This window comes from Suncus etruscus, chromosome 9, assembly GCF_024139225.1.
Source record: "Suncus etruscus isolate mSunEtr1 chromosome 9, mSunEtr1.pri.cur, whole genome shotgun sequence".
Lineage (NCBI taxonomy): Eukaryota > Metazoa > Chordata > Mammalia > Eulipotyphla > Soricidae > Suncus > Suncus etruscus.
The window spans coordinates 32,021,408-32,093,496 of NC_064856.1; the positions used below are offsets into that span (position 1 = coordinate 32,021,408).

The following is a 72,089-nucleotide window of genomic DNA, read 5'->3' on the forward strand; positions in this document are numbered from 1 at the left end:
CCCAAACATTTGCTAAGTTATGGCCCAAAGGAAGGCATCTTTTTTTCTTTGTTTTTGGGCCATACCTAGCAGTGGTCAGGTGTTACCCCAGGCTCTGCACACAAGAATTACGATCCTGGCCAGCTCAGGGGACCATATGGGATGCTGGGGATTCAACGTTTGGTCGACTGTGTGCAAGGCAAGGGCCCTACCTGCTGTGCTATCTGAGATTGTCTTTTTCTTTTTCTTTTTTTTTTTGGTGTTTAGGCCACACCCGGTGACACTCTGGGGTTACTCCTGGCTTTGCGCCCAGAAGTCGCTCCTGGGTTGGGGGACCATATGGGACGTCCGGGGATCAAACCATGGTCCGTCCAAGGCTAGTGCAGGCAAGGCAGGCACCTTACCTCTAGTGCCACCACCCGGCCCCAGGGAGATTGTCTTTTTTTGTTGTTTGTTTCGGGTTTTGGGTCATACCCGGCATCGCTCAGGGCTTACTCCTGGTTCTACGCTCAGAAATCGCTCCTGGCAGTCTCAGGGGACCATGTAGGATGCTGGGATTCGAACCACCGTCCTTCTGCATGCAAGGCAAACACTTTACCTTCATGCTATCTCTCTGGCCCCAGGGGGATTGTATTGAATGAGAGTGAATACATGCTAGTTCTGATGGAGCATCCAGGAAGAATCGAGTTAGAGACAACTAAACTTTCTCCTGATACTGTAAATCTCCTCTCATTTGGCGAGGGTCTGCCTCGCCAGTTCTTGATAACCATATGTGAGAGCATTCTCTCACTCGTTTTAAACACATGAGGAGTACACTAAGTGTTGAAGCTCCTGCTCCAGGCTGGCAATCAGACTTAACAACTACCTACAGTTTTAGGGAGAACTGAGGTTAATGCTAGCTCGCTCTTTGGCGCCATCTGCAGTACTTCAATGCAAAACAACAAACTTGACTTCCCTTCTCATCAAAAGTAGTCTGTATTTTGAATAAACCTAGACACTTTTCAATCCTATTCCTCTGGGAGGACTAGGACTACTCAGCTACTAATATCTAAAAAGAGGTTTCAGGAGAAATTCCAGAAGGTTAAAAGCATTTGTATCATTTACCTCTGAACAGAAATATTAAGTTGATGAGTTTCAAGACAAAAATGACAGTTGGGACACTTTGGGGAGTCACACATATTTAACTGGACTGTGAAGGAGGGAAGATGCTTTATATTTATTCCAAATTCTCTTTAATTATGCATAAATGCCCCATTATACCAGGATCCTCAAAAATCATTAACATTCAGCATATTTGAATCATGTCTCGATTTTATTAGGAAACCGCTCTTTGTCTGCTAATAACCAAAAACCATTTAGGATAGGGTGAATTACCCAGGGAACATTCCGTGGAAAAATGCCTGCAAGTCTATAGCCATGTTCTAGAATGTCAACACCTGTCCACAGGCCCCATTTCAGAATGGGAATTTCAGAGTGGCTGGAAAGTACCATCTCCTACACACATTTAATGAGTCGGAAAAACCCTTTATTAGAGTTGGGAAATCGAGCTGGAAACAAACAAACGCCTTCACTACTTAATGCCTGTAATTCCAACCCACCATCAGCATCATCTTGATGCCGTTGAAGATTTTACTGCATTATACACGGTGGGCGGCTTCCGAGGTGGTCTCAACATCATGACAGTGTTAAAAAAAAAAAGGATGGTTAAATAGTATAAAATTACAATTTATTATAGGGATGGGGAGGGACAGCTTCCAACAAACAAGCCTGAAAAACACCTAGAGCAAAACCCCTTTCTAATTAGGACTTTTTTTTAGGGGGGAGAGGAGAGGGAGGGGACCCTCTGTTCTGTCACAGATCTAATCAGGTATGGAATCCGCAGGGCAGAGCAGCGTTGGGTGTGCCGCTCCCTGAATGATAGAGTAAGTCTGCTTGGGTGACTCTTGCTGGGACGAGGAGGAAAATATTGGGGGGGCCGTGGTAGCCACGGTGATGTTATGGCCCCCATCGCTCACCACCGTCACTTCTGCTGCCCCCTCTTGAATGAGAGCATTAAGGCCTTCGAAGTCCGTGCAAGAAATGCCCGAGCTGGTGATGAAAGTCTGGTTGTTCGAGTCTCCCTGGGGGCCTCCAGGGTTGGTGGGGATGAGTGTGGGGTGCAGTGCGGCCCCGTCCGTCTGCTCATGAGTGGTCAGCAGCACGGCCGGCTGTGCCACGGTGCCCGGCTCGCTTGGACACCCGGGGGCCGGCTGTGGGGCGATCAGGTTCACTTGGCGCAGGATCTGTAGCCGGCCATTCCCGGGGAGCTCGTCGGGGCTGGGGGTCACCAAGGCTGGGGGGACAATGTTCACTGCGGTGGCCGCCGCCTGGACGATGGTGTTGGCCTGGGACACCTGATGGCCCACGATGATTTTGACCCTCCCCTCGCTGAAAGAGGGCAGTTGGCTGGGCTGCAGGGGTACTTGGAGGTTACCGACAGCCAGGGGCGCAGGGGGCTGCTTGCTGGGGTCGATCTGGAATTGCAAGACGGTGACCTCGGAGTTCTTACCCTCTTGGTACTCGCTGTGCTGCCTCTTGTGACTGCGGAGCGAGTCCTCCCGCATGAAGGACGCCTCGCAGATGTCACAGTGGAAGGTCTTCTTGGCATCCAGCTTGGCCAGCTGCCGGCTACTCTGGCGGCCCGTGTCCTTCCTATCCAAGGTGTCAGCCTTGACCATGTCTCCGTGGAACTTCTTCACGTGCTTGCTCAGGTTGCTGGGCTGCTTGGTGTCGAAGCTGCAGTAATTGCACTTGAACGGGCGCTCCGTGCCATGGATGCGCTCGTGGACGCGCAGCGCTGCTTTGCTGGAGCAGGAGTAACTGCACTCGGAGCATTTCTCGGGATGCTCGGCCTGGTGCGTGCGGCTGTGTTTGCGCAGGGTGGCCTTGCTGTCACCCAGGAAGTCGCAGTGCGGACATTTGAAGTTATTCCCGCTGTGCTTGATGCGGATGTGGGACTTGAGGTTCCCCTTCATGGTGCAGCGGACATTGCAGAAGTCGCACTTGAAAGGCTTCTCCCCCGAGTGCACGCGCATGTGCCTTTTCAAATCCGAGCTGATTTTGAACTTGGCGCTACAGAGCCAGCATTGGAAGGGGGCGTCCCCTGTCAACACAAGGTGAGTTTCCATAAGAACAGGCAACAACTACAGGGATTTTTTCCCCCCGAAGCCACACCAGAAAAAAACCTGCTAATATCAAGGCGGGCTGGTAAGAGCGTTTTAATGACTCCTAGAGGCCCCTGGGAGGAAAAATAAGGGGGTAGGGGGCAAGGACTTCTCTTCTTTCTGCAAACCTAACCCACCAACCTCATTAGATATCTCAGAAGGAAAGCCAGAAGAGGGAAGAGCTACTGAATTGTCCCAAATAAAACAAAAATTGGGGCCGGAGAGATAGCATGGAGGTAAGGTGTTTGCCTTTCATGCAGAAGGTCATCAGTTCGAATCTGGCTTCCCATATGGTCCCCCGTGTCTGCCAGGAGCAATTTCTGAGCATGGAGCCAGGAGTTTCCCCTGAGCACTGCCAGGTGTGATCCAAAACCACAAAAAAAAAAAAAAAAAAAAAAAAAAAAAAAGCAAAACCAAATAAAACAAAGATTGTATATTCTTTGCCACAATCCTCTCCCCAGCTCATGGAGTGCACACACCCACTTTGCTAGTTAGCGGTGCACGATGAGACACATTTGTACAATCCATCGGTTTCGATTGGATGCCATGTTGCCACGGATTCAGGGACACTTTATTAAGTCCATTTGTTCCAGGCTATTCACTCATCAGAATATTCTTTTTATTTTTTAAATAACGGGCTGCCCAGCTTATAACTTACGCAGATTCTGATTAACCAAGACGTGTTTGTTGTGTACAATCTACTTATCCCACCATGCCAGCCAGCTGTGTTCTTTATTTGTGAAGTTACAAAATCCAGCTGCTTGATCAAAAAAAAAAAAAAAAAGAAAACAACAACAAGAAGAACAACAAAAAAACACAACCAAATTCGGATTTTCTGAAAGATGAGCAGGGCAAGTGAGCTTGCAAAAATATCTGGACAGACACGCTACTCCAAGTGAATGTCCTTAAGGAAAGTCAAGTCCAAGTTATTTAAGGCACTGAGAGTTCAAGCAGACTACTGAGCCTCCCCGTCTCAACAAGGATTGACGTGTTGATGCCAGGGCTGCACTTTGTATTAATGAAGCCACATCCAAGTGTGAGCCACCAGCGGTACATGCCGGCCATCAAGGTGAATGAAGCAGGTCAAGTAGTGCCAGAAAACATGCCATCCAGGATCAGCAGGCGCTTGGCTGACACCAGAGTGGTGGTTTTCTGCATTCCGTGTACTAGGTTGTTTGTTTGGGGTCAGATCAGGTGGTGATTGGAGGTTACTCACAACTGAATGAGTGAGGGTTTCTTGTCAGTGTTTGGGGGACCATGTAGTGCTGAGGATGGAACCTGGGTCTCCTGCATGGGGACCCTGAGCTCTCTCTCTGGTCCAGGGGTATTATTATTGATATATGTTAATAATAATAATTTTTTGGACCACACCTGGTAATTATCAGGGATTACTCCTAGCTCTGCACACAGAATCACTCCTGGCAGTGCTTGGGGAACCATATGGGTTGCCAGGGATTGAATCTGGATTGGCTGCAAGCAAGGCAAATGCCACTATCTGTTGTACTATCACTCTGGGTCCCTATTATTGTTATTATTATTACTATTTTGGTTTTTAGGCTATACCTGACAGTGGTCAGGGCTGATTCCTGGCTCTGTGCTCAGGAATTGCTCCTGGCAGGGCTTGAAAGACCAAATGAGGTGCCAGGGATGAAACCTAGGTTAGATGTGTGCAAGGCAAGAACCTTACCCACTATACTATCTCTCCGGTTCAAGGAGTTACTATAATTAACACTGTTCTCAGCACTATTGTGCATATGAGCAAATGGACCTAGACCTAGAATGATGGAACCCAATTTATTTACCCAAGCCAGGCTCAGATATATACATAGAATATGCACATAAGACTAGTATTTGACATTTTAGGCCACAAACTCAAAAGAATGACTTTCTAGCAACAAGTCTCTATCCAACATTACAACAAGCTGTTTGATAAAGTAATTAAAGACAGCAGGGGACAATTTAATATGTTTCTAGAAAGCTGAGAATCCCAAATTTACACAATACTTTGGGTGACTAAATACTGGCAAGATATAGGCTAAACTCTGGAACACAGGTAGAACCTGGTCTATCTTCTGATTTTATTAATAAGATACTCTTGAAGTACAGACATTCCCATTTGTTTATGTGCTGTTGATGGTTGCTTCTGCTCCATTCTACTAGAACTGAATGCATATGCGATGCCACTAGCTGCTGCAGCCCTGTTGTAACTGTGAGAATGCCAGGGCATACCTAAGCTTTTAGGAGGGCTCAGCCCACCAGATGTATCCTCAGATTTTCCTGGTGGGTAGAACTAATTTAACCCCCATGAGGTTCCTCAAAAGGCCTGCTGTGGACACCTTTTTCCCCTGCGTAGATGGTTGAGGAATTTCCAAAGAGACGCCTGGCATTACATTTTCAGCCAGTATTTGACTATCTCTCCTTTGTATATATCAGGCAAAATAATAGCCTCTATCAAATAATTTGGCTCAGAAATTCCAGCACCAAAGTTTATTTGAGAACCCCTTTTTCTGGATATAGTCAGCCCTAAAAGCAAAGACAATTTTTCTCTTTGCAACTGCAGTTTCTGGTAATCAAGGGCGTAATCAGAATGCAGATCTTGACTATTGACCCTCCTTTAAAAATAGGGAAGCTCATTCTTGGGGATTTGGTTCCTCCATTTACTTAACCTCTAAAACAATAGAGTCCAGCCTAGAAAAATCAAGTTTCTAGATATTTCCTACTTCCTCCTAATCCTGATTTTTGCATTTAAAGTAAGCTTGCAAGGAGTTACCTTGAGTTGTGACCTTCTCTCTTGTAACTTAGAATTTTTACAGTCACACCCATAGCTTAGGTATTGTTATTGTTGTACTAGGCTTTGTGATTACAATTATTCTTCACCTGTGGCTAATTTTACCCCTATAAATTCCCCTGCTCAAAAAATTAAACTTGTCACACTCCTGCCAGAAACGTGTTGACCCCACATACTCTGTGTGGTTTCATTTATTTCATATTTCACATTCGGCCGCTCATGTTACCCTTTTTCCTCTCGTGCAAAGACTATGACCCAGGAGAATTGCTGAGATGCAAGATGCCTACAGCATGAGAACATGCTATAATCCCGGTGGATGTTGACTCTTAGTTTACTGATCTTAAAAATAACACTGGGATTGACCAATTCAAAATTTTTCCTTAGGCTAGGAGTATTCTTAATTATAGTAAAAAATTACTCCTAACTGATAGGGGCATTATTTCTCAATAGCAATTGAACCAAAAATTATAAAGTGTTAGTACTTGCCAAGGCACTCACCTGGTATAATATTAGAAAAGTAAGTTTATAAATGTTTTGCTAAATGCAGAAATACAAATAATAGACATAATGAATGGATACAACGATAAAGGTGAAGTGAGCAAAAATTACATTCTATGGTCTCCAAAGCTTAAAATACTATTTGGCCACTACTGGCCACACCCAGCTGTGATCAGAGTTTACTCCAGGTTCTGCACTCATGGATCGATCATGAGGGACCCAGTGGGGTGCTGGGGATCAGGGTTGGGTAAGCCATGTGCAATGTAAGTGACTTGCCCACTCTACTATGTCTCTAGTCCCTCTTTTAACCTTTTAAAAAAATGCCTTTTAGCTTTTTGAATAGTTTCATGAAATTCATGTATACTTCCTTAGAATTACATTTAAATGTATAAAGAAAACTAAAATCGATGGAAAATGAATCAGTTTTTTTGAAAGTTATTATGTGTACTAGGACTTCCTATGTTTTAGGAAAGCCTTAAAGAACATCCTAGCAACAGTCTTAGAAACTACCATAGCTTTGTTTTTTTCTTTCCTTTTGGGCCACACCTGGAGATGCACAGAGGTTATTCCAAGCTCTGTGCTCAGGAAATATTCCTGCAGTGCTCAGGGAACCATATGGGATGGTGCAGGCCCTGAAACTACCACTGTTTCTTTTTTTTCTCTTTTTTGGTTTTTGTGTCACACCCGGCAGCGCTCAGGGATTACTCCTGAGCAAGTGCAAGGTATTTGCCTTGCATGCAGAAGGATGGCAGTTCGAATCCCAGCATCCCATATGGTCCCCTGAGCCTACCAGGAGCGATTTCTGAGCATAGAGCCAGGAGTAACCCCTGAGTGCTGCCAAGTGTGACCCAAAAAACAGAACAAAATAAAACAAAACAAAACAAAAAGGTGAGTCCCTTATCTCTCCGCAGACTATACACATACTCAAAGAGAACCAGATTTCACAGCTGCAGATCCAAAGACCATTTTTGGAGATGAAAGTAAAGGATTTTAGTCCCACGTTATCATTTTTCTTTAACTAGGCATGTTATAAGTTCTCAATTCCTATTCTATTTAGGCATGTTGCAGGGCATGGGAAGTTCCTGAAGTTCATGCCAGATGGGTCCTTCCTATTACCACTTTCCAGAGTGGGACTCAATGTCCATGGTGGAGCTGAAAGGAGCACATTTCCGCTCCTGGAACTCTTGAGTTTGGGTGATTGTGAAGCCACAGATAATGAGAAACTGTGTCTCCCAACAGCAGGAGACATGCGGCAGCCAATTCTCATTCATTAGCAAAACCGACAACTGCCACAGATTGATAAAAGAAGGAACAGTGTGAGGATATAATGCATGAATGGCATGCATTTGAATGGTGAGAAAATAGGCCTTTTTTAGGCCAGTTTCGAGGTGCAGGTTTTTCCTTGTGTCAGAGTGATTTTGAAACACTGCGCCAATGACTGTGTCAGCTCCCCTGACTGAGGCTGCCTGAGAGTTTTGAAGAAAACCAGCTGGGTTTCTACATGCCAGTCTTTGCTTGCAGTAGCAGCTGACAGAAATGTCCCCAAATCTCTCGACACCCATCGTTCCCCGGAGCCATGGTGTCTGCTATGTAGGCAATTACGCTTGCTTTCCTGACAAGGGCAAAATGACCTGCCTTGAACCCCCAACAACAGGCTCAGTCCCGTCATCAGGAGGGCCCCTGGGATGTTAGGGATGTTAAGGAGAAGTGATACAAGTAAGGACTTGACATGCACTGGTGCACTGGGGGTCGTTTTCTTCTCTCATCTGTCTCCAGAGAAGAACAAGCCTGGCCTGGCCCACTGGTCCCAGGAGGAGGAAGATACATGGGAAGAGCAGAGCTGGATGATTCCAGATGAAGCCAGAGCAGCACTAGTCTGCCAGTACCTATGCTGTAAGAAGTCTCCGGTAAGAACAGAGCCACCAAAAAAAAAAAAAAAAAAAAGAAAAAAAAAGAAAAGAAAAAAAGAGTAGAGCCACCTGACTTCACCTGGCTGATCGCTATCAATGAAAAGGTTTAATGTATCCATCAAGGGTTTATGGCAGTTTTGGTTTTTTTTTTTTTTTTTTTTTTTTTTTTAGGGGAGGGAGGATACTCGATGATGCTCAGACCTTATTCCCACCTTACTCTCTACCCTGGTGGGGCTCAAAGGACCATATGTGATGCTGGGAATTGAACCTAGGTTGGTTGTATATAAGGCAAGAACCCAATTAGTTGTGTTATCTCTATAGCCTCCTATTTTGTTTCTTTGTTTTGCTTTTGTTTTGTTTTTGAGGCACACTTGCTGATGCTCAGGGTTTACTCCTGAGCTTAAGGAATAACTCTTAGGGATCGATCACTCCTGGTGGGGTTGGGAGAAATGTGCTGGATATTGAACCAGGTTGGCTGAATGCAATTAAAATGCTTGCTGTCCACTGTACTATCTCTCCAGTCCCCTAGTTTGTTTTGTTTGTTTGTTTATGTCTTTGAACCATACTCAGTGATGCTCAGGAGTTGTTCCTGGCTCTGAGTTTAGGAATTACTCCTGGCAGTGCTCAGAGACAATACAGGATGCCAGAGATTGAAATTAGGTTGGTTATGTGCAAGGCCTTACCTTACTCTATGCTATCACTCCAGCCCCAATTTCACATTGCTTTGATAGTATACCCAGTAATGCTCAGAGATTATTACTGGCTCTTTACTCCAGTATCACTTCTGGTGGAGATGAAGGACTTTGTGCAATGCCAGGGTTGCAAAACCTTGGTTGGCTGTATGCAAGGCAAGTGCCCTACCTACTGTACTCTCTCTGACCTGGTTTTATGGCATTTTTTGTTATGCTGCATAACTTTGACTATAGAAATTGAAACAGAGATGCCCAAAATCAAGGTGTTAACTTTGATTTGGGATTGGTAGCAGGCAGACCAGAAACATGACAATCTCTATGATTTAGTGGCACATCTTTAGTAAAGCCGTCACCTGCACTCACTTAGGAGATAGAAAATGCACCAAACAAATGTATGGACTTGATTAAAGAAAAAATGTACAGGCAGAACAGTGAAAATATCTTAGAGGTAACATAGAAGGTATTCCAAAACTGCAAGAAACACAAATAAAAGGGGGTATATATTTAAAACAAAATTGATATAGAATATTAAAAAAAAATCAAAGATGTGCTAGATTGGAGATAGACTTATCTCCAGCTAGTAAAATGTTTTTGAAGAAAGACAAAAACCTGGGAACCAAGATCATATTGCCAGAGTCAAATCTCAGAAAGAACAGGAAAGAGAAATGACAGGTGTGCTTAGAAAACTCCACCTTAAAATCTTCAGAAAAATAAAGTGGAAAGCAACCAGTTTCACGTAGTTGGACCAGGATTCATGGGGGTTTCAATCCACAGATATTCTGTGCCTAAAACTGGGATTAGAAGAAAGTTTCCCGAAGACTCACATATGGGTTTGGGTACATAGATACAGAGGTACAAAAATATCATACAATGCTTTTGTTTGTTTGTTTTGTTTTTGGGTCACACCTGGTGGCGCCCAGGGGTTACACCTGGTTCTCTGTTCAGAAATCGCTCCTTGCAGGCACGGGGGACCATATGGGATGCCTGGATTCGAACCGTTGGTCCTGGGTCGGCTGCTTACAAGGCAAACGCCTTACCGCTGTGCTATCTCTCCGGCCCCAAAGCTTTTAAGCTATTTCTACCAGCAAAAATATCACTAGTCTAAATGCTGGGAGTTGAAAAGCTCCCAGCCTTCAGCCGATGGAGCAGGTCCAAGCATCTCTCAAAGGTACTTTGTCCAGTGCTTTTCAGCAGAGGCTAAGTAAGGAGGGTGATGGGAAGAATTTTTATGAACAGAGTGAAGCTACTCATAGTCTAATCTAGAAATACCCACTGGCTTCAGAGCTAGAGGACCCAGGAAAGAATCCCATGGGTCAGAGAATGCCCAGTGCACCTTTCTTTCTTCCCTCTTTAAATAGTGGGATTAGAATGACTTACTTTTTGTTTGTTTGTTTGTTTTTGGGCCACACCCGGCGGTGCTCAGGGGTTACTCCTGGCTGTCTGCTCAGAAATAGCTCCTGGCAGGCACGGGGGACCATATGGGACACCGGGATTCGAACCAACCACCTTTGGACCTGGATCGGCTGCTTGCAAGGCAAACGCCGCTGTGCTTTCTCTCCGGGGCCCTATAATGATTTACTTACTACTCCTCCTCTCTCTGATTTTGCCAAGTAATTCTGTGCTTTTCCCCCTCGGGCTTGGCCACGTGACCTGCATTCGCCAATGGGATGTTTGCTGACCCAACGCAATTGGAAATGATTGAACGGACCTATCCAGAAGGGTTAGTTTGCTTGTACCTATGTACAGTGAAAGGAGGGACCAGCGTGGGGACAGGCTACGGTGGTGTAGGGGTGCCCAGAAGTAGTTGAAGAAAGGAGATGCAGAGCCAATCAAGGCCTGTGGATACTCAGTGTTTCCCTTGGCCCAGCCATGACCAGCTGAGTCCAGTGACCTCTGCTAATTGAGGTAAATGAGCAGGAAATGCTCATTAGCAAATGCCATGGAGACTTGGTGGCGATGGTTACTTAGCATCATTGCAGAAACTGTGACCTGATATACAGGCTCAGTGGAAAACCCACGAGATTAGGCTGTGCCATGCAAAATGATCAGCATAGGGGCCTGAGTATAGCATGGAGGGTGCTTGCCTTGCATGCAGCTCATATGGTCTCTCCCAAACCACCAGGAGTGATTCCTGAATGCAGAGCCAAGAGTAAGCCCTGAGCACAGCCGGTTGTGGTCCCAAAGCAAATAAAACAAAAAACTGATCAGAGTATAAAAAGATAGATCTGCCCAGCCATACATGACACAGAACTTCCTAACAAGTCTGTACCTATTTCATTGCCTTTTATATACTTGCCTTTTATTTTTGTTTTTGAGCCCTGGCTTGTTCAAGTCTTACTCCTGGTTCTGTGCTCAAGGATCAGACCTGGAAGAGCTTGGGGGACCATATAGCATGCTGGAGATAAAATCCAGGGTCAACCACGTGCAAGGCCAGTGCCCTTCCTGCTATACTATTTGCTCCAGTCCCTTGATACTTTCTCATCACATACTTGAGTCCCTAAATATTACTAAGTAAGTGATATCATTATACAACTCTGTGTGACTGTGTGTATTAAGTTAATATACTGGGTGCTGGCCCCTTGTGTTCCCTCTAGGCCACACCTGGGCAGCTCGATATGAAGGAACACCACTCCCATAGCCCTTGGTGCCCCCAGGCCAGGGCTTACCTGTGTGCGAGCGCAGATGCACGGTGAGCTGGCTGGAGTTGCGGCTGGCATAGGGGCAGAGCTGGCATTTGAAGGGCCGCTCATCTGAGTGGATGCGCAGATGCTTGTTGAGGCTACTGCTGTCGGCGGCTGCATACGCGCACTCCTTGCACTTGTATGGCTTCAGGCCCGTGTGGCAGCGCGTGTGTGTCTTCAGCTTGTCCTTCCGGCTGAAGCACTTGCCGCAGATTTCACACTTGTGGGGCTTGTCTCCTTCAAACATACATACATACACAAAGTCTTTAAAGGACAAGATTCAACCAGAAATAAAGTCTCTCTGCTCCAGATCTATAAGGGAGACCCCCCTTCTCCAGGATATATATGCACTGGAATAAATTTGTTTGTTTGTTCAAGTAAACTATGTGCAAGACAAGTATGTTACCTGCTGTACTATTGCTCTCAACCTGAAAGAAATTTTTTGGTCGTTGCTAGTTTTTTGGGGGGATCCCACTGGGAGTTGCTCAGGGGCTACTCCTGGCTCAGTGCTTGGGGATCATTCCTGGTGAGGCTTGGGGTGACCCTATGTAGTGCCAGGGATCAGACCCTGATTGGCCATGAGCAAGATAAATGTCTTATCTCTGTACTATGGCTCCAGACTTAAGATTTTTTGTGTTTTTAAATCTAGAACAGCTGGATAGAGAGTATTGCTGGATGGAGAAACAGAGCTGTTGCTTGGTAGCTTGTGGGTTTTTTTTTTTTTCTTCTTCACATTTTCCCTCTAAGGAAGACTTGTTTGTTGATGACAAATATCAGGAAACAGAAATAAACGCTGACCGAGAGCCAAGTGAGACGGCTTGTTGCTCTTCTGTCTGGGGGCTGTTTTTCCCTTGCTCCTTTACATAAGAGACAGTCTGCAGCTGGGGACCAGATTATTTTACCAGAGCCAAGGACCCCACCAGAGGGTTGCCTTTCAGCTAAACAGCAGCCTCCGTGTGCTAAGTGCAAAGCAGAGAAGGGAAGTGGCCTGGCTTTTGCTTACTGTAACTCTCCCTTTTCTTACCAGCTGCAATTCCAGCTAGGGAGAACTGAAAGGGTAAGAGGACTCAGAGCACTGTGCTCATCCTCCAGGATCTAGGGATCCACCATCCTTCTCTCCATTCATTTCACCAAGAGCTCTTGCCTAGCTCCTCTGCATCCCACTGGGTAGGCAGGGGGCAGGAATCACAGTTTGGGGCTGAGCTGGGTAAGGTAGGGTGTTGGGATTTTTGTTTCTCAGGTTTAGTCTGTGCTCACTGACATGCAAGTCTATTTGCCACAACTGCTCATTTTACATGTTAATCCATTTTCTATGTCAGTCTCCAGCATACATATAGCTGGATGTGTGGGGACTGACATGTGCGTGACTCTGTGATGTAGCTTCTTGACTGACGTCATAAGAAATATTTGTTCTGGGAAAGTCACTGGCCTGTGAGTGAGTCATGAAACCCTCTGGCCCTGGCACTGTCTGGCTTCCTCACCATATGCCATACAGTTAGTTTCTCATGGACTCCAATCATTTCAATTATTGTTTCAGATCATCAGCTATAATTCTCTCTCTCACTCTTTCTCTCACACATACTCACATACATTCTGATACACATACTAAAACTCAGACTCACACAATCACACTCTCATATATTTTTACACATTCTCACATACATTCTCACTTACACACACACTTTTTTTTTTTTTTAAATTTTGGGACTACTGCCAGCAGTGCTCACTGACTATGCACTCAGGAGTCACCCCTGATAGGCTTGGTGGACCATATGGGATGCTGGGGGATCGACTCATGTTGACCATGTGCAAGGCAAATGCCCGCCATGCTGTGCTACAGATCCAGCTCCTCACTTTTATTTTTCTCAATTTTGCTAGACTAACTTTCAAACTGACTATAGGAGCTTCCATTTCCACCAGTGAAGTCTGCTCTCATCCCTTTCCACATTGCTTTCAACATTTTTTACTGCTTTTAACAATTTTCTGCTTGGGGCTGGAGAGATAGCATGGAGGTAAGGCGTTTGCCTTTCATGCAGAAGGTCATCGGTTCAAATCCCAGCGTCCCATATGGTCCCCCGTGCCTGCCAGGAGCAATTTCTGAGCACGGAGCCAGGAATAACCCCTGAGCAGTGCCAGGTGTGACCCAAAAACCACAAAAAAAAAAAATTTTTTCTGCCAAAATCAAGGGTGGAGATTTCTTACTCTTCTTTGGCATTTATGTGACATCTATCCAAGTCCAGTGGCACTTGGAGGTTGTGGCTCAGCTCCAGCAGTCAAACAAGGAGATGTGACTCACCCGTGTGAATCTTCAGGTGGCGCTCCATGTCCTTCATGCCATAGGCAGTCTTAAACTGGCAACCTTGGGAACACAAAGACAGATGGATTAGGAAGGTAAGTCCAGGGTGAGAGGTGAGCTTGTCCTAACTTCACAGCTCAGGCCAACTGACATCAGCACCAAGATGGACAAAAATGGTGTTTGTTTCCTGCCCAACCGGTACAGTAAATCACGTCTTAGGAAAGAAAGATGCTGACAAATCCAGAGGCGTATTTGCAACAAAATTGTATGTGTTTTTTTTTTTTTTTTTTTTTTTTGGTTTTTGGGCCACACCCGGTAACGCTCAGGGGTTACTCCTGGCTATGTGCTCAGAAGTTGCTCCTGGCTTGGGGGACCATATGGGACACCAGGGGATCGAACCGCGGTCCGTCCAAGGCTAGCGCAGGCAAGGCAGGCACCTTACCTTTAGCGCCACCGCCCGGCCCCTGTATGTGCTTTTTAAAGACATGCAGCTCATAAAGGGGAGAAACTTAGGATGAAAGGAAGCAAAGACAGTGAAAAAGAATACATATTATGGATAGGATTTTCTGCTTTTGACACAGGAGAAATGGTTTCCTTAAGCTAACCCCCAAGGAAAGGAGATTTGGTGGCAGAGTGCATGAATGTTGACTTTGATCACTGTACTGTTTGTGCAAAAGAAATGCCTTGTTTCCCGAAAACACAGAGATAGGGATAAAGGAATGTTACGTCAGCAACTGGCAATTAGGAAATCTACTCTGAGAAAAATGCCTTATATATATAAGGTCAGAGAGATCGTAGTGGGCATGAAGTTTGCTTTACACACAGTTGATCTCGGTTCGATCCCAGACACCCTATAGAGTCCCCCAAGACCCTCCAGGGGGTGATTTCTGAGCACAGACCTAGGAATAAGTCCTGAGTAACTACTGTAGGTATTGTGTCTTTCTACAAATATTATGTATTGATCCTAGGGTTTTACATGTATAAGATAAATGCTTAACTGTGGACCTATATCCCGAGCAAAGTCCTTTTAAAAAGTGAGGTAATGTAAGGGTTGGAGTGATAGCACAGCAGGTAGGATGGTTACCTTGCATGTGGCTGATTGGGGTTCAATCCCCAGTATCCCATCCCAAATGGTCCACAGTCCCTGCCATAAGTAATTTCTGAGTGTAGAGCCTGGAATAACACCTGAGTACCACCGGGTGTGGCCCAAAAACCAAAAGAAAAGGTTTAAGGTTTTAAAAAAACTACCTGGCTTAGAAATCAGAGCCCCTCAGAGGCAAAAGAGGGAGCACCATTTGGTTCATACAGCACCTTCAGGATGACCCCACCCTATGTGCCAGTACCAAACTTCCCACAGCCAGGTATGGCCCCCAAACAACCACCACCACAAAAAATCAAAACATTATTAAGTCAGAGACTTTATGTTGGAGCTGACTTCCGGCTCTGTGTCAAGAATCACTCCTGGCAGTGCTGGGTGACCTTCTGGAATGCTGGGGATTGAACTTGGTTGGACACATGCAAGGCAAGTATCTTCCTGCTGTACTATCTCTCCAGACCCCAGTGGCCAAGTAGATTTTTTTTATCCAGGGTCAGAAATACATAAGGTATTTCTTTTTTTTGTTTGTTTGTTTGTTTGTTTTATTTTGGTTTTTGTTTTGGTCACAAGCAGCAATGCTCAGGGGTTTAGCCCTTGCTCTCAACTCAGGAATTACTCCTGGAGGTGTTTGGGGAACTATATGGAATGCTGGGGATTGAACCCTGGTTGAGTACATGCAAGGTAAATGCCCTCCCTGATGTACTATTGCTCCGGCCTCAAGAACACACAGGTTGGTTCCTGCAAATATAGGCTCCTCTCTAGCAGGACAGAAGGACAGAGGTGGATGTTACCTGGATAGCAGCAGTTGAGTCTTTTCTGTGCCGGTGGGGCTGAGGCCTTTTTGGCACGTGACTTGGCAGGGAGTGAGATGACAGCTGCCTCCTGGTTCTCACTGCTCTCCGTGGGCAGATACGTCTGGTAGCCATGTTCAAAGACGAATTCTGGAGCTGAAACTAAAAGAGAAGACTTCTTAACTTCTCACCAAGAGAACATCTCCAAGGAACTGCTTTTTAATGACCCTGGGTGCCTTGCTTCCTATTTCAGGACATGCTGGGATGAGGATGTGATGCTTGGTGCACTGGAAGCTATTCTATAATCATAAGACAAAAATCAGATGCTAAGTCAGAGTTTCAAGGCCATCAAATTTAGACTTATTAAAAATGTAAGAAATGCTTTCATCATTTCTATCCAAGTTCCATGTTTCATCACCTCCATCTCAGGAGTCAACCCTGAGTCCTGAGTATAGCAAGTGAGAGCCCCAAAGCAAACTAAACCCTCCTCCATACACATACTAGGTCATAAAATTTTAACTTGGGGCCGGAGAGATAGCATGGAGGTAAGGTGTTTGCCTTTCATGCAGCAGGTCATCTGTTCGAATCCCGGCGTCCCATATGGTCCCCTGTGCCTGCCAGGAGCAATTTCTGAGCCTGGAGCCAGGAAAAAACCCTGAGCACTGCCGGGTGTGACCCAAAAACCACAAAAAAAAAAAAAAAAAAAAAAAAAAAAAAAAAATTTTAACTTAAAAAAATTGGTATGACCAAATTGGGGTGTAGGTGGGTATATCTTAAGCAGTGCTCAAAAGTTCAGAAGGCCCACTGGCAATTTGCAGCCACCCAGGTCTTTTGTTCAGTGCAAGGGCACTCCAAGAGTTTTGCTTATCAGTGGTCAGGTATTCTTGGCTGCACCCACCAATGGTCAGGAGATCATTTGGTGCTGGGAATGAAACACAGATCTGCATATACTAGGCATAAACCCCAATTGTTGGCTCTTGGCTTCCCAAATTTATTTTTGGATTTTTCTAAAGTTTGGGGGCACATCTGCTAGTGCTCAGGGGTTACTCCTGTCTCTGCACTCAGGAATCACCCCTGGTGGTGCTCAGGGAACCATATGGGTACCCTGAGAATAAAATCTGGGACAACCAGGTGCAAGGCAAGTGTCCTACCCACTATACTACAGCACTGGCCTCTCCTCACATTTTTTGGTGTACGGGGGAGGGCCACACCTGGCAACACTCAGGAATTACTCCTGGCTCTGCTCTCAGAAATTACTCCTGGCACTGACTGGGGGTGTGTGTCTATATGGGATGTTTGAGATCAAACTCAGGTTCACTGTATACAAGGCAAGTGTCCTATCTGCTGTACCATCACTCTGACCTCTCCCCAAATTTTAATAAACTTAAAGTTGCAGTGTGAAACTGCACATTTGATTTCTGATAATGTAAATGGTAATGATAATGAAAATGGTCCAATTTTCTTTTTCCTCACACATTCAGTATGAGTTCAAGAATAAAGTTTGTGGGCCAGAGAGATAGTATGGAGGTAAGGCATTTACCTCCTGCAGAAGGACAGTTGTTTGAATCCCGGCATCCCATATGGTCCCCCGAGTCTGCTGGGGGCGATTTCTGAGCATAGAGCCAGGAGTGGCTCCAGAATGCTGCAGGGTGTGACCCAAAAACCAAAAAAAGAAAAAAAAAAAAGAATATATTTTGTTAGTACTATAATGAAGACAATTTGAGTTTTCAGAGAGTGTTTTCCAATTTTCTCCAGAATCCCTTTATTATTCCTTATAGTTTATTTATTTATTTATTTAATTTTTGGTTTTTGGATCACACCCTGCGACACTCAGGGGTTACTACTTGCTCTACGCTCAGAAATCGCTCCTGGCAGGCTTGGGGGACCATACAGGATGCCGGAATTCGAACTGCCGTCCTTCTGCATGCAAGGCAAACACTCTACTTCCGTGCTATCTCTCCGGCCCCCAGATCCTATGTTGAAGTCAGGGTGTCATGGAGCACTTCTGGTTTCATCTTACTGTTAAGTGGCGATGCAAGGAAACCTGCCCTAAAAGCAAGTTGTTGCTGTTTCCAAGTCATCAGGGTATCATATGAACTCATGTTAAAGCAAGTTGGTGCCAGGACAGCCTTAGGATCTTCCCTGGTACAAGTCGGATTCCTGGTACTGGTATAGCAAGGTTTTTGTGATAGATTTTGAAAATACTGATTTTATTTGGCCATAGCTTATTTGATTTTCATTATTTTGGAGGGGAGGGCTTGGGGCCATGTCCAGCAGCATAATAGGATCTCATCTGGCATTGCTCAGGGGACCTTTTACAGTTCCAGGGAGCCAATCAAGGTGTGCAGTGTGCAAGGACAGCACCTTAACTCCTGAAGTATCGTCTTTCTGGCCCCTTCTAATTTATTTTCCAAACCACATGTGACTGAGACCCACAATCAGGCTCCAAGACCACTTTCCCACTAGTTTCAGCCCATTTCTATATGAACAAGAGATTGACTGCCCATCTTGGTGAATACTTTGCAAGAACCAAAGTTGTTCTGCCAACAACAAACATTTACTCCATTAACATCAAATGGATTGGGCTAGAGAAAGAGCACAGAGGTTAAAGCACTTGTCTTGAATGTGGCCAAGCCAAGTTTGATCCTGAATACCACTTGGTCTCCCAAGCAATATCCAATGTGATCCTGCAGCCTTCTCATCTCCACTGAGGTGACCAGGCAATCACCAAAACAGCAGGGCCTACGCAGCATCACCTTCTTGCACAGAACTACCAGTCCAGAATGCCTACAACCTCCAAGGGGCTCCTACAGGCTCCTGAGCCCCACTGGGGAGGCTCCCCACAAGCAGAAAAAGTACAAAAACAAACAAACAAAAACAACAACCCACAAAATGAATTCCCCTGCTTGCAGTACACACTCACTTTCCACCTTCATTCTGAACACCATGGGCAGTCATGGAAGCTGTTCCAGAGAGCAATGAGATTTTGGATGAGAACTTCCAGCCATAGGCAGGACTTTGTAAGATGAACATGTTTAGCTCCTGCCAAGGGTGCTCCCATTAAAAGTGCTCTCAGCTCTTGCCTACTGGTGGCAATTACACAGATTCCAGGATTTATACCCCTTCCAATGTTATATCTCTGATAGGGCAGAGGCCCACAAGCAGTCCCATCACAGTACAGCTACATGGACTCTTTGTGTTTCAATTTCCTCACCTGTGACGGGAGCAGAAATTTGTCCCCTTCCCTGAAGTTTGGAAGTGGAGAGAGAAAACCAGAAACCTAGGCCATTGCTCCCACCACCTGTCTTATCTGGTTCATCCTTTGTTTCCTCCCCAGAGACCATTTCAGTGGAGATCATTTTGTGTACCTGCTGGCATGTTATCACTGTGCACTGGCTTTATGAAGAGTCTCACCGTGTGCCAAGCCCTGTTCTGGGCACCAGGAAACAGGTAGTAACCAAGGGATACAAAGCCCAAGTGTTTGTCTGGTGCTCTAGGTTGGTCTGATGTAGCCAAATACTCAGAAAGCAATAAAGCAAGAGGGGACAGGGAGGATCTAAGTTGGGAGATCTGGGAAGACCTCAGAGATGACACAGAGATGGCCAGAAAAGCACAAAACTGTTTTACTCCTGGGGATCTGCAGAGCACGGGGCCCTCAGTTTGAACCTACTGGGGTCCCTTCTTCATACTTAGTCGTGCTCTAGGACTCTCCCAGAACAGCAGACACCCTTTCCCAGGGGTATGAGTGCATATGTAAGTGTAGTAATGTGTTCATATATATGTACGTGAACATATTATGTGCATGCGTTTTGTGCATCTATGCATGAGCATTGTATGTTTGAATATGTTTACATGAAAATAGGTTTATATGGGGCCGGGCGGTGGCGCTGGAGGTAAGGTGCCTGCCTTGCCTGCGCTAGCCTAGGACGGACCGCGGTTCGATCCCCCGGCGTCCCATATGGTCCCCCAAGAAGCCAGGAGCAACTTCTGAGCTCATAGCCAGGAGTAACCCCTGAGCATCACAGGGTGTGGCCCAAAAACCAAAAAAAAAAAAAAAGAAAATAGGTTTATATGAGAATGAATATGTCTATGAGTGGTATATGCTTGTGAATTTATGTCTCTGTAAATGTATATATATGTATAGGTATATGTGTACATGTGTATATATGAGTGTCTCAGTGTGTATAATGTATATACCTGAATATTTTGTGTCTATATTGTGTGTATGTCTTTGTGAATGTGCATGTCTTGCTTTTGGGCCATATCCAGTGATGCTCAAGGGTCATTCTTGGCTCTGTGCTCAGGAAACACTTTTGGTAGTGTTCGGAGGACCATTTGGGATGCTGGGGGATTGAACCCAGGTGACGTGCAAGGCAAACAATCTGTCCACTTTACTATTACTCCAGTCTTGGGTGCGTGTGTAAATGGGAGTGTGTGTATACATGAGTATGGATACTATATTGTATATGCTGTATCTGTTGAGACTGTGCGCATGTGTGTATATATTTATGTCTGAGTGTGCATATATGCAACTGTGTGCATTATGTGTGTGTATATATATATGGTGGCGTGTCTGTCAGTGTGCATGTCTGTCCATACTGACTCGTCTCCATGCTGACTCACTCTGGGGCCCCGCCCGTTCCTTTCTCTGTTCTCAGCTTTCCCTCTGTCAGAGTAATGGCACCAGTGGCAACCACAGAGCTCTGAGCTGGGTGCTGAGCACACAGACCACTGCCCTGCTGGCATCTTAGTCTGAGAAAGAAGCCAGTGAGAACTTAGTGATTCCTGCCCAGAACACCCTAAAGTGACCTGGGGTGTAGAAAGGTCCCACATTTCTGGGATCTCTAAGAAGTAAACCTAAATCTGACTTTGCTTGTTAAGAAACTGCACTTTCGGGGCTGGAGAGATAGCACAGCATTAAGGCATTTGCCTTGCATGCAGAAGGACGGTGGTTCGTATCCCAGCATCCCATATGGTCCCCTGAGCCTACTGGGGGCGATTTCTGAGCCTAAAGCCAGGAGTCTCTGCCGGGTGTGACGCAAAAACAAACAAACAAAAAAACTGCACTTTCAGTCAAAATGCTCCAGAGGGGGGCCAACCTGCCAAGCCCAGGTGGATGCCAGGCACTCCCCTCTCAGTCCCATCTGTGTACTCTGAACTCGGAGCATCTGCTTAGAACCCCCAGCTGCCCCCAACCTTACTATCCTACAGATTCAAGTTGGCTGAGAACACTTGGGAGTGGAGCACACAGCACAGGGCAAGGTCTGACTAGTTATCAGCTGACATTCCTGTGTTCATACACTGTGGTCACTTCTTACTCATCATTCTGAACCACATTTGGAGTAACGAGTGGCACTGGCCTGGGAGAATTTTAGGCTGCCCAGCAAAGAGACTCAAACTTGGTAAAGTTTGCTAGCAGAGGGAGGCTTTCGTGCCTCAGGAGAATGATCTCCAGCCTCATTCTGTGTGCATGGAGGCTCCTTTAAATGTTCTGCAGGTGCCCAGCCCCATCTCCCTTGGGCATCAAAATCCTGTCCCTGCTGCAGTGAACCTACTTTGCTGTAGTGTTCCGTCCCCCACCTCCTGGATATTCTGGATCCTTCTGTGGTTTTCCCAGCTAAGACTCATACAGATCTGAGTTCCAGTCTCTGGGCACCACTGGTCTCATTCTGCAGTTCTCAGGAATTATCTGCAACTACTTGTTCACAATCTGGCCATCAGTCGCTTTCCTTGGTTCTAACCCATTCTGTGTCTTCCTTCTCATCATCACTGAAAATGTTTCTTTTTGCCTTTTCTCTTTTAAAAATTACAAACATATTTTTAGGGGCTGGGGAGATGGCTCAATAGACTGTACATAGGTTTGGCTTACAGAAGGCTCATGCTCGATCTCTGGCATAGCAAGGACCTCAGGGCACTACTAAGAGTGATTCCAGAGCACAGAACCAGGATTAGCTCTTGATCACTGACAGGTATGGACCCCAAACAGAACAAGCAAATAGAATAAGTACCAGAGAGAGTACAGTGGGTGAGATGTTCACCTTGCATGTGACTAACTTGGGTTCAATCCCTGAGCACAGTGCCAGGAGCAAGCCTGAAGCACTGCTGGGCGTGTTCCCCAAACCAAAATAAAGTAAAATGGGGATTAGGACATAGACATTTAGTGGTCTCTTCTTTTTTTGCAAGAAAAATTGTCCTGTTAAGGCATTTTCCCACATTATTGAAGTTAGATTTCTTGTTTATTTTTATTATTATTATTATTATTTTTCTTTTGAATTTTGTTTGACGCTCAGGGGTTACTCCTGGCTAAGCGCTCAGAAATTGCGCCTGGCTTGGGGGGACCATATGGGACGCCGGGGGATCGAACCGCGGTCCTTCCTTGGCTGGCGCTTGCAAGGCAGACACCTTACCTCTAGCATCTCCTCGCAGGTCCCTGAAGTTAGATTTCTACTGACACAGTCCAGTGATGCTGAACTATATCACAGAATTAAATTAACCATCTCCTCTTCCTTGGACATTGAGGTTTTTATGTTTGCCATTTTATTTTGCTTTGTTTTTAATAAATAAATAAAACATTTCAAAACATTTTAACACACTTCTATAACTTCATTTGAATTTCTTTGCCTGAAAAGTTGATGGGTCATTTCACTATTTAGCGACACCTCATAGTAGGATTCCTTCCAGGAAAGTTGAAACTTCCTTCCAATGTCCACTTTCATTTGGCTATGACTGCCTGACCATCTCGGAAATAAAATCATTTGAGATGGATTTGCATTCCTGTGTAACTGCTGAGGATGACGCCATTTTCAATGTGTACCATCCATTCACACACAGCTTTTGTGAACATTTGTTTACACTATCCACTCATTTTTTTTCTAGTTAATGTTCACTTTTTTTCTTACTGATCTCTAAATGGCTTTGATAGATGAGGAATCACTGGTTAATCGCCATCTATTCAAATCTATTGTTCTTTATTTTTACATTTGATTGAAACCATTGTGATTTACAAAGTCCTTCATAGTTGAATTTCAGGCAGACAGTGAAAGTTAATTAGGGCTATTTCCACCACCAGTTTCAACTTCCCTCCACCAATGTTCCCAGCATGAATCCTATACTACCACCCTTTGCCCCGTGGCCTGCCAGTGTAATTGATCCATTTTAAGTTTGGAACGAATTTACTGTTCTTTATCTCAAAATTTACAATAACGTCCATACATATGATTCCTATTAGGTTTTATTTTATTTTAGTTTTTGGTGTTTGGGTCACATCTAGTGATGCTTAGGGTTTACTCATGCCTCTGTGCTCAGGAATAATTCCTGATAGGGTTTGGTGGACCATATAGGGTGCCAGGTCAGCTGGCACATGGGTCAGCTATATGCACTGGAAGCACTTTACCTACTGTACTGTCTCTCTAGTCCTTGTAGCTATATTCTGTTTTTTTTTTTTTTTTTTTTTTTTAGTTTTTGGGTAACACCCGGCTCAGGGGTTACTCTGAAATCGCCCCTGGCAGGCTCAGGGGACAATATGGGATGCCAGGAATCAAACCACCATCTATCCTGGGTTGGTCGTGTGCAAGGCAAACACCCTACTGCTGTGCTATCTCTCTGGCTCCTATACCTGTATACTTTTTTTTTTCTCTCTCCCCCCCATACCTCTATTCTTAACATGTTTTCCAAGTCATTCTATTGTTTACCTGCTTTAGTGGTGGGGCAATAATTATTGTTGGCTGTTTAATTTTTCTTTTTTTTTGGCCATAGATTGAACCTGGGTTTTCCCAACTGAAGGCAAGCACCCTATCTGCTGTGCTATCTCTCTCTGGCCCATGGCAATATTCTTTATTTGCTATCACAAAGCATGGCAAGTCCTTGGCACAGTAGGGCTCTGAGAAGAGTCAGGGATGATGTCTTAGAGATAGAGGCTGATGGTAAATGATTTTTGGGATGGATGCAAAGAACTACCTGGAGAATCAGGATGTTAAGGAAGGTTTAGTGTAGTTTCATAAATATCTGCGATCTTAGTACAGGAGGGACTGTTCTTACTTTGCATGCGGCAGACCCAGGTTTGATTACTAGCACCACATATGGTATCCTGGAAAAATCTGATCCTATTTCATAATATCATCAACATAATAGAAATCCTTTACATAAACACTGTAAAGAGTAAAAAAAAAAAAACTTTTTCTAAGTACCTTAGTAAACATCTCATACTCAAGCCCAGTGGCTCAGTAAAGATGACAGAGCAGGAAATGGAGTACAGCAGGGAAGGCACCTGACCTGCATGTGGCTGACCCGGGTTCGATGGGTAGCTTCTACATTCTGGTGCCAGCTTGAACCCTGGCATCACCCCATTTGCAGGGCACACACATCACTGAGACCCAAAATTATCTGCTCTTACACTTACCTCTTCATTATCTGAAGGCAGGTGTGTAAGCTTGAGCTGGTGGTCTTGCCTCTCACACTCCTGTCCTCATTTCAAAACCAAGGTAAGACGTGCTCTTTGCCACATAATGTCTCTGTGCCCTACCTCATGGTTCTGATGCCTAAACAGTCACTGCTCACTTCACTTCACGCATCTGACTTAGATGCCATGAAGTTAGAAGAGCCCCGTGGCTGGCTCATGGCTTCTCCCCTTTACCCCAGCAGTGGGTTCCCCTGCTCTTCTAGAACATTCCTCAAACCAAACAATAGCGACCTTCAATCCTGGTGGACAAGGACAGAGACATAGTACAGTGGGTAGGTGCTCACCTTGCATGTGGCAAACCCAGGTTTAATCTCTGGCATTTATTTGGTCCCCTGAGCTTGGCAGGAGTGATCTCTGAGTACAGAGCCAGGAGTAATCCCTGAGCACTGCTGTGTGCAGCCCAAAAACCAAAGCAAAAAACAAACCAACAAAAGAAAAAACAAACCTCAACAAATCTGGCAGACGAGCATATGCTATATTTCACCAGCAATGAGCATTGTGGAGAGATGGGACACATATGTGGAAGGTTTGATTAATCAAGGACTAAGGGTGAGGTATCTGGAGATATCTGCTAGGGATAGGGGCACTATGGCCTCAAACTGATTCAGCCCTGTGGGAGCCTATTCAAGATGCTGAAGCTTCTGCCTGGAACCATCAAATCTGGAGATGAGGCCTAGGCAGGTGGTTCTCTATGCTCTCCCAGGGCTGGGAAGGACCATGGGTGAGCACCGCAGTAGTAGGCCCAGATGTGGGGCATGGGAATGTACAAGAGAGGATCAGAATTATTGTGTGGCCTCAAAACACAGTCAGGAAGTGCAGCTAAGCCAGGCAAATCTCATGCTTTAGCCTGCACTGTTCTGTCTTCTCCATATCCACTAAGGAGCAGTTTGGGGCTGGTTCACATGGTGGTCATCCAGACAGACAGAGATAATCCATTCTTGCTCGACACTTTATTTGGGGGGGGAGGTTGGGCCACACCCAGTCAGAGGTTACTCCTGGCTATGCACTCAGAAATCGCTTCTGGTTGGGGGACCATATGGGATGCCGGGGATCAAACCGAAATCTGTCCTGAATTAGCGCGTGCAAGGCAAACTCCCTACCACTGCGCTATTGCCACACACACCCCTTCTATCACTTATTATCCACTCATTCTTATCTGTTGACTATTAACTGCAAGGGCCAGAGAGATACAGAGCTGGCCTTGCATGCTGACCATGACATGCAGTGGTATGGCCAAAGGGCCAGGAGTAACCCCTGAGCACCACCAGGTGTGATTAACCTCCACTTCCCATTCCAAAAGCATTAACCTCTGTGGTAGCCCCCTACTGTTTTGGGTTTCTGGGACTTCAGTTTCTCCCACTGAGCATCCATCCTGGCCTTCTACAATGAGGACTTCCCAATGCTGGCCTTCAGCTAAGGTCTGTTGGGGGAGATCTAGGGGCACAACCAGCAGTCGGCCCCCGAAGTCCCATGTTCCCTCCAGACTGTGGGCATGGGGCTGGGTACCATGAGGATGCAAGGCCTGGCCTGGACACACAGAGAGGGCAGCACAGCAGAAATGCTCCAAGGAAAGAGTGTCTGAGCAGAGCAGGTATGGGAATGGGGGTGTGGATTCAGCTCAGGTGCCCAATGATGGGATGACCTTTTTGCCCAGTGCTGTTCTAGATGTGGGGAATCAGGGCTGACCTTGAGAGAACAGGCTGCTTACAGCACTTACGTTCTGGAGGGCACTGACCTTTTCCTTGTTTAGTTCAGTCCTGATGTATACATACAACCTTCTTCCAAGCCCTGATATTTACCCTGGAAACCAGCATCTTTAGATACTTGTTTATCAGGCTTTTCAGAACAAACACTTAGAAGAGACTGAGTGGGGGCTGGAGCAAGAGCATAGTGATAGGGCATTCGTCTTGCATGTGGCCAACCCAGGGCGAACCCCATTTCGATTCCTGCTATCCCATATAGTCCCCTGAGCCAGCCAGGAGCGATATCTGAGCGCAGAGCCAGGAGTACCGCTGGGTATAACCCAAAAAGATCAAATATCGAGAGAGAGAGAGAGAGAGAGAGAGAGAGAGAGAGAGACAGACAGACAGACAGACAGACAAACTGAGTGGTGTTTAGGCACTTTTTAAACCAGACACCTTACCTCTAGCACCACCACTCCAGCCCCTAGATCTTGATACTTTTTTTTTTTTTGGTCACACCTGGCAGTGCTAAGGGGTTACTCCTGGGTCTACGCTCAGAAATCGCTCCTGGCAGGCTCAGGGGACCACATGGGATGCCGGGATTCAAACCACCATCCTTCTGCATGAAAGGCAAACGCCCTACCTCCATGCTATCTCTCTGGCCCCAATCTTGATACTTTTTAAATACAATGTTTTTATTTTGGGGAAAACTGTAGCTTTCTTTTACAACCACAAACTTGAATCTTTTCCTTTTGGGGGAAGAAAGGGGACAAATCAAAAATATGTCTCTTTTGGTAATCACAGTAGTACGTAATTTTTAATTAGAAGATCATTGGAATACCTCACTTAAGGAACATTCCATTTCCTCCAGGGCCTCAGGAGTATCTGAGTGACCAGGTAAGTGAGTTACTTGAGATTCCAAAATCATCTATCGGGGTTCATTAGTCAAATTAGACTGTCTAATAGATGTGATTGTGTGCATACATGTGAGCATGTATGTGTGAGTATGTATCTTATATACACATCCTATTGATTTTAGAGCTATTATGTGTCTGTCATGTGAGTGAGGTAGGGTTTGGGTGACATTCAGCAGTGTTCAGGGGTTATTCCTAGCTATGTGCTCAGGACCAAACCCTGGTCTTTCTCAGGGGACCTGATCCAATTAGGGTTACTTGCCAGGCAGGTGCCTTTCCTCCTGCACTAACTTTCTTTTCTTCTTTTTTTTCTTTTTTGGTTGTTGAGTCACACCCAGCAGCGCTCAGGGGTTACTCCTGGCTCTATGCTCAGAAACCGCTCCTGGCAGGCTCTGGGGATTATATGGGATGCCTGGATTCGAACCACTGTCCTTCTGCATGCAAGGCAAATGCCTTACCTCCAGGCTATCTCTCTGGCCCCTGCACTAACTTTCTGATACCTCTGAACTTGGATGATTTTATTGTGCACATTTAAATTTAAGACCCCATAGAAAATGACTATTGCTAGAGTGAACTTCAGTGAATCTTTTTGTTCTTCTCCTTGGCAGTTCTGGGGGGGGGGGGGAGCCTACTTATTTAGATTTCAAAACAAGAAAACCAAACCCCATGCTTTTTGTTCTTTTTTCTAAATGCAAACATTTTGGGATCTTTCACATACTATATTCTATTTCTTGATAGTTTTACACATCTGATACATATCTATTAAGGCAAATAGACATATGATAAACATAGATTAAGAAAAAATACTTGAGGAAGATTTATCTATATGAGGATTCTAGATCAATAGAAGCTCATTTCTTGTCAGTTTTGTGACAACACAGCTGTCTGCTGCTGCTAACAGTTCTAGTTGGAACCCAGCAGATTCCTGGGTTCAAATCTGCCAGTATTTGTCCCAGTGGAGCTTGTTAAAAATAATGAACCAGGGGCTGGAGCAATAGCAAGGCCATTTGTCTTGCTTGCATCCTGACCCAGGGCGAACCTGTGTTCAATCCTTACCATCCCATAAGTTCCATAAGTTCCCCCAAGCCAGGAGCGATTTCTGAGCACATAGCCAGGAGTAACCCCTGAGCGTCACTGGGTGTGGCTCAAAAACAAAAACGAAAAAGAATCAGCCAAATTAGGAGGTTAGGACCTGGGACTCTATTTTAAATAAACTTAATGGGGACAGAGCTGGGCCAACTCAGATTTCCCAGGCTCCCAGCGTACCTGTGATGGTCTGGGTCTCCGAGGTGATGGTTCTGCTGGTGGTCTGGGCCTGAGCGGCAGGCACCGTTTCCTCTGACACAAAGTGGACAGTGCTGGCGGTGGCACCCGTGGCACTGCTCAGCTGGCAGCCACTTTGCTTGTGTGCCACAAAGGCATCCAGGTTGTTGAACTGTTGCTTGCAGATACCACAAATGTGGATGTCGGGGGTTAGCTCCACCAGCACCGTCGTGCCCCCTGGAACTCCACGGGGCAAAGAAAAAGGGACAAGTTAAACCCCCAAACCATACAAGAGCATCACAACTGAGGGGATAGGGCAAAGCTGGGGTTTAGGGGATGCAGTCCACTTCATTCTCCATGCCTTTCTTCAGAAAAAGGGAATGGACTCAGCTACCCAGCTGGCCCTGCAGCACTAGGGCCTTGGCAGGAGACTGTGTGGGCTGCAGCACCTCCTCCTCCAACCTAAAGGGAGGTACACTTCCTAGATATCGGCAAAAAACATATCCTCCTCCCCCCCCTTACAGTTTTCCATCCTGCCCTAATATAAGAACCACAGGTTGAAATAAGCTTGCAACCCTGTATACTGGAAAACTCTTCTAACATAAGGTGAAAGAGGCTTATAAGAAAAGTTGGCTTTCATAAAGTTCTTTCTTTTCCAGGTTTTTAGTACAGATATATCAGGGTTGGAGAAATAGTACAATAGGTAGACCTGGGTTCAATCCTGGCTTTCCAGATAGCTCCTTGAATCCTACCAGGAGTGATTCCTGAGTGTAAAGTCAGGTGTAAACTCCAAGCACTGCTACGTGTGGCCCAGAAACTGAACTAAAGAAGAATCTAGAATTGGTTGATTCCAATCCTCAGAAAGAGTCAACACATATGGGGACTTCAGCATTAAACTCATAGTTAAAATAAGGTTGTGAGAGCCATGGCATCATATTTGCACTCAAATTATAAAAATTCTGACACATAATAGGTAAATGTTTTATTAAATAAAAATATACGATGTACAAGTCTCTAATGGCACTACCTTATTTTTATTTAAGTCCATGGTCCCTCAGTTTCCAGTTCTAGGGTACATGCTTCAAGATTTGCATTTACTCCATTTGAAAGACAGGCCACAGTGGGACATTATCCATAACCATCTATAAATGCATTCCATGAACATTGTAGATACTTTTCTCCCATTTATTTTCTAAACACTTTTTTTTTTTGGCCACACCCGGCAGCGCTCAGGGGTTACTTCTGGCTCTGCACTCAGAAATCTCTCCTGGCTCGAGGAACCATATGGGATGCCGGGGATCCAACCTGCATCCATCCTGGGTCAGCAGTTTGCAAGGCAAATGCCCTACCACTGTGCTACCACTCTGGCCCCAATTCTTCCACTTATTTTCTATACACTTCCATGATGTTTAAGATCATCATGTATTCTGAAACTCATCTTCATAAGCATGATACTCTAACACTAAAATCTCTTTATAAGTGCTCAATATCACTAGGGAAATCCAAATCAAGACAACAACGAGATATGTCACACCAGTGAGAATGGCACAGATCAAAAATAGTAGGAACAATCTGTGCTGGCAGGAATGTGGTGAAAAAGGAACTCTCATCCACTGCTGCTAGGAATGTTGCCTGATTCAAATGTTGTGGAAACGGTATGAAGAGTCCCTCAGTAAAATTAGAATTGAACAGCTATATGACCAAGCAATTCCAGTTTTGGGTATCTATCACCAGGATTTAGGAGCTCTATTCAAAAGGACCAATGCAAAGCATTATTCATTGTTCTAATGAATAGAATAGCTTAGACATGGAATCAATCTAAGTGTTTAACAACAGATGAGTGCATTATGAAGATGTGGTACATCTTCAATGGGATACTATGAAGCTGCAAAAAATATGAAATCATGCAATTTCACTGATATCATTGCTGCAACCTGGATGGATGGAACTGGAAGGTATGTACAGTGAAGTAAGTCAGAAGAAGAAAGACGGGGGGACGGAGAGATAGCACAGCATTAGGTCATTTGCCTTGCATACGACTGACCCTGGACAGACCTAGGTTCAATTCCTGGCATCCCATATGGTCCCCCAAGCCTGCCAGGAGTGATTCCTGAGTGCAGAGCCAAAAGTAATCCCTGAGCGCCACCAGATATGACGAAGAAGAAGAAAGAAGAAGAAGGAGGAGGAGGAGGAGGGGGCCAGAGAGGTGGCGCTAGAGGTAAGGTGTCTGTCTTGCAAGCGCTAGCCAAGGAGGACCACAGTTCGATCCCCCAGCGTCCCACATGGTCCCCCCAAGCCAGGGGCAATTTCTGAGTGCTTAGCCAGGAGTAATCCCTGAGCATCAAACAGGTGTGGCCCAAAAAACCAAAAAAAAAAAAAAAAAAGAAGAAGAGGAGGAGGAGGAAGAGGAGGAAGAGAAAGACAAGAAGAAGAAGAAAGACAAACACAGGATAATCTCACTTATCTTTGATATATAAAATAATTGTATTAGGAATGTAATGTAGTAAAGGGGGGGCTAGATCACATTTGACCCCAGAGCCCAGGGAAAAGGACAGAGAAGAAAAGAAATTAAGGAGGGAAGGAAAATGAAAAAGGGAAGTATAGGGGAACAGAAGTCTGGGTTTCAGTTTTGTTGGGGACAAATGTATAACCAAATGGTATAACCAAAGTTCAGACTCAGCAACACTGAAAACATGAGATCCAAGCTGCAACTACCAAATGTTAATGTGCCTTCCAAGGTAGCAGGAAAAGGAAAAGGGATGGAGGTTGGGGGTGATAAGGGATAACAGAATATAGGAGCACTGGTGATGGGAGTTGACCCTGGTGGTGGGATTGGTATTGTAATATATGCCTAAAACTATTAATAAACTATTAATAACTGTAAACAATTGTTCTTTAATTAAGTTAAAAAATTAAAAAAGAACTCTTGGGGTCAGAGAGATAGCACAGCGGTAGGGCATCTGCCTTGCACAAAGCAGACACAGGACAAATGGTGGTTCGAATCCGGGTGGCCCATATGGTCCCCTGAGCTTGCCAGAAGTGATTTCTGAGCACAGAGCCAGGATTAACTGAGTGCTACTGCGTGTGACCCAAAAACCAAACCAAAACAAAACAAAAAAAACCCTCTTCATATATATAATTATTTGTTGATCACACATTATCACACACCAGTCTTCTCAATAGCTAAAGGTCTTTTTGATTTTTTTCCAGCTTCCTCCCAAAATCTCATCAACAAGAACACTATCTTTATGCACAGATAGCTAGCATCATCATTTCCTGAAAATTATAAAACGTATATAATGTCCAACTTTCCCCATTCTAAGAAACCTGTGTGTTGAACCTAGGAAGGACTAAAAAGGCTGTGACATTTTATAGAAAGCACTTCCAGCCTGTGAAATCAGTGGGTGCAATGAAAGAAGCCATTTCTATTTGGAAGCATTCCTTTCTAGCACCTCCTCTCCACTCCCTCACCCCAGCCTCTGAGAGGTACCACCAAGTGGACACAGAGTAAAAGGACCTCACATTAGTTTTTGATTTTTGGTTTTTGGGTCACACCTGGCTGTGCTCAGGTTACTCCTAGCTCTTCGTTCAGAAATCACTCCTGGCAGGCTCGGGGGACCATATGGGATGCCGGGATTTGAACCACCAACCTTCTGCATGCAAGGCAAACACCTTACCTCCATGCTATCTCTCTGGCCCCAGGACCACACATTAGAGTTCACTGCCAGGACACAAGTTATATATACATATAGGTTTGGGAGTCCTCCTTCCCCAGTGCTCAGGGATGCTGAGGAATCACTCTTGGAAGAGCTCACCATAGAGGATCTTATGGGGTGCTGTGGTCCAGTACATACCAGGCAGCTGTTCACTCTCCTGACACTTGCCTTGTACGTAGTCAACCTGAGTTTAATCCCTGACATTCCATATGGTCTTCTGAGGACCACCAGGAGTACTTCTTGAGTACAGAGCCAGGAGTGATCCCTGAGCACTGCCAGGTATAGAATTCAAGCTTAGAGATTGAGGGAGTAAGGTGCTTGCCTTGTACCTGTCCATCCCTGTTTTGAGTCCCAAGCACCACATATGGTGCCCACACACTGCCAGCAGCACAGTCAGAAATAGCCCCTTGAGCTCCAGGTGTGGCCCCCCAAACCATCCTACCTTAAATAAAAAAGGCAGGACAGAAGGGCTTCCACTCCCAACAATGATACTGGGTATAGAGGTGAGAGGCCTTATTTAAATCAGTCCCCAGATTTACATCACAAAGAATAAGAACAATAAGTGCTAGCATGGATGTGGGGAGAAATGAACTCTTATTTGCTGCTGGTGGGAATGTCATTTAGTCCAGTCTTTCTAGAAAACAATATGGATATTCTTTAAAAAACTGGAAATTGAGCTTCCTTATGATCAAGTAATACCACTCCTAGGGATATACCTAGGAACACAAAAACACATTACAAAAAATGCCCTTTGCACTCCTATGTTCATCATAGGACTATTTACAATAGCCAGAATTTGGAAGCAATAGAGGTGCCTGACAACAGATGAGTGACTAGGGAAACCATGGTATATCTACACAACGGAATACTGTGCAGCTCTGAGGAAAAATGAATCATGAAATTTGCTTATAATGAATGCACATGGAGAATATTATGGTGAGTGAAATGAGTCAGAGGGAAAGGAATAAGCATAGAAAACCCCTCACTCATCTGTGGGATATCAGGAAAGTAAAATATAGTGTGGGAATGATATCCAGAGACAATAGAGATGAGGATTAGGAGGTCCATGGTAGGAAGCTTGTCACAAAGAGCAGACAGTGCAATTAGAGAAGGGTCTACCATGAAAGGGACATTCATGGCACCCCTTCATTAGCAGTAGTGCAAACCACAATGTCAAAAAAGAAAAGAGAGAGGGAAGGAGAGATAGAGAACAAGAAAGCAAGAGAAAGAGAAAGGGAAAGTGGGAGAAAGAAAGAGTAGTAAGGCAGGTGGGAACAGGTGGATGAGAGGGAAGAGAGCATTAGGGGGCGACGGATGACTTTGGTGGCAGGAAATGCACCCTGGTGAAGGTTGTTATACATTGTATGGTTGTAACTCAATCATAAACAACTGTGTCAATGAAGAAAAAAACTTGTAGTATGAACCTTGTAACCATGTGTTTAAATAAAAAAAAAAATCAGTCCCCTGAAAATTCAAAATGAAAAAAACAAACCTACGGTGACAAAAAATTGAGACCAAATAAAACAGTGACAGCACCTGCTCAAGCATAAAGCAGAATTCCTTAATTTTTGTAAAGTTCCCCAAAGCCCCCCAAGCATCAGAAAGGGGGCGTGGTAGTCTTTAGTCACGCCCCAGCCCGAAGCCCCTCCTTACGCGCCCCTACAGAATCCAAACTGGAGGTGGGAAAAGGGATCCATGGACTTGGGGGGAAAAAATCTGTGCTTGGCACCGGTTCTGCAAGATCTAACTAGCCAAGTTGGGGAGCCAGCGCCTCCAGAATGTTATGGCAGCTAACAAGCCAGGCGCTTAGGAGTGAACCCAGGGCTCTAAAACTTTCCCTGCAAAATCCCAGCCCAGGGCAGGGCAGCAGATTCCGCTCATCGCAGGGGGTGGGTCCGACAGAGCTTTTAAATTTCAAAACCAAGCGCTCGGGGTTCCCAGGCTGCAGGACCACACCGGGAGAAACCATGCAATGCGCCGGGCCAGGCCGGCCAACTCAAAGAAAGACCTTCAGCAGAAAAACTCAGGTGACCCTCCCGCAAAGTCAAAGCCACTGGCCACGGGGGGTCCTCCCCCTCCCTCATTCACACCTCCGCCTTTAAGATGTAAAATGCTGTGCCAGAGCCAGCAGCACAGCAGCAAGCCGCTGGCCAGACAGACCTCGTGCAATCCTGGGACCCCCCCAGACTCCAAGATCCCGCGGCTCCCAAGCCTAAGTTTTCCCACCGTGGTTGCCCAGGTTACCCCAAAAGCCCCCCAAACTCCGACGATGAGGTGGGGAAAGCCCCAGGAGGTGGCGATTGTCTGCGTCTTGAGCCCTCCCCCACTACTGAATTGAAAGGGGGGTTTCCAAAGGGTGCCAGAGCGCCTCTCCCTTCCCCAAACAGCCTCCAGGAGCGGGTTTGGGGTGCCCCGACTCTGCATCCGTGCCGGCTCGTGGCCGTCACCCCGATTTCGGGGCCCCGGGCCTGCTTGCTGCGTCGCAGACGTGCCTGGGCCCGGGCCCTGGGAGCGCGCACTGCGACCGGGAAAAACACTTACTTTGCACCGAGCCGGGGAAGCTCTCGCCCTCGCTGCTGGCGTTCATGGCCGCAGATCGGGGGTGCCGGGGTGCGGGGCCGCGGGGTCTACATGGTGCTAAAGCACTTTTCCTTTTATTTTCCACACCCCAGCCTTCCTTCTCCCAACTCTGCGCGGCTGGGAGGACGGATGTAAGGCAACCTCCACTTCCGCTGCCTAGAGGGCGCTGGCCGGGCCGGGCCGGGCCTCCCCAAACCTAGCTTTGCAATCGGCGGCTCCCCTGGGGTCGCAGTGGGCCAATCCCGACGGACGCCCTGACCGCGCTTCTGCACCCACCGGGGTTCCCCGACCCAGCATTGATTGCCCGGGTGTCCCGCAGGCTGCAACGACTTGGGCTGATGAGCCCCAAGCAACCGGCGTCCCTGGCCCTATGTTTGTTTTCTTCCCCGGCTCCGGCATCTTTGCACCTGCCGCTTTTCGGGTATCTGGTGCCCCGGGCTGCAGTGCGCTGCTGGAAGTGTGCGGGGGAGTTTTGCCAGACTCAGCAGGAAGGAAGACCTTTCTGGCGGCTAGCTTTATCGTACGTCGCTGTCATCTGGATCCAAAATATAGACTCACCGCCCCCTCCCTCCCCAAACCCCGGTTTTAATTCGGTCAGTCTGGGGTAAGGAAGCTGAAGGAAGTTCTCAGAGCGAGATGAAGCTGGTCAGGCGTTCTAGGATAGATTCCGCCTCATCTATTCTATCCTTTCTCCTCCTCCTCCTCCTCCTCAAAACCCTGCAGCTCCAGGGCGGGTTGCTCTTCCCTCTAATCTACAAGCCTCCCTCCCCTTTTTCCCCTCAAGCCCTTTTAGGCTTATCCATTCTAGCACCTTGGCTTCCTCATTTCCACCCAGACTCCTTGGGCGCCCTCTGGTCCATTTTACCTACCTTCTCAGAATTTATTGCAGCTCTAACATTATCTCTGAAATATCTCTGCACATCCATAGACCCATATCTGTGTCTATTCATCCATCCACCCACCCACCCATCCACCCACCCACCCATCCATCCATCCATCCTTCCATCCATCCATCCATCCATCCATCCATCCATCCATCCATCCATCCATCCATCCATCCATCCATCCATCCATCCACCCATACCTTCCACCATCTATCTGTTGCAGGCAGATTGGGGTGCCTGGAATATAGATCAGGAGAAAAACACTTGAACCTAAACCAGCCCAAAGGTCTGAAGTCCTTTTGGAGTAGCTCAGGGAACCTTTGAAACGCAGAATTCTAGAATTCTCTTGGGAGGTGAGGCTGCTTTCTGGAACAAAGACTGCACTGAGAATATCAAATGGACAATTAATTATTCCAAGTTCTCCCTAGCAATAGACTGCCATGGGAGTCAACTTGGGAAAATCATTATAGAAACTAACTTGGCCAAGGAAAAGGTGTACATTTGCCTATATCATTTCCTGAAACTGGGGCCATCTTATCCCCTGACTCCTTGATTTGAATCTAAGATGTGAGATTTCTTATTTTTGGATGCAATTTCCTCATTCTGGGATGTGTCCTTTGGACTTTTTTTTTTTTTTTTGCAGGAATGGTAATGGGGGTCTCTGTGTTGGTCCGCGGTTCTCAGTTTCATTCTTGAAAATATCGAGTAATAAACACGCTCAGACTTAGAATTAGAAGGTAGAAAAGTTCATTGATAATAGAGGCGAAAGTAGAAGGAACTTCCTATGTGAGAGGACTAAGTAAATATGGCCTGTTTAATGTTTGTTTGTTTTTGGTTTTGCTTTATGGTTTTTGGGCCACATCTGGAGGTGTTCAGGGCCTACTAATTATTCTGTGCTCAGAAATTACTCCTAGCAGGTTTAAAAGACCATATGGGATGCCAAGGATCTAAACTGGTCGGTTGTGTGCAAGGTGAACTTGCTAGCTATCACTCCAGCCCCTTATGGGAGGTTTTATAGGAAAACTGAGTCTTTGTGCAGGCCTTACAAGGCTCTCTACATTTCTTATCAATTGTTTAAAATGTTACAAGGAATGCAAGGATCCAACAGAGTGGTTAGACTGGTCTGAATCCTTTGGGTTTGGCCATTTGCGTTACTCATTATTATCTTATAGTCTCTCAATGAGCCTAAGTTCTGAGGCAGAATTCTAAAGTCTTGGGAAATTGCTAACTCCATGCTTATCAGAAAGAGTCCAGGAATTCGCTGGAACATTAAAGTAGGATGGGGGCAGTAAAAAAAATGGGAAAGCTCACAACAGTGGACAAAGGGAAACTTTCTCTGGCAAAGTGAAACACATTCTCTCTCTCTCTCTCTCTCTCTCTCTCTCTCTCTCTCTCTCTCTCTCTCTCTCTCCCTCCCTCTCTTTCATTTATGGGCCACTCTGGTAGCACTCAGGGGTTACTCCTGGTTCTGAGCTGAGGAATTACTCCTGGAAATGCTCAGAGAACCAAATAAGATGCTAAGGATCAAGCCCAGGTTGACCAAGCCCAAGGCAAATGCCCTACCTACTGTACTATTGTTCCGGGTACCACATGTTCTCTCTTGAGCATCACTCTCTCTTTCCCTCTAGTTTCAAAACAAAACAAAGCAAAGACAAAACTGGATTTACCTAAACATACTTTTAAGTTTCCAAAAAAGTGTTTTGCTTTTGTAAGTCTCTGCTTCACTGATAGATAAATCTATTGACATGGCTCAGTGCTGACCCAATATAGGCTTTCAGGAAATGAGGCTTGTACAGCTAATGGTCATCCCCCTGAGGCTCCCTTTTCTCCAACCAGGGTTCATTCCTCCAACCACTCTTTATGTATAAGCATTTGCAAGGTGCCAGGTCACTGACTGGCCTCCAAAGGGACCAAGTCACTCCAGGGTGCAATATTGCTCTTACAGAAAATGCGTAGTAGTTAGAGAAACAGTCATGGGTCCATCTACCCAGCTATGTGATTTCTTCATGCTGAGCAGATCTTGGAAGACGGTAAACAAAGTTTGTTGTAGATGTGGTAGAGAATATCAAGGTAGATAACTTGGGAGATGGGAGTGAGTGCTTTTGCTCACAGGTCATTTCCAACTATTATTGCCATAGTGGTGCCTTCACTGCCTTAATTGTACCCCCCTGCTATTTGTGGCAAGCTTTCTACCATAAACTAGTCCTCCTGGCCCCCCATCTCTATTATCTCTGGATATTATTATCATACTATTTTTTTAATTTTATATCCCACGAATGAATGAGATCATTACATGTCTATCCCTCTCCCTCTGACTCAATTCACTCAGCATAATACTCTCATATCCATCCATGTATAATCAAATTTCATGACTTCCTTTTCCTCTACAACTACATAATATTCCATAGATAGATGTTCCACAGTTTCTCTAGCCACTCATCTATTCTCAGGCACTTGGGTTGTTTTCAGATTCTTCTTATTCTGAATAGTGCTGCGATGAACATAGGAGTGCAAAGGACTTTTCTGTATTGTATTTTTTGGGCTCCTAGGGTATATTTCTAGGAATAGTATTTCTGGATCATATGGTAGCTCAATTTCTAGTTTTTTGAGGAATATTCATATTCTTTTCTAAAAAGCCTGGACCAGTCTGCATTCCTACCAGCAGTGAATGAAAGTCCCTTTCTCCCTGCATCACCAGCACTGGCTGTTCTTGTTCTTTGTGATGTGTGCCTGAGATGGTATCTCATCCTCATTTTGATTTGCATCTTCTTGATGATTAGTGATGTGGAGCATTTTTCATGTGCCTTTTGGCCATTTGTATTTCTTCTTCGAGGAAATATTTTTTCATTTCTTCTCCCCATTGTTGGATGGGTTGGATGTTTTTTTCTTGCTGAGTTTTACTAGTGTCTTATATATCTTAGATATTAACCCCTTAATGAATATTAATTCCAGGGTGGGTATTGGGTGAGCAGTCTTTGTGTCCTAATCACCAGTTTCCTTTGAGGTGCGGGAACTTCAGGTTTTGTTGTTGTTGTTTGTTTGTTTTAAGTTTTGGGTCACACCCAGCAGCACTCAGGTGCTACTCTTGCCTCTGTGCTCAGAAATTGCTCCTGGCAGGCTCAGGGGACCATATGGTATGCTGGGAATCAAACCCACGTCTGTCCTGGATCTGCTGCTTGCAAGGCAAATGCCCTACTGCTGGCTATCTCTCCAGCCCCTACTCAGTTTTATATATTTCCATTTGTTTATCTTTGCTTCCACACTCTTAGCCAGTGGTGTTTTTTTGAGGACAATATGTTTTGTGAAAAGCTTAATCTTTGCCCATGGCCACCTTCAATCAAGAGATTTCATGATTTCCAGCTTCAACAATTTCCAGATCAAGATTTCCAGGCTTCAAGATTTCCCCTCCTTCAGTTCTACTCAGGCCCAAAGAATGAATCATTTTCTGAAGTATTGGCCCAGATTCTTTTTTGTCAGAACAGTTTTTGTCCTATTTGCCCCCAAAGAGGAGGCCTCTGCAGGATTTGCTGAAGAAGAAATTCCTGAATTCAGAATGCAGTGCTTTAGAATTTCTTTGTTTGTTTGTTTGTTTGTTTGTTTGTTTTTGGGTCATACCCGGCAGCGCTCGGAGTTACTCTGGCTCTGTGCTCAGAAATCACTCCTGGCAGGCTTGGGGGACCATATGAGATGTCAGGATTCGAACCACCATCCTTCTGCATGCAAGGCAAACACCCTACCTCCATGCTATCTCTCCGGCCCACTTCAGAATTTCTTAAACTGAGACTTGATTTGTAGCCATTTCACAAGGGCCTCTGATAATTTGTATTCTGCTATCTAGCTGGCCAAATCGGGGTTAAGTACCTTTCTGCTGGTGCCAGACAATTCTGCACCTCCATAATTCTGCTCCCCTGCACTTAAGTGACCTTGAGGGATAATTACATGGTTCCTATGGGGTAGGATACCTGTGGGGTATCTAAGCATACAGTTTTGCAGAGGGAATCAGTCTGTTTGGATCAAGTGTCTAGATTCTATAACTGAGCCATAAACCAAGTTATCATTTTCAAATAACACATTCTATCATTTTTATTTTTTAATTTTAATTTTAAATTTCTTTTTTTTGGGGGGGGGCACACCCAGGGGTTACTCCTGGCTATGTGCTCAGAAATTGTTCCTGGCTCAGAGGACCATATGGGATGCCAGGGATTGAACCTCAGTCCATCCTGGGTCAGCTGAGTGCAAGGCAAATGCCCTACTGCTGTGCTATTGCTCCGGCCCCCCTATAATTCTTATTATTTGTAAATTTATTCTTGGTTAGTGTCAGTTTCTAACTAAAACTAGAAGCCCCAGAAGAGGTGGGCCTGAGCAGTTTTAGTCACCCTGTGTCCCAGAGCGTGGAAAGTGTCCTGGCATACGGCGTGCTTTTGACCTTTTATTCTTGATGCATGAACTTGCACAGTGCACAGTGTGTGTTTGTCACTTCTTCCATCTCCTTGTCAGGTAAAAAAAGCCTTTATATTTTTTATTTTAAAAAATATAAACGAGGGGCCGGAGAGATAGCATGGAGGTAAGGCGTTTGCCTTTCATGCAGGAGGTCATCGGTTCAAATCCCGGCGCCCCACATGGTCCCCCTTGCCTGCCAGGAGCAATTTCTGAGCCTGGAGCCAGGAATGACCCCCGAGCACTGCCAGGTGTGACCCAAAAACCACCAAATATATATATATATATATATATATATATATATATAAACGAGGGCAAAACCCATGGTAGAGTGGATAGGAAATTTGCCTTGCCCCTGGTCAACCTGGGTTCAACTCCAACACCCTCTATGACCCCTTGAGCCAGAAAAAGTAATTAGCACTTATATGATGCATTTTTTCCTTCTTTTAGTTACTGTTATATGTGATTGATATGTGTGTGTATTTCATATGCTGCTGAGTCAAATTCTCATCTTACAAAAAAAGTCCAAATATTTTGGTATTGACTTAGATTCTGAGGTTTTCACAATTTGGTGGTTGTATTTGAATAATTTGGGAAATATGTTAAATATTCAGGTGCCCCAGTCCTATTTGTCTTGTTTATTTATTTTGGCTTTGGTTTTTCAGCCACACTTGTTACTGTTCAGGGCTTACTCCTGACTTTGCATTTAGGATTATTCCTGACATGGTTCAAGGTGCCAAATGGGGCTCTGGGGATAGAATCTTGGTCAGTTATGTGCAAGGTACATACCCTATCTACTATATTATACCCTATCTACCCAATATCTTATCTATTATATTACTTCTCTAGCCCCCAATTCTATTTGTGAAGACTGCTTTGGAAGGATCAGTGTATCATTTTGCCATATTTCTTGGCAGGTTCTGATGAGCTTAGTGTTTGCAAACCTGTTTTCCTCACTGCTAACATTAAAGTTGCATGATATTTCATTTTGTTTGACATGACCTGGAGGTTAATGATGCTTTAGTTTTTATAAATAATATACTGCAGTAACTCTTTTTATTATGCCAGGTGAATATATTCTCTAGTAGCTGTTCTGAGCAGAACCACTGAGATAACTGGTTTGAGTCCTACTTAAAGAGACATTTTTTCCATGCCTTCCCTTTTATTTTTTTTTTTAAGTTTATTTACTGGGGCTGGAGTAATAAACAATAAATACAGTGAGTCGGGTATTTGCCTTCATGCAGCTGACTCAGGTTTGATCCCTGGTATTCCATATAGACCGCTGAGCACTGCCAGGAGAAATTCCTGAGTACAGAGCCTCAAGTGACCCCTGAGCATCACTTTGTGTTGTAAGGTCTAAATTCAAATTCCACCCTACAAAGACCACAGCATATGAACAGCACTGCAATAAAGCATGGGAGTTTATTTGCCAACATGCTGAGGTTGCCCCTGTAAGGCAACAATCCCTTACTGAGCTCTCAGGATCCTTTAATAGGGTTATAGAGGTTTCAAACCATCACAGTTAACCTTTAAGTTGATTGGCTGTTGTCTAGGGTATTTCCCTTTATGGCTAGATATCTAGAGTGGAATATTGTAGTTTTTAGGGCTTTAGGAACTGTGACAGTTGAAGTAGTAGAGAAGGGGCTTGAGTGCCCAGTGTGTGTCCATGACCTTGTCCACCCAGAGGTTCCCGGGTATTGCTAATTTATCTAACTGTTTTAGTACAGCCCTTGAAGTTCCTGGAACTAGCTGTTTTGGCCTAGTCTTTGTTCCTTAAAATTTGAGCTTGTCATGACTATACTTAGGTTCACAGCAAAGCTTGGATACAATTAATTCTAAATTTAAAAAATGGGGGGGGGGTTGGGCCACTGGTGACGCTGAGGGGTTACTCCTGGCTATGTGCTCAGAAATAGCTCTTGGCTCGGGGACCATGTGGACTTGGGGAATTGAACCGCCGTCCTTCCTAGGCTAGCACATGCAAAACAGACACCTTACCACTTGAGCCACCACTCCGGCCCCTGAATTAAAATTTTATCCTAACAATGTGACCCCCACGAAATACAAAAGTCTATTTATTTAGCTTTTGGGGCTATACCCAGCAGTGCTCAGGGATCACTTGTAGAAGTCAGAGGACCCTTTGGGATGCTGGAGATAGAATCCTGGTTAGCTACATGCAAGGGAAGTGCCCTACCTGCCTAGCTTGAACTCCAGCCCACTCTGCCTTTCCATTTAAAACTGTTTTCTCAGTATGAGTTCCTTCAGGTGAATGTTTCAGTGAGGATGTCATTTCTTAAAAAATTAACAGTTTTAGTTGTTTGGCACAAAGCTACGTAATAGTTTTTCTTGTTCTTAAGTTTTTGAGAACATTCGTTTTGAATAGATTCAATATAACTTAGAAATAGCAAACTTGTTATGGGGTACAGACAGATTGGTCGTTCTACTTGAAGTCCTTATCTAGATTTTAAAGTATGTTTATATCTATTAAAATGCTTAAAACCTGGTTGATTTCTCATACAAAGTGGATTTGATAGCTTTTCTGTGGTAGAGGAATACAATTATCTAGCCATGGTAGTCTGGATTATGATCTAAGAGCATCTAGCTAGTGTTAAGGTGATGGAACTTGGCTTCTTCTCCAGGTTATCCCCATTTTCATTCCATTCATGACTTTTGATATCAAAATTGAGCGTCACTCCCCAAATCACTGCCCTTGTGCTGCATACATTTAAATTTCCCCCAATTTTCATTATGTTTCTGAGAGGAGTTTATTTCTCCTTATGACATAAATATTTCTTTATGGATTAAATGTCCCCAGATATACATTCTCTCTACTATGTCTTTGGAGCCTCAGAACAAGAGAGCTACAAACTCATATTATGAGTTTCACAAAAGACCGAGTCTGTTTCTATAAAGAATTCTTGAATATTTATAACAAAAAATTCTTAACAAAAATAGAGAGAAAAAAAACCCCATAAAATAGAGATTTGCGACCCGGAGAGATAGCACAGCGGCGTTGCCTTGCAAGCAGCTGATCCAGGACCAAAGGTGGTTGGTTTGAATCCCGGTGTCCCATATGGTTCCCCGTGCCTGCCAGGAGCTATTTCTGAGCAGACAGCCAGGAGAAACCCCTGAGCACCGCCGAGTGTGGCCCAAAAACCAAACCAAACCAAACCAAACCAAACCAAACAAAACAAAAAAAAAAAATAAAACAAAGCCCCCCCCAAAAAAAAACAAAACAGAGATTTGCATAGTATTCCAAAATCAATCTGTTAGAATTATTTTACTTACTTTAATAATTTTTGCAGGAATTTATAGATACTTTCCCTTTTTTGCAGGGGGCTATTTCTGGATTGTTGATATATACCTAGCAGTGCTCTTTTTTTTTTTTTGTTTATTTTGTTTTTTGGGCCACACCCGGCAGTGCTCAGGGGTTTCTCCTGGCTGACTGCTCAGAAATAGCTCCTGGCAGGCACGGGAGACCATATGGGACACTGGGATTCAAACCAACTACCTTTGGTCCTGGATAGGCTGCTTGCAAGGCAAACACCACTGTGCTATCTCTCTGGGCCCCCTAGTAGTGCTCTGAGCTTACTTCTCTCTCAGTTTTTAAGGATCACTCCTGATTGTGGTCTAGGAACCATACATGGTGCTGGGGAGTGAACATAGGTTGATCATTTATAAAGCAAGTACCTTAACTCCTATACTATCTCTGTGGCCCAGGATACATTCTTCAATCATTAACAAAACACAATATTTTGTAATATTAATTATAACAAGAATATAAAGTCCTAGTCACTGGATCATTATTGATTTTTTTCCCTTCACACTTGTCAATGTTCAGTTACACCTGAATAAACACTCAGCAATTACTCCTGGCAGTGCTCAGGGAACCATATGGGATGCAGGGGATTGAATCTGGATTGACCACATATAAGGAAAATTTTCTACCAGCTGTATTATCACTGTGGCCCTGAATTGTTAAAAAGTTTTTTTTGATTTGTTTGGGGGCCACATTTGGTGGTACTCAGGGGTTACTCCTGGCTTTCTGTTCAGGAATCACTACTGGCAGTTTTGAGAAACTATATGAGATGCAGGGGATCAAACCTGGGTTGACCACATGTGAACAAGTGCCCTATCCACTTGGCTAATGCTCCAACTCCCCATGTTAAAAAGATTTTGTGCAAAGATATTTTAACAAAATCCTTTTAACAAAATAGTTCCTAATTTTATGTGAGCAAGATTTTTTAAAAATCTTTATTTAAACACTTTGATTACAAATATGATTGTAGTTGGATTTCAGTCAGTGACCAAGATTTTTCAAGGAACATTTAACAAATATAATTCCTTTCAGTAATTATTTATAGTTTATTAAGGGAAAGTTATCAGGACAGGAACAGCTGCTTATTTTATTTCTTGGTGTGTCTTTGTATATATGTAATGCTTAGAAAATAACAAGGGATAGGTAATGGATTGGTAGATGGATGTCTAGGTGAATATGGTCATGGATGGATGGATAAATAAATGGATGGGTAGATTAGCTAGTGGGATATAGGTGGGTCAGTGGATAGATGGATAAATATATGTATGTATATGTATGTATGTATGGGTAGTTTGGCAGGATAAGTGAATGAATTGGTAAATTGGTGGATAAGTTGATAGGTGGATGGGTATATAGAGGGGTTGGTAGGTGTGTGGATGAATGAATTAAGAATAGTATCAAGGGCCGGAGAGATAGCACGAAGGTAGTGTGTTTGCCTTGCATGCAGAAGGACAATGGTTCGAATCCCGGCATCCCATATAGTCCCCCAAGCCTGCCAAGAGCAATTTCTGAGCATAGAGCCAGGAGTAACCCCTGAGTGCCAAAGGGTGTGACCCCAAAACAAAACAAAACAAAACAATAGTATCAAGGCCTCTTTGGAAGATAACTATTAAACAAACATTTGGCTATCACAGGAAAGTGTTTCCACCCTTTATAGTAAACACACACCCCTGATGTGATATGGCTAGAAAAATGATAGATTTTTAAAAATTCTATGGTGATTGCTATGTAATTTTTTTGTGTGGTTTTTGGGTCACACCTGGCAGTGCTCAGGGGTTACTCCTGGCTCCATGCTCAGAAATTGCTCCTGGCAGGCACGAGGGATAATATGGGACGCTGGGATTCGAACCGATGACCTTCTGCATGAAAGGCAAACGCCTTACCTCCATGCTATCTCTCCGGCCCCTGCTATGTAATTTAAAAAAAAAATAAATTCTTTAATTGAATCACCATGAGATACACAGTTACAAAGTTGTTCATGATTGAGTTTCAATCCTACAGTGTCCAATGCCCTTCACCAGTACACATTTGCTGCCATCAATGTTCTTTCCCTCATACTCTCCCCCTTGTCTTCACCCCTGTCTGTCTTTGTGACATTTTCCCTTCTCTTTCTTTCTGTTCCTTTTTCCTCTTAGACGCTGTGATTTGTGATAATATTACTGAAGGGGTATCATGCGTATCACTTTACCTCCTTTTAGCACCCAGTTCTTGTCCTGAGCGATCATTTCCAACTATCATTGTCTTATTGGTTCTTATCTGTCCTACCTGCTCTTGCCTAGATTGAATTATTTTCTACAATGGCCCTGTCCCAGACCCACTTCCCTCTTTCCCTCAGGATTATGGCATGAGGATTTCTCTACATTTCCAAACCTGGTAGGGCATACTCATTGCTTTGCATTCAGGGGTCACTCAAAAAGGGACTCAGGGTACCACATGCAGTGCTGGGGATTAAATCTGGGTCAGGTGTGTGTAAAGCAATTACCTTAACCTCTGTGCTATCTCAAATCTTGCTTAATTTTCTATAGAAAGACTACCAAAAGTAGCCTTTCACCTGTATATCCATCCATCTATCAATACATCTATCCATTCATCCATCCATCTACCCATCCATCTGTCCATCTACCTGTCCATCCATCCATCCATCCATCTATTCATCAATCCATCCATTCATTTCTCCATCAATCCATCCATTAATCCATTCATCCATACATCTACTATCCACCCATCCACTCACCCATCCACCTGTGCATTTACCCACGCACCCATACACCTACCCATCCATTCATACATCCACTATCCACCCATCCACTGAATCATCCACCCATCCATCTACCAATCCATCCATCCACTCACTCATCCATCCACTTATATATCCATGCCTTCCCTCTTGACTTCTGGGCTCTTTCATTCTTGATATACAAATTCCTTGCCATGAATTTTCTTTCCTAAACTCTCCTAGTTATCTCTTTATTTTTCTGATTGGACCCTGAGTGACAGGACTGGATTAAGATCCATGGGACCTATGATGCTATTCATGCTTTTCTTTTTATTTTTTTATTTTTTTTATTTTTCTTTAATTTTTATTTTTAATTATGAGAACAAGGGTGCAAAGAAAGAGGACAAGGTAAAGTTACAGTGGAAGGACAATCACTCATAACATAATTCTCAGAAGTCCCCTTGCTGATATCTTAACTTTGAAATTTCAGCCAAAGAACATTAAGATAAATAAGACAGAATCCATGTACAATTACTTTGTCCCTCAAGTCCCCAGATTGTAACACATTATAATATTTCTTAACAGTACACAAGGCAATCTAAAGCCATAAAACTTACGTAACTCCTTAAACATTACAGGCATAGTATTTTCTTACATTTCCATATACATGCATATTAGCTTAAGTTAACCTCAAATTTTAAGTGAGTTCTTTTTAAGGATTAGAGTCAAAGGAGCACAGTAAAAATGGTGTTAGAGTGGCAATTGTTGTTTGCATAGGCCCACCAAAATATGAGGGACATGGAAAGAAATAACCTTGGCCTAAGTACAAAGAGACCAGACCCCTGAAGTTTTCTGGCACAAGACCAAGTCTAGGCTCCAGGCAAGCTAGATCGTCCAATCCAATACATTGTCTGTAGTGCCAACACACTTTTATTTTTCACACAGTCTCTGTTGTTGGTATCATGTTTCTGTATTAAAGATCCTGGAATCTGCATATCTTACATTGAAGTCAGGTTGTGGAGCATCCTCTCCTTTCACCTCACAATCAAAGGGCAATGCAGGGAGCCCTGTCCTGTAAGCAGGTCGTTGTTGTTGTTAAGTCTTCTCAGTGTTAAGGGAAGTCTCTTTTGAGCTGGTCGAAGTCTGAACAGTGTAGGTCTTCCGTGGTAGAGGATTGCTTCCAGGTGATGTTATAGACCAGCCTGGATGTTTCGTGGATGGCTTCCCTGGTTCAGGGGAGAATGGATTATGCCCTTTCTTCTGAGGTCTGTGCCAGGTCATTATGTCAATGTTCAGGGTGTTAGGTCCCTTTGCACTACAAGATTTGTGTGTTCCAATCTCTATTAGATAGGATCTTATTTGTATGTATAGTATTTTCCCATTTTAATGTGCCTATGCAAATAAGAAGCAATGCCACGTGGTGTTATTGGCGCATATGGGGGCCATAAGAACAATTCCAACGATTCCCATGACATGGTTCAATCATAAGCATTAAACTGGGGAACTCTTCCACCAAAATTCCTTGTTAAACAGCTCAAAAAGAGAAGATAAAAAGTGGTTAGAATCATCACTGTATAAGACAACATTTAGTAAGAATTATAGCTGTCAGAGAAAAAACACAAAATATTCTAAAGAAATACGTGTCCATTTTATGTATCTTGAAACAGTTTGGGGTTGTCACACACAATGCACAGCTTTGAACTGTGATTAGGATTGTACACTACTGAAGTTAAAAAGAGTAATGTAGGTTAGTGATGTTTGAGAGGGGGTTAGAGAGTTAAGGAGTAAAAAAGAGCTTTGTAGCGGTGTGGGAAAGGCCAGAATACAAAATGAACATTCTGCATACGCAAAACATAACATAAGAATAAGGAATATTCTGAATACATGAAGTACGCGCGGAGGCATGAGCCCCTGCGCGGTTCTGTAGTTTTTGGATGCCTAGGGAGGAATTTCTCACCCCCTCCCCCCTGGGCTCGATTAACCAGGCGTGGCCCTGAAGACCCGCCTGGTGTGGGGGGAATCTTGTTCACCTGGACTAAGTGGTCAGCCCAGGGGTCCTATGGCTAGCTGTCCTGCCCTTCATGCTTTTCTGGAATCTGTAGACAATATTTAGCGGAGAGTGCCTCCTGCTCTCTCATGCAACTAACTGGAAACATACAAGCTCAGGCAGCACCCTGTAGGCTGGAATAGAATTTTGGGACTGTGGTCCAGGTACTCACGTGGAGAAATACCTCAGATGACTTGAACCCATGTCTCCTGCCATCATCACTAAAATCTGATACAAAAAAATCTTGGCAGTGGACTAAGGGTAAATTTATTGCCGAGTTGATTTGTTGACAATATTTAACAACTGCCTCGGAAGAACATAAAAGTCAACTAAAAAACATAGCAAGTTAAAATAAGTGTAAAGACCCTCTGTAATAGGAGAGCATCAAGACTCAACCTGTTGGGCATTAAATGGTGATTATACAACCAATTATTTTGATGAGTGCTGGCTTGAAGGTTTGCTTGGCACCTAACTGAGGGTGGCACACCTGTGTTTAGTAGTGTCTTTATTTGGATCATTTCAAATGAGCAAGCATGCACAGGCCTGGTTTTTCCCACTCTTTTATATAATTAATGTAGGAACGTGAAAATACTCAAACAATATAAAAGGGTCAACCGAGAAAAGTGGGTGCCCTTCAAATCCTCTTCCTATTTTCTTTCCAGGAAGTAATCACCATTACCAATTTCTTGAATGTTCTTTAGAATTCTGTTAGAAAAAATGTCTGTGTATGTTTATTCATTTCTCTTTTTCCTACTTAGACCATAATGCAGACATAATTCTACATCATTCTAGCTTTTTGTTGCTGTTTGGCATGTCAATTCACCTTGGGAAATATTGCTTATATATGTGGATGCAGACTGGCCTTATTACTTTCAAAAGAGTTTTGTTTTCCATTGTATGTATTCATCTACTAAATGAAGCAATCTATGTTGATGGATGTTCAGCTTGTTTACAGTGTTTTGCTACTACAGTGACATCTGCAGTTTTTATCTAGATTGGAACATGAGAGAATATATTGGTAAAATAATTAGCTAAAATAGAATATCTTGGACAGAGCCTGAGCCATAGTCCAGGGGTGAATGTACTTGCTCTATATGCATCTGACCCCTGTTTGATCCTCTGTACCACATATGATCCCTGGAGCGTGGCGAAGAGTGAAACCTGAGCACAGATATCTCCTGAGCTCTATCAGCTTTGTCTCTAAAACCCAAACCCTCCCCGAATTTCGGGGACAAAGGCATTAAAATTTTTGAAACTATCCATTGGAGTTTTCTAGTAGGTCTCAAAAAATACTTTACTGCATCATTTGAATCTTTGCTTTTGTTATGGGAAGTTTCTCTAATGTCATAATATTGGGGATACTCTAGCCACATTAAGTGAAGACTAACTCTGTCCTTAGAACTTGGGCAAGAGCCCTGGACTGTATGACTTCATTTTATGGTGGGAAAGTTCTGATCTTTGTCAACCTATTGGAAGAAAGGATCTATCAGTAGATTTCCTTTCTGTTTGTTTTTTTTTGGGGGGGGTCACATCCAGTGGTGCTCAGGGGTTACTCCTGGCTCTGCACTCAGAAATTACCCCTGGCAGGCTCGGGGGACCATATGGGATGTTGGGATTTAAACCACCATCTATTTTGGATTGGCTGCTTGCAAGGTAAATGCCCTACTGCTGTGCTATCTCTTTTACCCTCGTAGATTTTATTTTTAATCCCTCTAATTTGACACAGATTTGAATGTGTGTGTTTGTGTGTGTGTTCAAATTGTTTCACTGATGCTTAATGTATGTGACATATTTGCTGAGCTGTTGGAACTCTCTCAGTGACACTGTTTTGATAGCCTGACTTTTTTCTCATTTCACAGTGGGAAAATAAGTATTTCTTCTATAAAGTTCAAAGCTCATCCCTTCTATAGAAGTAAAAACCCCAAATATTTGTGAATTTCTGGAATATCTTTGTTTACTTATTTATTTTGAAAAATGAGTACAACTCAGAGTTACTGAAGAAAGAAAGAAGAAAGAAAGAAAGAAAGAAAAGAAAACTCATGTATTCTTTACAGAGTTCCCTAGAGATAATTAAACAATTTTTTTATTTTAAAAATTTTGGAAATGTGGGTGACTTTTAACTGTGTTGCAGCCATTCAAAGTTATAGTTATTTTTATTTATTTATTTATTTGTTTGTTTATTTGGTTTTTGGGCCACACCCGGTGATGCTTAGAAATCGTCCCTGGCTTGGGGGACCTTATGGGATGCTGGGGGATCGAACCATGGTCTGTTTGTGCCACCGCTCTGGCCCCAAAGTTATAGTTACTTTTGAATGTAGTCCTATTACACTGGTATTGTTAATCTACTTTTTTTTTTGGGGGGGGGAGGAGTTCAAGCCACACCTGGTAGTGCTCAGCTGTTACTCTTGGCTCTGCACTCAGAAATCATTTTGGAGGTGCTAGGGGACCATATTGGATGCTGGGGCTTGAACCCTGGGTCTAATGCATGAGTCAAATGAATGCAACCCTACCTTCTGTACTATCACGCCAGCCCTGTGGCTTTTTTTATCACTTTTTAATTTATAAATTTAAATATTTATTTATTTGTTTAATTTGTTTAGTTGCTGGTACAACCAGCAATGCTCAGGCATTACTCCTGGCTCTGCATTCAGGAATCACTTCTGGTGGTGCTCAGGGTGTGTGGGGGAGTCATATGGGATTGAACCTTGGTCAGCTGTGTGCAAGGCTTCTCCCCACTGTACTATTGCTCCAACCCTTTTTATTGCTTTCTAATAGCATATGTGACATAAGTCTCCTAAGTGTTCCTGAGGATGTGGATGACTTGAGAGAGAGGGGAGCAAAGGTAGGGGAGAAGTGGGGAACAAGAGAGCCAGTATTGAGAAGAGCGTGATGCCATCCTCCTGCTCAGTCACTTTAGTCTCTAGGGAAAGTGCTGGTGGGGTTAGAATGGTAAAGTCTGCTCCAAGCATCTATAGAGCATGGATGCTGGCACCCTACCAGTCCCCCTGAGCAGCCATGAATGGCACCTAAGTTTCATTTGGCCTGCCTAGTGTGGAACGTGATCCTCAATACCTGATTTCTCCAGGCACCATGACTTCAGATTGGGGGTGATGTATCACTCTTTGCAGGATAAGGAAGGTCAGTTCTGATTCACCCTGGATTCCCAGTTGTCTTCTATCCTAGCAGAAAAAAATTTCAGGAGATAATGAGTGGAGCAAAATTTTTTGTTTAGGAATATGAACTGGGGATAAAGTGGGGGAAGAAGTGGGGAAAGGAGGAGAAGATGAGAGAGAGAGAGAGAGAGAGAGAGAGAGAGAGAGAGAGAGAGAGAAAGAGAAAGAGAGAAAGAGGAGGAAGAGGAAGAGGAGGTAGAGGGTACCCTGTAAAGCAAAAATAAGGAATTATATGTCCCAAATGAACCCAGAAAGTAAATGTACACCTGTAGGAAGGGTTTATAGGGTTTTTCCCAAATTGGCTCATTTTCAGGCATTCTACATAGATAAATTTCTAGGGTGTGGTCAAGAGAAGGGACTTGAAAATTTAGGGCCTTCTTTCATGTTATTTTTGTTTGCTTTTGGGTCACAACCAGCGGTAATCAGGAATTATTTCTGGGTCTGCACCAGGAATCACTCCTGGCAGGCATGAGGGACCACATTGGATGCTGTGGATGGAACTTAGGTCAGCTGTGTGCAAGGCAAGTGTCCTAATCACTGTATTATTGCTTGGGCCCTTCTTTCATGTTCTTATAATGTTGTTTTTTTCCTGCTGGAGTTTCTCTTCTCTTGGGGGTAGGGTCAGCTTTCTCTGCTGACATAGGCTCCATTTAGAGTTTTATCAGCCCCCCCAATCATGCATCTCCACAGGACTACTCTCAGGCTGATAGAAAGTCACTTCTTTAGATCACATCTTGGTTTTGTTCCTTCCTAAAACTCACTGCTAGAGGTCTCTTAGCTACCTGCTTGCCTCATCTCCTTGATAGATGTCAGATTTTCTCATGATAATGCAAATGGTCTCCAATCCAATCAGATTTACAGATGATATGCTACGAACAGGCTTACCCAAGAGATATTGCTGGTCCTGTTCCAGAAAATCACAATAAAGTGAATATAGCAATCAAGGGAGTCCCATGTGTATCTCTAGTTCCAGGTGCACATGCAAGTTGTTTTTACTCTCTACTGTGATGAGAGTGTATCTTAAAAAATGAACATGACTTCATTAAAAAAAAAAAAAAACATTACTTTATTGTCAAAAATGCAAACATCAGCTGAATCTTTTGTGAGCCGAAATCTATTTTACTGGTGGAAGATGCATTCTCTGTGAAGCACAATAAAACATCGAACCCTAAAATGTGGTCTAACGGTATCTCACACAAATGACCAAATTCTTATTTGCAGAATACTCAGACATGGTTCTGGCAACCCTCTGTAGTCATTCTGAATCCACAAAAGAGGCAGCTTTTGAAAAAGCAGAAACGTGACCAAATTATGTCAAGTCAAATCAGAACATTTACCTGGAAACCAGAAGTCTCAGAAATCCAATTATCCCTTATGTTGGTGTGTTTTGGTGCTATATTTCTTGAACATTTAGAAGAGAAATCTTTCAGCATTTCTGTAATGTCTTAGCCAGTACTTCTGGGCAGGCTCCATTGGCAATCCAAAAAAGGACAAAGGTAAAATGAAAGTGTGTGTGTGTGTGTGTGTGTGTGTGTGTGTGTGTGTGTGTGTGTGTGTGTGTGTGTGTGTGTTCACTGCTCTAATATTTACCCATTGCCTCTTCTTTGTGCTTGACCAAGATCCAAACTGGAACTGGCTTTTATCCAAGAGGGCATTTGGGATTCTGCTTTCTAGTATCATCAGCAAGGATTCTCTCTGTCTTTTAGCTTCAATTTAGGAAGCAGAATATTTTAGTGTTTCAGACTTTTTAGTTGCATTTTAATTTTGATCTACATTATAAAAGCACATAGTTTAAAGAGTTAAATCATCTTCCAAGGCTTGTTATGAAAAAGAATGATGATCCCGTGCCTACTTCTTGGGCCCCAAAGGAATTATAGCATAATTATACTTAGGCGAATATTCAATGTTTACATTATGTAAATACCAGTCACAGCTGAAATGTTGCTTATTCTGATGACTTTTCCTGTTCTGCACAACTTTTTGTTTTTCATTAGAGTTAAAAAATGTCCTTTTCTGTTTGCTTGCCTACTTTTTGGTATACTAATTTATCTGAATTAGTCAACTACCAGTTGAATAAATCTCTCCTCACTATATTCCAACACATTACAGATTCTATTGATTTTATCTTAGGAAGCAGATATTTCAATTTGGACTAGAGCAGCTGAGTAGCCATTGTCTTAAGATATTGTCTTCCCTGTTCTGGAGTTTGTTATCTTACTTCCTCATGGTAGAGCACCCTTTCCTCCCATACAATGGCCCTTTGATCTTCATATTCTTGGCTTATTAATAAAAAAATTGAGAGACTATATACAATGGTGTTAGAGTTTATTCCTGATTCTATTGTTCAGGGATCACTCCTGGTGGGTTGGTAGAACTACCTATGTATACAGTACAGGGATTAAACTGGGGTGAGCCATGTGCAAGACATTCTTTTTTTTTTTTTTTTTTTTTTTTTTGCTTTATGGGCCACACTTGGTGATTCTCAGGAATTACTCCTGACTATGCGCTCAGAAATCACTCCTGGTTTGGGGGACCATATGGAATGCCGGGAGATTTAACCAAGGTCTGTCCTAGATCGGCCACGTGCAAGGCAAATGCCCTACTGTTGTGCTATCACTCCAGCTCCTCATCTTATTCCTTATACTATCCCAGACTCCTACTTATTCACATGTGTGATACAATACTATAAGAACAAGTAAGTTACCTTTAAGTGTCTTACACATGTATTTTTTTAATATCTTATTGATGAATTATGTTTAAAACTCTAATCTTTGTTTTGTTTTGTTTTGAGGTCACACCTGGTGGTATTCATAACTTACTTTTGGCTCTGTGCTCAGGGTTCACTTGTGGTGGTGCTTGAGGAACTATATAGGGTCCCAGGGATTAAACTCCGGTCAGCGGTGTGCAAAACAAAACTTCCTACTTGCTGGCCCTGAGTTTAAAATTTTATTATTCTATTTTATTTTGGATTTGGTTCACACTCTGTGGTGCTCAAGGTTACTCCTGGCTCTGCACTTAGGAATCACTCCTGGTGGGCTTGGGAGATCATCTGGGACCCTAGGGATCGAACCTGGGTTGGCCACATATAAGGCAAATGTCCTACCTGCTGTTCTATCACTTTGCCCCCTTCCCCTGAGTTTACCATTTAAACTAGGTAGACTATTGCTCAGTAGTAAAAAGTTACAAATGATTAATATGTATTATATATATTTATATATATCTTACATATATATAAAACTTGAATAAATCCTAAAGATATTATGTGGAATAGGGGAGACATTCTGTATACTTCCATACGTAAGGCATTTTCTACAGGGCAAAATGAGGGTGACAACACATGTCAAGGGATATCAAAGTTCATGAGGAAGAAGAAATTTGACTCCCAAGAATAATAATAATAATAATAATATATAGGAGGAGAGGGAGATGCTAAACATGTTTCTCTATTCTGATTCTAGATGTTCAAAATATACATGTGTTATATATGTGTGTGTTAAAAATCATAAATCTAGGGTCCAGAATGATGGTGCAGTGGTAGGGCCTTTGCCTTGCATGTGGCTGATCCAGAAAGGACCACAGTTTGATCCCTCAACGTCCCATATTGTCCCCTAATCCAGGAGTGATTTCTGAGTGCAGAGCCAGGAGTAACACCTGAGCATAATTGGGTGTGGCCCAAAGTCCCCCCAAACATCATAAAACTACATTTCAAATGAAAAGCAGTCATTCTGTGTTATAAAATGAAATAGGCTGAATCATTCCTGAATCCTATTGAACTCATATCGAGGTAGGTGGGTGGGAGTGATCATCTGGACACTGGTAGAGGGACACTGTGCTCAGGAAAAGGATGATTAACAGTGTTGTAAATTCCAGTCCCTCAATAAAAGTGGTTTAAAAAAAATAAAATGGTAGATTAAGAAGAGAGTGAATTCATACTTTTGTTTGTTTGGTTTTGGGGCACACCTAGAGGCGCTCAGGGGTTAGTCCTGGCAGGCTCTGGGAACCATATGGGATGCCAGGAATCGAACCCAGGTCCGTCCTGGATCAACTGTGTGCAAGGCAAATGCCTTGCCACTGTGCTATCTCTCTGGCCCCCAATTTTTTTTATTTTTATTTTTTTATAGTCATCAGGAACCCTAAGTTCATGAATGTGGACAATGCTTTCAGGGCAAATGCCGGGCAAGATTTATTTGAGTCTTTGGTTATCTTTTTTTTTTTTTTGGACCCCCACCCCACCTCGAGTCTTTGGTTATCTACTTTCTATGATCTGATGAATGCAGCATCTTGTTTCTCGGTTTTTCTCTGTTTCTGATTTAAAATATATTGCTGGTTTATTACCCATAGACTGTGCCACAGGTTCCTTATACCTGAACAAAAACCCAGCCTGTGGATACCTGTTCACCACCCAGACTCTCTTGCATCAGGACCAAGCCTGGAAACGATCTCAAAAAGTCTAAATCACTAACAAAAAAACCAAAAAGGTAGGGGACTGGAGTGATAGTACAGCGGTAAGGCATTTGCCTTGCATGCTGCTGACCTGGTACGAATTCGGGTTTGATCCCCAGTATCCCATAGGGTCCCCTGAGCGTGTCAGGGGTGACTTCTGAGCACAGATCCAAGAGTAAACCATGAGCAACCCCCCACCAAAGAATAAAAAGGGAAACAATGACTGCTTCATAAATTATGGGAAGGTCACTTTTTTGGGGTCTGATCATAGCTGGAAAAGTGAAATCTGTCTGTTTCTGTCTCTGTCTTTTGTTTTGTTTTGTTTTGTTTTGTTTTTGGATTACACCTGGCAACACTCAGGGGTTACTCCTGGCTCTACGCTCAGAAATCGCTCCTGGCAGGCTCGGGGAACATATGGGATGCCAGAATTCGACACCATCCTTCTGCATGCAAGGCAAATGCCCTACTGCTGTGTTATCTCTCTCCGGCTCCATCTCTGTCTTTTCTCTCTCTCTCTCTCTCTCTCTCTCTCTCTCTCTCTCTCTCTCTCTCTCTCTCTCTCTCTCTCCTTTTAGCACTGCACATAGCTTCTGAGTCACCTAGCCCTGAGTCACCTATCAGAGCACCTGAGTATTGATATATTTAATGTCCTGGGGTGTCCCAAGTCACTGAGAAAGAAAGTCTAATCACTTTCTCGCTATATAAAAAATACTTTTATTTTATTTTATTTTGGTTTTGGGGCCATGTCTACCTGTGTGCATATATTAGGCACATGTCTTAACTCTTGCACACTCTCTCTCATCCCCTGATTGCTGTACTTTCTACACACACGTTCAGTTATTTTTGCCTGGCCACTTAGACATCCGAAAAATGGCTGTGACATTCATTGTTTGAGTCTGTTTCCACTGATGTAGGGGAGCTCATAGGAACTAACCGTCTGGCTCTGGCTCTGATTTTTTTTTTTTGGTGTGTGTTTTGTTAGATGGTTTTTCTTCCTCTTTCTTTCTTTCTTTCTTTCTTTCTTTCTTTCTTTCTTTCTTTCTTTCTTTCTTTCTTTCTTTCTTTCTTTCTTTCTTTCTTTCTTTCTTTCTTTCTTTCTTTCTTTCTTTCTTTCTTTCTTTCTTTCTTTCTTTCTTTCTTTCTTTCTTTCTTTCTTTCTTTCCTTCTTCCTTCCTTCCTTCCTTCCTTCCTTCCTTCCTTCCTTCCTTCCTTCCTTCCTTCCTTCCTTCCTTCCTTCCTTCCTTCCTTCCTTCCTTCCTTCCTTCCTTCCTTCCTTCCTTCCTTCCTTCCTTCCTTCCTTCCTTCCTTCCTTCCTTCCATTTCCCTCTTCACTCTCCCCTCCCCACTGCAGTGTTTAGTGCTAAATTCTGACTCTGTACCCAGGAATTACTCTTGGTGGACCTTGGGGACCATATGTGGTGCCAGGGATCAAATTTGGGTCAGTGACATGCTGTTTTCTTCATTCTTCTAGAACTTTCTGTGTTTGATAGATTAGCCTTTGAACCTAGCTCTCTTATTTTATATATATTTTTTCCCAAGCTTCCATATCTTGGTCATTTGGATTGACTCTTCTAGAATATTTTCTCAACTGTATTTGTAAAGATTTCTATTAAACTATTCATTTCTATTCCTGTCATTTACATTTCTCAGAACTTAAAATAATTTTATTATTTGGTTTACTGATATTTTTCTGATATTTATTGATAGTTGAATTTTAGGCACCTAATATTTCAACACTAATCTCACCGATCAATGTCAACTCCCATCACTAGTGCTCCCATATTCCTTCATCCCCAAAACCATCCTTCTCCTCTTCCTGCTACCTTGACAGTTACATTAAATTTCAGTAGTAACAGCTGAGATTTCATGTTTTCATTGTTGTTGAGTCTGTTCTTTGGATGTATAACTATACCATTCTTCCTCAATCCCAATATAACCAAAGCCCTAATCCCTGTTTCCCAGAACTTCTTTCAGATACCTGAATTTTAAACACTGCTGCTTGAGTTTTATGTTGTGTGTCCTGCAATATCTTTTCTTCTCATTGATGATCTTGGGGTGTGTATCTTCCCCCCAGCTTTGGTTTCTTCCACATGGACAGTCTCCCCCCCCCCCCCATTCAGAAGTGGGCAGATACTATTCTTGCCTCTTTGCTCAGGAGTGATCCCTGGTGGTTCTTGGTGGACCAATTGAGTTGTAGGGGTTTGAACTAGGGCAGCAGCCTCTTCAGCCACATGCATGACATGAGCATTCCCCCTCTTTGGCCTATGGGCTGCTTTCTCTTTGGTTATTTGGATCTTTGTCTCAGGTTTTTTTTTAAGTTTTGGATCCCTTGACTGCAGTATGATTCTAGGAAGAGAAGAATCAATAGTGTGTGATTTGCAGTACTGAGGGCATGGAAAGAAAGGGTATTTGGCAGGTAAAGGATTACCCCCCATCAGATCCTCCAGGCTTGCTCTTCTATACTGGGCTGGCTTCCAGAGTCTACCAGTTTATTGTTTGCCTGTGGTCTGGAAGGTGGGAAGCAGAGGGAGGGGACATTGGTGATCAGGTTGAAATCTAAAATCTGTTCTCCCTATCTTCAGAGACTGTTTTTTTTTTTTTTTTCCACACCCAGCAGTGCTTAGGGGTCACTCCTAGCTTACATCAAAACTTACTTCTGGCAGGTTTGGATGACCATATGGGATTCCAGGGATTGAACCCCAGCTGCATACAAAGCAAATGTCCTCTCTTCTGTGCTCACTCTGAACCCTCCAGAAACTGCTTTTGGAGGCTGACTTACATCCTTTGGGGAAAATGGCCCCTTGTCCCTTCCTTCCAGCCCCCTCTGCAGGCCTCAGCAAATTGCTCATACAGATTTGTAGTTCCCTGGCAGTTGAAATGGGTGCCCCCAGGATCCTGCTGGGTCACCTTTGACTATCTTCACTCTTTGGCTATGTCTTTCTCCATTCTTCTCTGGTCACTTCTCTCTCAGGAAATTCTCACAGCAGGAGATTTATGCTGGGCTCTGCTTTTAGCAAAGTTTACCCAAGAGGCTTCTTTGAGCCTGGGCCTTGGAGCTTTACAGGGAAGCAGCAAAGGTTGCCGGGAATTGGGGTTCTTGCGTTTGGGGGAGAGACTGACTATATAGGGCAACATGAGTGGTTTGGGGGTTCTGGGTCTGCTATGTGTCCTGATTATGCTGTTGTTGATGCTGATCCATGCACAATACTGCTAAGGGCCAGGTTCTGAGCATTGTGTCTGAAATATTTCTCTTGGAGAGGGTCTAGTAAAGGTCTAGTAAAGTGCATGTGTTCCTCATGTGGGAAACCCAGTTTCATCTGTGGCACCACTTGAACCACCTCTGGAGTGCTGGCATAGTGCTGGATGGTCTGGCTGGCTGAGAACTATGGGAGTGCTTCCCAGGACCTCTGAACCCCTCTGGAAAACCCTCCCCAAACTGCATCTAGAGATAAACAAAAAATTTGGAAAAGATTCTCTTGGGAGGGATGGAGCAATAGTGCAGCAGGGAGGGCATCTGCTTTGCACATAGCCAACCCAGGTTTGATCCCTGGCACCCCATATGGTCTCCTACACCCTGCTCAAAGTAATTTCTGAGCTCAGATCCTGGAGTAACCCCAGATCATCACTGGATGTGGCCCTAAAACACACACAAAAAGTGGCAGATTTTTCAGTTCCAAGTATGAAGCAGTGGGATTATTATTCTGCCTGTCACAGGAGAGATGAGAAACTAACTGACTTACCTCTAACACATGTCAGAGAAAAGGTGTAGCCCCCCATTTTATGGCCCTATTTCTTGAAGTTCACTTCACAAAGCCCTAAGAAAATGCCCTACCCACTGTGCTATCACTCCAACTCCACTTTGTAGATTATGTAAAGACTTTGTTATAATTAGATGAAGGTTAATTTTTTGCATGTGTCGGTGGGTTGAAGGTTTTGAACCATACTTTGCTATGCTCAGGTCTTATTCCTGATGGTGCTCAAGAGGACCATATGTGGTGCTTGAGATTGAACTCTGGCCGGTCACATGCAAAGCAAATACCCTCCCTGCTGTACTATCACCAGCACCCAAAGAAGGATAGTGATTGGAGAAAGACTCCAGTGGTTGTCTACTGGATTGATATAATAATAGAATCTCCATAAAGTGCAACAGGATTTGTCTGAAGGACGCTCACTGCAGGGATGATGGAGGGTGAGTCCAAAAACCAAGGTGTTTAGGCAGCTCAAGAAGCAGGAAAAGGGCAGGAAGTCAATTGTAATCTCCAGAAGGAGTCCATTCTGAGAATACCAAGACTGTTTGGACTTCAGCTGTTCTCAATTCGAAGATGAACTAGAAAGTGTTTTAGGCTAGAAATTTGTGGCCCCTCTTGCAGCAGCTGTAGGAACCCTAATCTTTCTATGCATTTCCTCTCACTATCCCTTACTTCTGGATGTGCCTATTCTTGGGATTCTCATTTTTTGAACAGTAGAAGCTTGTAATGTTCCTGAAGGAAACAGCCCTGCTAATACTAGGACTGTCACCCAATGAGACTGATTTCTGACTTAGGCCTCCCAGGCTGTAAGAGAATAAATGCCTATTGTTTCAAGCCACTAAGTTTGTGGTCCTTTGGCCCTACAGGCAGAGAAAAGGAATAATAGCCATCCCTCTGCTCTGGGACTGGAGGGATTATAACAGTAAAGGCTGAGGGGGAAAGAGCAGGGCTGAGAAGAGCTCGGCTACCTCAGTAAACTGACAGATCCTTCCCCTGAAGGAAAAGAAGCTTTTATTGGTTTAGATCACTTGCATTGTGTGTGGAATTTGGCCACATCTCCAAACTCCTATTAATGTAATGGACATTCAGCTCATAGTCAAAAGCTAAGATCTTGTGGCTCAGTGTTTATGTCTGATTTCAGAGTAGAGGCATGGGGCGAAGGGAGGAGACCACAGATCTCCTGGAGTCAAGAAAGAAAGTGCTTCTGTTGGAGCCACTTTGAGGTTGTCAGAGGCAGGAGAGGGGTGTGTGGAGAATCCCTGGGCTTTCAGCTCCTCCCTCAGACAAAGGGCACTGCTTAGTTGAGACATCCCAACCCTCTTTGTGATGTTCATCAACGAGTGTTGTTCTAGGGGTTGTCACATCTGTGACATGTTCCCATTCCCAAATACCCTATTCAGTACTATGAGGGATCTTTATTTTATTTGTTCTGTGTCCTTACAGCTTTCCCTCCTTCCCTCCTCCCTCCCTCCTTTCCTTCCTTCCCTCCCTCCCTCCTTTCCTTCCTTCCCTCCTTCCTTCCTTCCTTCCCTCCTTTCTTCCTTCCCTCCCTCCCTCCCTCCCTCCTTCCCTCCTTCCCTCCTTCCCTCCTTCCTTCCCTCCCTTCCTTCCTTCCTTCCTTCCTTCCTTCCTTCCTTCCTTCCTTCCTTCCTTCCTTCCTTCCTTCCTTCCTTCCTTCCTTCCTTCCTTCCTTCCTTCCTTCCTTCCTTCCTTCCTTCCTTCCTTCCTCCTTCCTTTCCCCCCCTCCCTCTACTTTTCTTCCTCTCTTCCTCCCTCCCACCCTCCCTCCCAGGGCCCCCTCCTAGTGATACACGTGACCCAAACAGGAAGGTGTTCTAGCACTCAGGTCTAGTACTGTAACCACAACCCCCATTTCCTCCGGTGTAATCTTACCTGCTAATAGATCCTCCCATTTAGGGGTCTTGGAAGGTTATAAAAGGTTTTGCCTAAAAGGGGAATTTGCCTGAATGCAGGATGGAGGAGGAAGGGAGAGAAGATGGCTAAGGGACAATTTAGAATTCAGGGCTGAATAAGGATCCAGCGTAAATGGTTATGATAGACAACACATGTGGTGGATAGAGCATAAATAAAGCTGATATTTCCTGAAGCCTGTTTGTGCGTAGATTTTCTCCTCTCCTTGCCGCCACCCTGAATCCGTAGACCTGCCAGCTAAAGGGGTTTGGTGCCAAGTGGCCTGGGCTGAAGGACAAAGGCCTCCATGCATCCCATCACCATTCACCTCCATCCAAGCCCATCCTAAAGACCTAATTAATTATTTTAATCAACACAGTACTGCCAAGAACCAGTTATGGCAGGTGCCACAAGAACCACACTTGGTGGTGCTGGGATGGAATTTAGGATCCTATGTGTGTTAGGAATGTACCTGACCCTTCAGTTCCCCCTCCAGTGTACTTATTCATTCATTCATTCATTCATTCATTCATTTATTTATTTTTGCTTTGCAGCTTTCCTTCTGTAGAATGCCCACAAACACAGACTGCCTGCTTTAGGGACCTGCTTCTGTTGTGGGCTAAGAAGGTCCTCCCCAACTCTAGTCCCTACACAGGCATCCTGATGTCCTCATTTCTGGTCCCTGCAAATGTGATTTTGTAAATGTGAGGATGAGGTTCTTCTGCATAAACATGTGTCCCTTAGGGCCAGAGTGAAAGTACAGTGGATAAGGCACCGCCTTGTACATGGCTGATCTGAATTCAATTCTTGGCACCTTATATGGTCTCCTCAGCACCCCGGAGTGATCCCTGAGCACAGAGCTTGGAGTATTCCCAGACCTGGTATATTCCCAGACCATACTGGGAATGGCCCATGCTGGGTTGGCCCCAAAACAAAATAGATCCAACAAACAAAAAGGATGAGGCCCTTGTTTGCAGGCCCCTGTAAGAGAGACAGAGACGCAGAGGGAGGTATTCCAGTGAGATAGAGCAAGGCAACCCAGGGTGATCTTGAAACTGGCCATAGATATAGATAGGCAGCACAGGCCTCCTTCTCTCTGGGGCTGACAGATGGTGGTGAACTAGGACACTGAGAGAGATGGCATAGGGTCCCCAGAGCCTGCCAGGAATGATTTGCACAGAGCCAGGAATAACCCCTGAGTGCCACTGGGTGTGGCCCCCAAATAAACAAAACAAAAAAGACTATTTTCTCATCTATCCAGGAAATAGCACAATGATTTTCACCTTTTCTTAGAGTTGATTATTCTTCCATTGTGCATAATTAGGTCACACCTTATTTTATTCCTATACAAAGACTTCCCTCCTTCCTCCCTCTGCTCTTAACCAAAGCTTTTGAAATGTAAAGACCCACCTAGACTGCCTTAGCTCCTTTTATCTGTTACTGAACCCCCCCCCCCAGCTTGGGGGTAGATTGAATGAGAATAAAAATGGTTGGTTTTGGTGAGCTCACTCTCTCCCTGAGGTTGAAAGTTCCCCAACCATATGTATTTCACCCTCTCAAGCTGGCCTGGCTTATTTCCTGCACAGATCCCTGCTCTAGACCTTTTTTCTGGGGTTGGATTGTGGCGTGTGGAGCTCCACAGACCCTACTATCAATTGATAGGCCATTGGGTTATTGCTTTCAGATCTTGAAAAACACAACTTTGTGGCCGGAGAGATAGCATGGAGGTAAGGCCTTTGCCTTGCATGCAGAAGGACGGTGGTTCGAATCCCGGCATTCTATATGGTTCCCTGAGCCTCCCAGGAGCGATTTCTGAGCATAAAACCAGGAGTGACCCCTGAGTGCTGCTGGGTGTGACCCAAAAACTAACAAAACAAAACAAAAAAACCCACAACTTTAATATAAAGAATTTTGTTGTTATCTGTTTCCAGGCCACCCCTGGCAGTGCTCAGGGTCTTCACCTGGGTGGTGTTTGCGGATCATGTAGTGAAGAGAGAATCCTATGAATTAAGAAGGAAAAAACAAATCTGATGATGATGGTAGAAAAATGATGGTAGAATAAAATAGTAGGAATAATACAACAATGTAATAGTAAATGTGAAAAAAGTAATAGAAAATAAAATTAAATAAGATTATTTGTTTTGCAAAAGCTAAATAAAATGCAGGAAGAAAATAAGAATGCACTATCTAAAGACAACCCTAGAATGTGCATTATTATTGTCCTATGTAAAAATTAGAAAAATTGGTTAGTAAAATAATCAATTAAAAATGAAAAAGATAGGGGCCAGAGCAGTGGCACAGCGGTAGGGTGTTTGCTTTGCACGCGGCTGACCTTGGAAGGACCGCAGTTCAATCCCCTGGCGTTTCATATGCTACCCCAAACCAGGAACAATTTCTGAGTGCATAGCCAGGAGTAATCCCTGAGTGTCATCGGGTGTGGCCCCAAACCCCCACTTCCCCAAAAAGAAAAAGGTAACCGAAGATTTTCACCTATGCATATAGGTAAAAATAAAGAAAGAATAATACAACAAAACTCTCTAAGAGACATAATTGCTTTTATTTTTTCTGGAAAAATTCAAATCAAACATACTCAGAAAGTATGATATCCACAGACCCTTAGTCCAAGTCTGGTCAAGATTGTGCTGATTCAGCAAACAAACAACATTTTAAGAGAGACTATTTGCACCATGAAAGAAAAGAAAACTTACTCCTTCAAAGGAAACCATAATATTCTCATAAGCAGAAAGCCCTGGAAATATAATCAGCAGCATCTTCTATCACTGGTTTGAAATCTTTTGTTCGTTTGTTTTTGTTTTGGGGGCATATCTGTTTGTGCTCAGGGGTTACTCCTTGCTCTGCACTCAGGAATCACTTCTGGCAGGCTCAGGAAACCATATGGGATGTGAGGGATGGAGCCCGGGTCAGTAGCATGCAAGGCAAGCGCACTAACACTGTGCTATTGCTCCAGCACCTAGTTTGAAATCTTACAAATAGGCTGGAGTGATGGTACAGTAGTAGGGTGTTTGCCTTGCACATGGTTGACCTAGGTTTGATCTTTGGCATGCCATATGGTTTGTTTGAGTAACACTAGAAATAATTCCTGAGTGCAGAGGCCTAAGCACCACTGTATATGGGTTCAAACAAAACAAAATGAAAGAAATTTTAAGCATGGCCTGGAATTTCCCCCAAACTTGCTGGCTTTCGAATATGGATCGTGATAAGAAGGAAACTCCCAAACAATACATCCCAGCAGTACAAAGTGAATATTTCATCAGAGGTGGGACTTCAACTGTGACAAAATACTTAATATTTTCTGCACACATCCCCCCAATTAATAATTACATAGAGTAGAAAGGAAGCAGACAAATTGCTATTTTAATATAATTAATTTGACATTGACTCATTGTGGTAAAATTATTATTGTCACCCAGCCATACTTTAATGTGCACATGCCAATAGGCAGACCGAGGATAGGGATTTTAAATAGTTTCGGGAAGGAAGACAATTAATTTTTATGATTGTTGCATAAACATCGCAGGAAGTGTCAAAGAAATGCATTGGAGGACTTTGAATGGCTTCATCAAATTGGAGAGAAGGAAATCATAATTACACTTAGCTAAGAATGACTGGCTAGTCATTTAAAAAATGCTTTTGCTGAGTGGTAACCAACATTATGCCAGAATGTTCCAGAATGAGCTCCCCTGGGTGGTCAGGAGGTATAGTGGCCATATATATAGATGTATATATGGTTTATCCTTATACATCTTACAAACACCACTCATCAGCCTGATACCCCACAATGCATTTGTTTATAATAAATTATTTCTTCAAATATAAGAATTTATAGGAGTTGGAGTAATAGTATAGCAGATAGGGCACTTGCCATGTGTGCTGTAGACCTGAGTGCAATCCCTGCCATCCCATGTGGTTTCCCCAATGTGTGTCCTCTGAGCACTGCTGGGTGTGGCCTCCAAACCAATATATCTGCATATATAAATTTGTTCTTATAACTGAAAAAATAACCAAGCCATGCAAAGAGTATTATTCAGATGTCACTGGATCCCCCCCAACCCAGAGTGTTCATCCATGATCCTCCACAAGGACTCCCAATATGTCTTCACCAGCACCTCACTGTCTGCTGCTCTTTCTTTCCCTCATGCTGCTGTGGAAATGTCACATTGATCCCATCCAGATCTAGAGATACATTAATTGGTCAACACTACGCATAAAACTGTTTGTTCCCATAGAGATAATGTCCCTTCCCTAAGTTGTTTTATTTTACTTTTATTGTATTTTTGGGTTTGTTTTTGACTTTTGGGTCATACCCAGCTGTGCTCAGAGATTACTCCTGGTAGGGCTCAGAGGACCCTAAATGGTGCTGGGGATAGAGCTTTACTTACTGTACTGTCTCTCTGGCATTCCTCCCCACCTCGCTATAAATGCTAGTGACTATTTCCACAAAAACAAAGCACAGCAGGGGAAATAATTTTGATTATACATTGAGTTTTGGCTTCTGTAGTAGAGATATCTCTAAAGATATCAATTACTATTCAGTTGTAGGACCTCTCCAAAAAACTTTACATAAAATACATGCTGTCTACATATTGAACCATCCCGTTGAAGGAGAGTTTTTGATTATAGGGAATAGATATAAAGTCCATCTGATCCCTCTGGACAATAATTGGGTGTTGAATGGAGATAAAGTGATATGCATGGTACCTTTTCATTAACTATAGTGCAAACCAGTGTCTAAAAGGAAAAGAGGGGGGGAGTAGGAGTAGGAGTAGGAGTAGAATGCCTGCTCCAGAGGCAGGAAGGGGGAGGGAGGGTGGTAAACTGGGACATTGGTGGCAGGAAATGTTCATGGGTGAATGGTGGTGTACATTGTAAGACTGAAATTCAATCATAAATAGCTTTTTATCTAACCACGGTGCTTAAATAAAAGGGAAAATATGCAGAGAGAGAGAAAGAGAGGGAGAGAGAGAGACAGAGAGAGAGACATAGAGAGACAAAGAGAGAGAGAGAGAGAATAGGGTTCAGGCAACTTATATAGAAGGAAATTTATTGGGAAAATATTGAGACACTAACAGTAAGAGCCAAACTCAGAATCAGGAGAATTCTAGAAAGTCTAGAAAAGCAGTTCTGATCCCCTCTCCCCACTTCCCCCAACTGGCTTTTGGTGCTGGAACTGGGTCCTGGGCTAGCTCTTCAGTTGGCATGATGCTCATGAACAGCACCTGCCAACAGGGGGCGCCACAGGAACTGTGTCTGGCTCTTGCTTTTGGGTCTTTCTCCTGCAGCACAAAGGGCAAAGGACATGCTAGGGGTAGAGGCACGTGTGGTGTCTTTGCTCTTGCTTCACACCAGAGAACAACTGCTAGGTCTTCCCAGGCAGCTCTCCTGAGACGGACACATACCTCTCTGCCGGCCTGCCTGCCTACTCTCCTGACCAGCCTGACCTGCCTCTACTCCGAAGCAGGTTTCCTGCTGCTCCCAGGACATGGGTGCAGCTCTGACCCAGGTAATTCAGCAAATTGCTTCACTTAGCTCCCTCCACAGTTTCCTATCTTTGAGAGGGACCCTTTTCCAAGCTGTTCCTCTTGTACATGCTACCTCAGTTCTCCAAGGCTTTCTTTATACCTCTATCATTACTCCCTCATTGTTGTTAAGATTATTTAAGAAAAATCTGGGGCCAGGGGGATGGCTCAAAGAGCTGAGTGTAGGTTTTGCATGTGCGAACCCCTGGGTTGATCTTTAGTCCTTCTGAGCAGGACTGGAAATGACTCCTGAGCACTTCCAAGAAATTGCCTCTGAGCACCACTGGGTGAAACCCTTCTTTCCCTGCAAAATAACAACAAATGAGTAATAGAAGGTCTGGAAGAAAAGTACAGGAGTACAGGAGTTTAGAGTGCCTATTTTGTAAGGATACTGTCATGAGTTTCAATCCTGGGACTCCACATATACTGAACATGAAGCAGCACACTGGTAGGGAAAGGAAGATTGGATACTACATCTTTAAACAGTATTTTTACTTTTCCTGTGCATGTTTATAAAAGATGTTGGGCCTGGAATCAAACCTTGGTTGGCTCTGTGCAAGGTTAACACCCTACCTGCGGTGCTATCTCTTAACCTCTCCCCTTTTAAAGTAAGGGGTCAGAGAGATAATAAGGGGGAACGCATTTTCTTTATATATGATTGTGTTGGCTGTGACTTGGTTCGAACCATGTATTGTCCCTGAGCACCACCAGGGGCACTCTTGAGCACAGAACCAGGAATAGTAATGAGCATTGGCTGGTTGTGCCACCACAAAAACAGTGCTCATGGATGATAGAAGATAATATAAGAAATGTTCCCTCAATATTTATTAATGTCTTCCTATTATTTTCTAAAGGCCCGATGCTGTCTGGATGTACTCCAAGATCATGGATACATTTCCAACACTCATATGCCTCTGTCCAATTATTTCTGCTGTTGATGTTGGGCCACATTTGGCTGTTCGCAAGGGTTAATTCCAGCTCAGTCCTTGGGGGTGACTCCTGGTGGTGCTCAGGGCAACTTGTGATACTGGGGATCAAACTCAGGCCTCCTACATGCAAAACTTGTGCACCAGCTAATTGAGTTTTCTCTCCAGTCCTCTGTCATTCTTCGCCATGACTGCAACGCCTTGATATTTTCATTATCTGACTAGAATGAAAATTTATTTACCACTCCCCACTAATGGGAAATTGTCTCCAGTGAGTTAATATTATAACGGTGCATTTAGCACCTTTGTACCTACACATTGCTTTATTTATATGTGACTATCATCTTGGTGTTCAAATTGGGGGGGGGGGTATTTGTTAAAAAATACACTGTTGCAGCTAGGAAACAAAACAGAGGACGATTTAAGACAATAGAGTTGTAATCTCTCTTTCTGCAGTGTGTGAAGTATTCAACATAAATAATAAATGTGTTTAATTAAAAACAAAAACTCGCCAAACAAAAGCGACCATTCTGCCCAAATTCAATTGTAAATTCTTATTTACAAACATTGATTGTATCTCATGTTTCTGCTGCTGTGCTGAACTTTAATTTGTAACCGTAACCTAAACCACCTTTTAAAGCAAATCATTTATTGGAAAGGTTTTCAGTGTCATAATTGCCTGCTTATTTGAAGGTTAGATATGTCACCTCTGAAAATCAACTAGTTATCTTTGGAAATTTATTTCAACAAGTATGATCTAAACCATCAAAAATGAGATCATTGCAGGGGTAATGTCATAAAAAAGAAAGAAAAAAGGAAGGAAGAAATGAATGAAGGAAAATGGAAGGAAGGAGACAAAGGAAGGAAGGAAGAAAGAAAGAAAAAGGAAAGAAATATAGAAAGGAAAGAAAGAAAGAAAGGAAAGAAAGAAAGAAAGAAAGAGAAAGAAAGAAAGAAAGAAAAGAAAGAAAGAAAGAAAGAAAGAAAGAGAGAGAGAGAGAGAGAAAGAAAGAAAGAAAGAAAGAAAGAAAGAAAGAAAGAAAGAAAGAAAGAAAGAAAGAAAGAAAGAAAGAAAGAAAGAAAGAAAGAAAGAAAGAAAGAAAGAAAGAAAGAAAGAAAGAAAAAAGTAAGATTAGAAGCCTGGTCTTCAGGTTGTGGGTTTAGTCATTTTTTATTATAATATTGGGTAAAATAGGTAGAAGAAGATTAGCAGAGCAACTGTTCATGCCCCTTGGAATTTTTTCCTGTTCTTTTGCTTGGGAAAGAGGTAATTCTAGCCCAGAAGCTCTTTACAAGTAATAGAAACCAAGTGGGAAAAGCATGTTCTATATTTTAATGCTGACATCCTCATAGGAAAAACAAATTAAAGATTCAGAATACTTGGCTGTGATTCAATACCTAAACACTTTCTGGTGTTTTTCAGAAATCCCTGGATACCCATAAATGCTTCTGTGCTGGAGGTACCCATTGTGGCTGTACTCTAAGGCCGGTTTATCAAACTAACGAGCACAAGAGTGATGCTATTTCCAGGTTCAAGACCGCGAGGGAGGGACAGAGAGAAAACAAAACCAAAAATTCAGGCAGAAGAGTAATCCTAAGGGCCAGCCAGACAAAAAATTTATTAACTCATAGATACCAAATCTTACCCAGAATAATATGCTTTGTGAAGATTTTACTCCACAAATCTTCCTCTAGTTCCTTAACTCCCGGCATTGCATATAAAGCATAGTGGTGTGTGTGTATATGTGTGTGTGTGTGTGTGTGTGTGTGTGTGTGTGTGTGTGTGTGTGTGTGTGTGCGCGCATGCTGGGTGATGTTTATTGATCTTGACTTAAAAAACAGTACTGAATGACTTTCCTCAGGAATATAATACTTGCAAATAACCATGGACTGGTTCGAGTGTATTTTTCTCTTGTTAGGGGACTAATGTATTTTTAAAAATTAATAGATGGGAATCAGAGGTTCTAAAATTCATTTATAGGAGCTTTCTCTTTACTCTGACATTTGAATGATGGGTAAGATTGAAGGAAAACAGTACATTTCTGTGTAATTTGTGTCATCCAAACAGCCATTGTATTAGAATACGAGGTACAGTATCAATAGATAATGAGAAAAGAAAATGGAACTTATACAAATGTGTGTTTCTTAAAAGCTTTTGTTACCTATTATTTTCAGGCTGTGTAGGCGAAAATTAGACACATGTTGGATACACTTATACTGATAGTAACATATCATATCATTTAAAATTCTGAGTCCATCTTTCAGGGCTGTCTCAGCAATGCTGAATCATTTTGAAATTCACCTGGTATTTAAATGGGTTATTCAAGCAGTGTCAATCAAACATTAGGAAAAAGAGAGGTTCTCTACTACAACTTGGATTTAATATTTGCAATGTAATCAAATATAAATGTTTTGTGTTAGGAAGTTCTTTTTGCATTAGAAGTTTGTGGTTGTTCTTTTCTCCTCATTTTCTTTCTTTTTCCCTTCTCTTTCCTAGTTTTCTTCTCTTTCACTTCATCTCTTTGTCCAATAAATTCATAGCAATAGGGGATCTTCTGAGTTAATTTTATTGTTGCTTATTCAGGAAGCTTTCCTTTTAGGCATTATTCCCATATATCAGTTGGATGAGATGTAAACACTTTTACCTCTCATTTTCTTTGTTTGTTTGTTTGTTTGTTTGTTTTTGGGCCACACCCAGTAGTGCTCAGGGGTTACTCCTGGCTCTGCATTCAGGGGTCATTTCTGGTGGTGCTTGGGGGACCATATTGGATACCAGGGACTGAACTTGGGTCAGTCGCGTGCAAGACAAACATCCTACTGCTACACTATTGCTCTGGCCCTCTCACTTTTGTTTTTATTAAGTGTAGTTGATATGTATAGTGTATATATTTAAGGTATGCAATGTATTGTGATCATCTATATACTATCAAAAATATAATATAGGATGGCTGCTGCAGAGATATTAAGCACCTCTATCATGTAATTTAATACTTCTTTTTTGGGATTTGCTTTTAAGAGTATATATATATATTTTCTGTTTTGGCCACATGCATTGGTGCTCAGGGAATACTTCTCTCGTTTTACTGAGGAATCATTTCTGGCAGACTTAGGGAACCATATGGGATGATAGGGATGAATCTGAGTTGGCTATGTGCAAGGCAAGTGTTTTATCCACTGTTCTAACGCTCTGGCTCCAGATCATGACTTTTTAAAATTGCATACGTCAAAGGTATCTTACAGAAGTGACTTTTTCTGCCCGACTTAACTCAGTGATCGATATATTTTATTGCAAATACGATGATTGATTCAACTTATTAATGGTGGAACCATTTTATTGCAAATGGCAGGACTTTTTTTCTTTCTCTTGACTGAATAATATTTTCATTGTGAATAGAGTTTCATTACTTTCTCATTTCCTTTTTTTTTTAGTTTTTATTTTTTTGTTTTTTTTGGGCCACACCCATTTGATGCTCAGGGGTTACTCCTGGCTAAGCGCTCAGAAATTGCCCCTGGCTTGGGGGGACCATATGGGACGCCAGGGGATTGAACCGCTGTCGCGATCTTTCCTTGGCTAGCGCTTGCAAGGCAGACACCTTACCTCTAGCGCCACCTTGCCGGCCCTACTTTCTCATTTTCATACAGCAATAGACTCCATAGAAGTTGGTAAGCCATAAATTCAACCAACCAAGCTGTGTAATTCACTTGAAGATGTGTGTACGGACATCATAGAGCATGTTGGCATTTCCGGTGATGGTATGTGTCATACCATCTTTTCCTTAGCCATTGGCATTTAACCTAAACTCAAATAACTTGATATGTAGATAGCGTCATATCTACATAGCTACATATATGATAAATATAATTGCATTAAATGGATAAAATTTGCCCTCACAGACAAAAACAAACACCACCAGTCTCTTAAAAGAGAAATCTCTCGGAAGGTTTCAGAAACTCCGGAGTTATTTCTGGTGGCATGTTCAGGCCTTTCTTTCGATATTTTGTTTTTTCAGCCACACTGGTGATGTTCAAGGGTTACTTCTACCTCTGAACTGAGAAATTACTTTTGGTGGTACTAGGACACCAAATAGGATGCCGGGAATCAAACTCAGTTGGCTATGTACAAGGCAAGTGTACTATTTGCTGTACTAGCTCCCTATCTTAGTTAAATGTAAGTAAACAGTTTAGTGGTGTGAAGGCCATTAATATTTCTGAAACTCTAGAATTAAATAATTTATCCCTAGCTCAGGACCTACAATCTAATCTAATCTTTCTGTTTCTCTGATTTTGATGACTCTGGATCTCTTCTGAGTGGAATCATACACTATTTGTTCTTTGGTGGCTTATTTTGTGCAGCATAGCACCTTAAAGGGTCATCCATGATGTTTTATTCTCTTTCAAGGTCA

At 43.4% G+C, this 72,089-nt stretch overlaps 1 protein-coding gene across 2 annotated transcripts; it reads right to left on the bottom strand.

The window, feature by feature from the left end:
- Positions 1-1,482: 1,482 nt before the first annotated feature.
- Positions 1,483-34,645, bottom strand: LOC126019134 (zinc finger protein 64-like). Of its 2 annotated transcripts, none has more exons than XM_049781328.1 (6): positions 34,509-34,645; positions 28,255-28,488; positions 15,935-16,096; positions 14,048-14,110; positions 11,737-11,988; positions 1,483-3,121 (listed from the first exon to the last, which is right to left on the bottom strand). In XM_049781328.1, the coding sequence occupies exons 1-6, from the start codon at positions 34,552-34,554 to the stop codon at positions 1,839-1,841; spliced, it is 2,040 nt and encodes a 679-aa protein (XP_049637285.1). In that variant the 5' UTR covers positions 34,555-34,645; the 3' UTR covers positions 1,483-1,838. The 2 variants fall into 2 exon arrangements, with proteins under 2 accessions (XP_049637285.1, XP_049637284.1); XM_049781327.1 differs by having other exon boundaries at positions 28,255-28,494.
- Positions 34,646-72,089: the final 37,444 nt, after the last annotated feature.

Bases quoted from the DNA above. Each gene is read 5' to 3' on its own strand.
- LOC126019134 (XM_049781327.1), bottom strand. From the start codon at position 34,554: ATGAACGCCAGCAGCGAGGGCGAGAGCTTCCCCGGCTCGGTGCAAA. The intron at 16,097-28,254 runs GTACGCTGGGAG...CTTCTCTTTTAG, and splicing joins GGAGACCCAGACCATCACAG to TTTCAGCTCCAGAATTCGTC. The intron at 14,111-15,934 runs GTAACATCCACC...TGTGTTCCCAAG, and splicing joins ACTCAACTGCTGCTATCCAG to GTTGCCAGTTTAAGACTGCC.